Source organism: Nansenia antarctica (assembly GCF_963989245.1).
Source record: "Nansenia antarctica genome assembly, chromosome: 9".
In the NCBI taxonomy this organism is placed as follows: domain Eukaryota; kingdom Metazoa; phylum Chordata; class Actinopteri; order Argentiniformes; family Microstomatidae; genus Nansenia; species Nansenia antarctica.
Genome location: NC_137679.1, coordinates 18,264,360 through 18,335,354, shown reverse-complemented (window position 1 = coordinate 18,335,354; position 70,995 = coordinate 18,264,360). Strand labels below are relative to the sequence as shown.

At 46.1% G+C, this 70,995-nt stretch overlaps 7 protein-coding genes across 8 annotated transcripts in view; 4 read left to right on the top strand and 3 right to left on the bottom strand.

The window, feature by feature from the left end:
* Positions 1–4,737, top strand: part of wash1 (WAS protein family homolog 1) — a 9,256-nt gene extending 4,519 nt beyond the window's left edge. The window contains exons 8-11 of the mRNA XM_080539871.1: positions 1,024–1,191; positions 1,370–1,528; positions 2,253–2,321; positions 3,668–4,737. Of these exons, the coding sequence (XP_080395997.1) occupies positions 1,024–1,191; positions 1,370–1,528; positions 2,253–2,321; positions 3,668–3,816 (545 nt within the window). The 3' untranslated portion in view covers positions 3,817–4,737. The remainder of the gene's footprint in view (positions 1–1,023; positions 1,192–1,369; positions 1,529–2,252; positions 2,322–3,667) is intronic.
* A 160-nt stretch (positions 4,738–4,897) lies between these two features.
* ddx11 (DEAD/H (Asp-Glu-Ala-Asp/His) box helicase 11) lies at positions 4,898–20,060 on the bottom strand (the record flags this gene model as incomplete). Its single annotated transcript, XM_080539583.1, is given in 29 exon segments — positions 4,898–4,945; positions 6,143–6,297; positions 6,476–6,554; positions 7,070–7,154; positions 7,280–7,380; positions 7,530–7,598; positions 8,077–8,226; positions 9,282–9,385; positions 9,533–9,605; positions 9,785–9,897; positions 10,922–11,055; positions 11,706–11,712; positions 11,865–12,012; positions 12,259–12,297; positions 12,420–12,487; positions 12,598–12,639; positions 12,827–12,906; positions 13,178–13,224; positions 15,387–15,464; positions 15,630–15,704; positions 15,888–16,090; positions 16,284–16,371; positions 18,604–18,711; positions 18,864–18,918; positions 19,020–19,156; positions 19,354–19,443; positions 19,535–19,756; positions 19,928–19,985; positions 19,987–20,060. Coding segments are annotated over 29 exon segments (2,730 nt in total).
* A 1,718-nt stretch (positions 20,061–21,778) lies between these two features.
* On the top strand, positions 21,779–29,354 carry fkbp4 (FKBP prolyl isomerase 4). Of its 2 annotated transcripts, none has more exons than XM_080538921.1 (11): positions 21,779–22,141; positions 23,088–23,232; positions 23,707–23,849; positions 25,270–25,390; positions 25,643–25,799; positions 25,995–26,085; positions 26,240–26,323; positions 26,419–26,604; positions 26,783–26,926; positions 27,069–27,164; positions 27,523–29,354. In XM_080538921.1, the coding sequence occupies exons 1-11, from the start codon at positions 22,046–22,048 to the stop codon at positions 27,598–27,600; spliced, it is 1,341 nt and encodes a 446-aa protein (XP_080395047.1). In that variant the 5' UTR covers positions 21,779–22,045; the 3' UTR covers positions 27,601–29,354. The 2 variants fall into 2 exon arrangements, with proteins under 2 accessions (XP_080395047.1, XP_080395046.1); XM_080538920.1 differs by having other exon boundaries at positions 27,520–29,354.
* Positions 29,355–33,892: 4,538 nt separating this feature from the next.
* Positions 33,893–52,115, top strand: b4galnt3b (beta-1,4-N-acetyl-galactosaminyl transferase 3b; the record flags this gene model as incomplete). The annotated part of the gene is made up of 22 exons (XM_080539582.1): positions 33,893–34,028; positions 36,548–36,597; positions 36,902–36,985; positions 40,096–40,191; positions 40,320–40,410; positions 40,587–40,687; positions 41,616–41,683; positions 42,523–42,601; positions 42,969–43,035; positions 43,189–43,338; positions 44,492–44,601; positions 44,943–45,043; positions 45,564–45,631; positions 45,735–45,916; positions 46,505–46,618; positions 47,132–48,045; positions 48,772–49,031; positions 49,230–49,383; positions 49,647–49,719; positions 50,140–50,293; positions 50,719–50,845; positions 51,863–52,115. The coding sequence occupies 22 exons, from the start codon at positions 33,893–33,895 to the stop codon at positions 52,113–52,115; spliced, it is 3,432 nt and encodes a 1,143-aa protein (XP_080395708.1).
* A 3,491-nt stretch (positions 52,116–55,606) lies between these two features.
* LOC308165425 (toll-like receptor 6) lies at positions 55,607–58,069 on the bottom strand (the record flags this gene model as incomplete). The annotated part of the gene is made up of 1 exon (XM_080539581.1): positions 55,607–58,069. One exon carries the CDS (start codon positions 58,067–58,069, stop codon positions 55,607–55,609), a length of 2,463 nt encoding a protein of 820 aa, XP_080395707.1.
* A 2,802-nt stretch (positions 58,070–60,871) lies between these two features.
* LOC308165424 (toll-like receptor 6) lies at positions 60,872–63,391 on the top strand (the record flags this gene model as incomplete). Its single annotated transcript, XM_080539580.1, has 1 exon — positions 60,872–63,391. The coding sequence occupies one exon, from the start codon at positions 60,872–60,874 to the stop codon at positions 63,389–63,391; it is 2,520 nt and encodes an 839-aa protein (XP_080395706.1).
* A 2,017-nt stretch (positions 63,392–65,408) lies between these two features.
* On the bottom strand, positions 65,409–68,689 carry tnni1c (troponin I, skeletal, slow c; the record flags this gene model as incomplete). The annotated part of the gene is made up of 6 exons (XM_080539107.1): positions 68,663–68,689; positions 67,823–67,864; positions 67,241–67,372; positions 66,773–66,862; positions 65,889–66,080; positions 65,409–65,510 (listed from the first exon to the last, which is right to left on the bottom strand). Exons 1-6 carry the CDS (start codon positions 68,681–68,683, stop codon positions 65,409–65,411), a joined length of 579 nt encoding a protein of 192 aa, XP_080395233.1. The 5' UTR covers positions 68,684–68,689.
* Positions 68,690–70,995: the final 2,306 nt, after the last annotated feature.

Here is a 70,995-nt window from a genome sequence, read left to right as displayed (position 1 = left end):
AGGCTACAAACCGTCATATCGCCACAATGGCCTAGTGGTATCGACCGCTGCCACAGGATTTATTCATCATTTTTAGACGTGGTTCGAATCCCTCTTCAGACACACTTTTTACTGCATTTCGTTGTCTGAATCTAATCTAAAATCTCATCTAAAAAAGTATGTAGGCTATAAAATTATGGTGCAGGCTAATTTACAAGAACTGACACGATTACAATGGTGTTTGAAGCCTTTGCATGAAATCTTCGGTTAAATGTAAAAAATAAAAAAATAAAAAATACTTAGTCAAGTCTCGAACTCGCAACCTTTGGGACTCCAGCCGGCTGCCTTAACCACTGCGCCAACAGCAATGCAAGTTGATAGACATACCTATTCATTTTATTTTATTTTTTACACTTTTTAATTTATGTATCCATCGATCTATCTATCTATCTATCACACTTTCAAAATATCTAGTTATCTATCACACAATCAAACTATCTATCGATCGATCACACTTTCAAATTATCAAATGATCTATCTATCACACAGTCAAACTATCTAATCTATCTATCTCGTGTGAAGTGGGAACTAATATTTCCTAAAAGACACATGAGGAACTGTCGTTCGGGGTTTAGTTTCCGCCTGTGAGCCTTTTTTGACGCGCGTCTTGTCGCGACCAGGCTAATTATATCTGACTCAGAAGGAGCTCAACCAAGCAGCGAATTATTTGAGCCACATTGATGGAACCGAACGCAAGCTAACATTATCGAGGCTTAGAACTTTATCGAGGCTTAGAACTTTATCGAGCTTCGTGGAATAGCCCCCAGGAACAGTTGGATCGTGACAACACACACACACACACACACACACACACGCACATACACACACACACACACACACAGTCAGACAGACACAAACCACACACACACACAGACAGACAGGCAGACAGATTTCCCATGGGTGGAAAGAGAAATGTACATGCTTCTTGGAGGCAAATACTGTTTCTATTGGTTTCATTTGCTAATTTGGGCCTCTGTGTTTCAGGTTCCCGGTTCCAAGCTGCTGTTCCCCCTCCTCCCCCACCTCCCCCGCCTCCTCCCCCTGAGCCTGTTCTCACGCCTCCTACTCCCCCCGGGGCTCCCCCGCCTCCCCCTCCCCCACCACCTCCCCCCTCAGGGGGCCCAACAGATGCCAGTGGAACACAGACCACAGGTAGGTTATACCAGGATAGACACACACACACACACACACACACACACAAACACACACTCTCTGACCAGTGTTGCCAGATTGGGCTACTTATGATCACACTGGGCGGTTTTTAGACTGTGATTAGGCTGGAAAACAATCCCATCTGGCAACACCCTCTCTGACCCTCCACTCTAACCAGGGCCTGTGGCGGGAGCTCCCAGTAAGGTGGTTAAGCCGTCAGACGGTCGGGCCGGTTTACTGGAATCTATACGCAACGCCGGAGGCATCGGAGGGGCCAAACTACGCGACGTCAAAGACCGCAAGATGGAGAAGAAGAAACAGAAGGAGCAGGAACAAGGTGAGGAAATCCTATTATCGAGGCCTCTGTGCTTGCGTGTGTGTGTGTGTGTGCTTGCGTGTGTGCGTGTGTGCGTGTGTGCGTGTGTGTGTGTGTGTGTGTGTGTGTGTGTGTGTGTGTGTGTGTGTGCATTGGTTACTTAGCAGGTTATCACAGGTTCCATACAACAGCCCCTGGCAGTATGACCTTTCTGGAAGATGAAGGCCACCTTCATTAAAATGCAAATGTCATTATAGTCTGTTTTTATCTGCCTGGTCTTTGCTGCGAGTCCATCCTCATTCCTCCTGGTTCAGTAGCCAGGTCACACTCTCATTTTAACAAACTCTAAACGAACTGTTCCAGGTTCAGCAGTAGATCTAGCAGGACGTAGAAATAAACGTGATAGACCCGTGCCATCCCCTTAGAAAACAAGAGTTGTGGCCTGGGGTGGTCCAGTGGTCTAGCACCGCGGTCTACAGTGCACACATTATGCCCATGTCGGCATGGGTTCGAAATAATCCGGCCCATGCCCTGCTGACATGCCCTCTCTCCCTTCTTCTCCTTACTTTCCTGTCAGTCTTCCACTGTATCTGTCCAATAAAATGAAAAATATGAGTGGGACTGCCCCCAATCAGAAAAGATACATTTATAGAAAACAAGAGTTGAGAGTTTTTCAAATACGTAAAAATAATGTTATCTGATTTCTAAATGTCTGTTTTTTCACTCTGTTCCGTCTCTTTCTCAGTGACGGCAGCAGCCAGCGGAGGAGACTTCATGTGTGACCTCTTCAATAAACTGGCCATGCGCAGGAAAGGTGAGCCTCTCCTCTCCCCAGACTGACTAGTTAGAATTATCTAACCGTTATCTATACAGGGTAGTAGCGTTGAGATACAATCTCTTTTTCAAGAGAAACCTGTTTCAACAGCAGCAGGGGGAACGACGTTTCAGACAAGACAACTTACACGCACAGACACAACATGGAACGAACTGCAGACACACATAGAGTACGACAGTTCCGTATAGAAACTCAAACATCATCACTAAAAACTGCTGTCCTAGGGTGCAAACTGGTGATGGCCCAAAGCCTGCCTGAAAGCGAAGAAAATGATCAATGCGTGGCTAACCTTAGGGGGGCGGGAATAGCACTACCACTAACGGTGCTAAATGGATATCGCTAGCACTAACGGTGGTCTAACAATGATGCACGTGTAAGTAGCGGCAGCCCTGACCTTAACACCTGCAGAATTACTTCGAAAACAGTTTACTGTGACTGTGTTCTCCACGCTGTCTGGAATTGTACTTAGCTGCCTGAAGCTAAAAGTTATTTCAACAGCAGCGGAGTTTAGCAGACAGGAAGCTTAGGTAGCTCGTGCATCATGTGACTTGGATGAGACTTTAGACCCCCCCCACCCCAAATATTTTTGGGGCAGATCTACACGATTCACATGGATGACCTATTTTGAGATAAAAACAGCTAACTTAGCAGAAAGGTGACAAATTTGCAACCCAGTGACACACATCTCTGATATTTGCGTCGACCAAGTGTTTAAACTTCACCAAAGTGAGTCGATCCTCAAACGGTTAGGAGGCCCTTGACTCCGCTTAGTAGAGGGTGTTACAGTATACGCTCAATAGAGTGTGTTATACGCTCAGTAGTGTGTTATACGCTCAGTAGAGGGTGTTATACGCTCAATAGAGTGTGTTATACGCTCAGTAGAGGGTGTTATACGCTCAGTAGAGTGTGTTATACGCTCAGTAGAGTGTGTTATACGCTCAGTAGAGTGTGTTATACGCTCAGTAGAGTGTGTTATACGCTCAGTAGAGGGTGTTATACGCTCAGTAGAGGGTGTTATACGCTCAGTAGAGGGTGTTATACGCTCAGTAGAGGGTGTTATACGCTCAGTAGAGGGTGTTATACACTCAGTAGAGGGTGTTATACACTCAGTAGAGTGTGTTATACGCTCAGTAGAGTGTGTTATACGCTCAGTAGAGGGTGTTATACGCTCAGTAGAGGGTGTTATACGCTCAGTAGAGGGTGTTATACGCTCAGTAGAGGGTGTTATACACTCAGTAGAGTGTGTTATACGCTCAGTAGAGTGTGTTATACGCTCAGTAGAGTGTGTTATACGTTGCCCTGATTGTGTCCTCTTCCTCTTCCAGGGATCTCTGGTAAAGGTCCGGCAGGCGGGGAACCCAACGACCCTCCAGCCAGTTCCGGCAGCGCATTCGCTCGGATGTCGGACGTCATCCCGCCCCTCCCGGCCCCTCACTCCGGAGCCGCGGAGGACGAGGACGACTGGGAGGCGTAGTCACGGACACACACCAGCCAATCAGAAGGAACAGAAACTCTCAAGCACAGCTAGCGCTCGACAGATCAGAGAATGGAATTCTGATGAGAATACCTAACCCTAACCCTATTGGAAGGAAAAAGGCTGTGCTTGTTCACAAGGGTCAGCCAAGCCCAGCTATGGTCTCTCTGCAATACGGATCTGTTGATGCCCAGTTTCCTAATTGAGGTGAAAACTAAAAAAATGACAGAAATTGAGGTTTAACCATTTCAGAGGAATTCAAACATATCTGACCCTGTATCAGTGGTTAGAGGCAGCTTCTAGCTTGTTTGATGATAATTTCTAGATATGATTGTGATCATGTTTAATACGCCCAGGCTCAGCCAGACTCTTTTGTGTGTGTTCAGAGCAGGTCAGTGCAGACTGGGCTTTAGTTGAGTGTCCATGTATATAGAGACTCCACCTGCTGGCCTTTTGTAGAACTAATCCTACATACATGGAGCCTCTGTACTGGGGTCAGTTTTCCCCAAAAGCTTTGAAGTTTAAGTAGTACTTAATTTCACCTCACAAACTCGGCTGCAAAGCCATGAGATAGCAGCAATTGTAAAATCCAGGTCAATCTTCTGTTCATGAAACGATGACATTTATTAAATGAAGAGCTTTTCTGGTCTAGGAGAGGATTTTCAAAAGAGATAAAGTACTATTTTCCGTAAGAAGCTTTTGTGAAACTGACCCCTGATGTTGTGAGAATCATGATTATGTTTATACTGGTGCCTAATTGCAGAACAATGAAATACAAGAAGATAATTCAAACCATAAATGAATGAATATATATGTTTATTATAAAGAAAATCCAACATAATGTTTATTATATAGAAGGCTAATTACAACATGAAACACAAACAGAATGTCACTAATGTCCATTCATTCAATAAACAGCGTTTTGCATTAAACAACTGTACATGTATTGGTATTGTACAATCACAAATGTAAACTGAAACTAGAACTAACTCATTTAATGAGAACATTCCTCCAGTTGGAAAACATAGAGATAGCTGGTTCGACTCCAGAGCAAGGAGGTCTGGGAGAGGCACTTTGATCTTTATACATTCACCCTGAGTTTCTCCTGCTTCTTCTTCTCCATGAAAAACTGTAAAAGAGGAAAAAGATAATGAGAGAGAATATTTGTTGTTTTTCAGTATCAAGGACATGTGTTAGAACATAGTGCCAGGTCATTAATAATGTATTTAAAATCCATTATTAATGACCTGGCACTACATTTCCACATGCCCTCTAAATTGAAAACACTGGTACTGTAAAGTTGAATTAGTGAGATTTGAGTGTTGATCTGCAAACAAGTAAGCTTGAAATCTATGATAGATAAATCGATGACAAATCCTTCTGTGAATCAGAAAGGCTGTGTTGGCTAATTGTGTTCTCGTTCCCTGTGGCATCTGCTGCCTGGGCCCATATCTGCTCCTTCTTCCTGTTCGGTGGTGGGTGGGCCCTTGTGGTGTGTGTGGGTTTGGGTTTGGCTCGGGCCTTCCTAGTGCAGCAGGCATACGGCCCAGTACTGTGTAGGCTGGGATGATCACAGTTCTGGCTCTGGGCATCTCTGGCACATGCTGACCCCCCCGCCCGATGTCCCTCTGGTAGGCCGGCCAGTGACAGAGTGGAAGTGGTGGAAGTGGGTGCTGGTCTTGTCCTTTAGATGTATGTTAGACGTCCCTTGGATGTGCTGAGGGCCCTCGGGCCATCTGCTGCCCTATGCTGATTCTCTCCTGCTGTTTAAAAAGTTTTTCCGTTTTTCAGTTCGCCACAACCTGTAATCTTCTCCTCTTTGTGCTGATCTGTTATCTTTCTGGTCTGAGCCCCTCAGAACTAGACTTTCACTTCCTGAATGTTCAGACTGAGTCTACTCCACCCTATAACCTGCCCCACCCGGGTCCAGGCAGAAAGCTGCCCTTCATTATGGACCCCAGAACTCTCGCGCCACACCACATTAGTTTACTGTTCAGGCCCTGATCAGCCAGAGGAGGATGGGTCCCCCTGGAATCTGGTTCCTCTCAAGGTTTCTTCCACCCAGGAAGAGTTTTTCCTTGCCACTGTGCCCTATATCTTTCTCCCCTCTGGGGAGTTTTTTCCGTGGCTTACTTTTGGGGGTCTACGGTTTGGTGTTAGGTCATATTGTTTGCATTGTATTCTGTTTATATTACTTAGTATTGTTATTGTTGTGAAGCATTTATTTTTACATTTTGGATAGTAAAAGGTGTGAAACAAATCCATCAGATGAACTGTGTGTGTGTGTGTGTGTGTGTGTGTGTGTGTGTGTGTGTGTGTTCCTCACCCCCCTCAGTCCGGCGAAGGCGGGGCCAAAGCTGGTGTGTGTGTGTGTCTGGGTTCGGATCCAGCCCGGGAGTTTGGCGAGCGTAGCGGGTCGAGAGTAGCGCCGGTCACACATTACTATGCATGCATAGTCACCACGGTGACGGATTGCCCTTCCTGCGGAGAGAGGAAGTGATGTTGTGACAAAAACAAGGGTTTTTACAGGAAACTACCCTGTATGTAGACTGATCTATCAATGATGAATTAGTCTTACCTATCGATTGATTACCTATTTATTAAATAAACATACAGATACATACATACAGAAAAAGGTACAGTCATCGATGTGTCTTACCTATGGATTGATTGACAGCCCTCATGCAGAGGTTTTCTATCAGAGCCTGGCCTGGACTCGCCCCTCCCCCAGTGTGAGGCTGAAACAGAGAGCAGCTCTGAGTGTCAGAGACAGAGAGGCTGCATCCCAACACTCTAAAGCTGCTTTCCTCTCCTTGCTCCCTCTCCTTCATCAAGTTCAAGCGTAATATGGTTCTACATCTACCACCATACTTGAACCTGTTCAGGGCAGATGGAGGAGAGGAGAAGAGAGGAGAGGAGGAGGAGGAGGAGGAGAGGATAGGAGTCTTCCACTATTGTGATGCAGTCCAGTCATGATCATCACACAGGACTTTATCATGGGGGGTGGTAGGGGGGTGATCATGGCCATGTGTGTGTGTTACCATGCAGTTTATGTGTGTGTTACCATGCTCTGTGTGTGTGTGTGTGTGTGTGTTACCATGCTGTGTGTGTGTGTGTATTACCATGAAGTGTGCGTGTGTGTGTGTGCTACCATGCGGTTTGTGTGTGGTGTGTGTGTGTGTGTGTGTGTGTGTGTAACCATGTGGTTTATGTATGTTACCATGCTGTGTGTGTGTGTGTGTGTGTGTTTTACCAAGTTCTTGTCCAGATAGGACATCTTCTCCTGCAGTTCTGGAGACTTAATGTTTGGATAAGGCATCCCCACCATCACGATACACCTATGTATGTACACACAGTTACACACTTCATGAACACACATAAATATACACTCTGACTGTTATACACTGACACACGCACGCACGCACTCACTCACACACACACACACACACACACACACACACACCTGCCCAGCTCATCTGAGAAGTTGATGCCTTCACTCATCTTTCCCCCAACCACCGAAAACAGCAACGCTCCTGTGAGTACCCCTCCATCTACAGCACACCTCTGAGAGAGAGAGAGAGAGAGAGAGAGGGAGGGATGGATGGGGGTAGAGAGAAAAGGAGAGAGCGGTGTTGAAGAGTATCGGCAGACCCAATCAACAGTTGGCAGAGAGGCCAGGAAGGAAGGAGGCGGAGGGCCAGTCAGTCTCTCACCTGGATGCACCGCGAGAACTCGCTCAGCACCTGCTCCACCTGATTGGCTTTTCTGGGCTCCTGGAAGATCTGAGGAGAAAAAAACGTCCGATTGGAAACCACACTGAGGAGGACCCCCCACTGATCTCCCCACACTGAGGAGGACCCCCCCACTGATCTCCCAACCTCATCTGCAGGGCCCTCCGTAAGAACTGGAAAGAGGAAGCACCGTGTCTTCTTTTTAGCTCTATAGTCCCAACAGTTTTGGATTTGAAATCAAACGGTTACAGTAGAGATTCTCAGCTTTGATTCAATTTGTTTCTTTTTTTCTGATTCACCGTTTAGAAATGACGATGCTTTTTATACATAGTCCCCCTATTTCAGGGCACCGAAAGTGGATACATAAACCACTGTATTAAAGCTAAGAATCTCTACTTTGACCTCATAGTATTTGTTTTATTTAATATCCAAACTGTTGGGAGTATAGAGCTAGAAGAAGACACAATGCTTCCCCTTTCCAATCCTTGTGGAGGCCACTGGGCGTACACACACAGACACACTCCCATACCTTCTTCTTGACAGAGAGACGGGCGAGGACTCCGCTGGTCTCCCAGTGTCCCACAATCCTTCTGGAGTACTCGTAGGAGGGGAAGAAACACACCACGCCTCCTGGAACCACGTCACACAGGTTGGAGAGGACGCGACCTGTCTCATCCATCTGTGTGACACACAAACACATTATCTTTGATTTTCACACTATCACCTCTTATACTTTGTAATCATGTGTGTGTGTGTTTGAGTGTGTATTACCATGAGATGTGTGTGTGTGTGTGTGTGTGTGTGTGTGTGTGTGTTACCATGCGGTTTGTGTTTGTGTTACCATGTGGTGTGTGTGTGTGTGTGTGTGTGTGTGTGTGTTACCATGCGGTTTATGTGTGTGTTACCATGAAGTGTGTGTGTGTGTGTGTGTGTGTGTGTGTGTGTGTGTGTGTGTGTTACCATGCGGTTTGTGTGTGTGTCTGTGTCTGTGTCTGTGTGTGTGTGTGTGTGTTTATTAATCTTTTTTATTGGGTATACAAACATAAATAGAGAAGAATAAAATTACAAATGTTTCCCATGTTTTGTTGTTACAAGAATATCCCCAGGGGCTTCAAAGACAACAAGAACAGCAAAACATTGTCTCTGTATAGAAAACATCAATACCACTAGTGATTGTAGTGTATATGACTTTTTCAAATGTTTAGAACATACAAATAATTACGAGAATAAAAAAAAAAGAAGAAGAAAATAGATAACATTAAGAATACTATAAATAATAAAATAAAATAAAACAGAGAATGGAGCAGACAGGAAGGGGGGATTAGACAGGGGGACAAGGTTTGTTCATAGTAATCTATAAAGTAATTCCATTTATACTTTTTTTTTTTTGCAGAGCTGCCTTTCACTGAGAATCTTACCTTTTCTAACTTAAGATAAGACATAGCATCCCTAAGCCACAGAGAAATAGATGGAGCCTCAGGAGATTTCCATAAAAGTAAAACAGCTCCCATTCCCAAGCAGTTCTAGTTTTAGCAACAAAATGACCTTCAAAAGCCATGAGTTGTTCATATACACTATCTTGGATATGAGTGATTTCTGATGGAATTTTAGGGTCAGAAGGTCATCCCATGGCTGGTTAGCGGGGAGGAAAGGGTAGCATGGCAAAAGAAAGGTGGCATGTCTGTGTGTGTGTGTGTGTGTGTGTGTGTGTGTGTGTGTGTGTGTGTGTGTTACCATGCGCGGCGTGTCTCTGTTCTGGAAGGTGAACTCTAGCTCCTGACCAGAGGGACCGCTGCAGAGGACTATGGGAAGGATATTCTCTGGAGGAATCACATGACCTGCAACACACACACAATTACAACATGTATACTTCATGGGAACACAATCTTAACCACAAGACGTGGATTACTCTATCACTTTGTCTTCTAGGTACCGTTGAAGCCGTTCCAGGTGTCGTCATGCTATAGGGTCATGGCAGAACTCACCACAGGAGAACTCAGTGATGCGCTCTGCTCCCACCCCAGCAGAGAACAGCAGCTCCTGTTTGAAGTCCGATACCTAGGCACACACGGTTATAAAATCACACTGATTCCAAGCAGTAGTGGACACTCATTTCTTTTTATTTGTCTTGCACGACGCACAGTAATATCACTGGTTGTGTGTGTTGTTGTTGTGGTTGTGTGTGTGTGTGTGTGTGTGTGTGTGTGTGTGTGTGTGTGGTTGTGTGTTCTTCTTACAGGCTGCATGGTCCCTCCAGCTATGATGACAGCTCGACAGTCCTTCAACACCTGAGCAAAGTGCACAGCAGGGTTCAACAGCAGGAACTTCACACTGTTCATGGACACACAGCCTAGAGAGAGAGAGAGTGAGTGAGAGAGAGAGAGAGAGAGAGAGAGAGAGAGAGAGAGAGAGAGAGAGAGAGAGAGAGAAGCTCAATGCTCTATCACATTTCGAAGCCATAAATAATAATGACCTCACTAACCTTTCAGCCCCTGCCCTTCCCCCCTGGCACTCATGCAACTACTGATGACCTCACACCTGACTCGCCTCCACCCTGGATGCACTAGACTAGTCCCTCCCAAGACACGCACTTCACACGTTTCATTTTCCCACTCTGCCCCCTGGTTCACCCCTGAACTCGGCCTATTAAAATCCGCAGTACGTCGCCTTGAGCGGTTGGCTAAAAAAACGGACCTCACAGTCCACTCGCAAGCATATTCTGAACACCTCACTCTCTATAAAAACGCCCCCTCTCAGCAGCGAGAAGCTCCCACCCAACATGATCAATAACGAGAGAAGCAACTCCCAAGACCCTTTTTCTCCACCGTTAAACACTTGCTTCAACCACTGGACAACTCTTTTGACAATATTTCCCCTGACCTGTGCAATCATTTATTGACAATATCCATAAAGAGCTGCTACTCCAGAACAGCTTCATTCACAGAGCTGTCACTCTGATAAACAATCCTGCCCCATACACTGTTGAACAATCCCCCCTAATGTTCCATGTCCTTTTATGTTTTTGTTTTTTTATCTCCTTAATTTTAATTGTACCGTTATTAATGTGAGGTGACCTTGGGTGTCCATAAAGGTGCCAATCAAATAAAATGTATTAATATTATTATTATAGAGAGGGGGGGAGTAGAGAAAGAGAGAGAAAAAGAAAGGGGGGAGTAGTGAGAGAGAAAGAGAGAGAGAAAGGGAGGAGAGAGAGTGAGAAAGAGAGATGTTAACCTGTTGGCAAGGCTCTGATCTCTCTGAGTTCTGTGTCCCACTAAATTACCCTAGCATCTCTGTGTTGTGCACGTGTGTGTATGTGTGTGTGTGTGTGTGTGTGTGTGTGTGTGTGTGTGTGTGTGTGTGTGTGTGTGTACCTTGTCTTTGTAGCACCACTCGGCCATCCGTATTGGTGTTGGTGAGGGCCATGAAAAATCCCTCCACTTGCATCATAGGGGATGCAGCCATCACCCTTTCCTCCTCTACTGGCCCCTGCTGGCCTGGGGGGGTACTGCACACAGAAGGGGGGGGGGAGAAAGAGAGGTGTTCAATTTGCTTTTGCCTTTCATTCATTATTTATAGGGATGTAATGATACACTCAACTCACGATTCGATACGATTCACGATATGATTTTCTTACGTTTTTTTTTACAAAATCAGATGTCCGAAAATCTATGTCACAGGAGTAAGTGCTTTGGCCCCTTTTTCCAGGATTACTTAAGCTTTCAATATATGGCAGTCATTTAACATTACGGTGTGTTATGAGTGTGTAATAACAGTTTAAAGGGAAGAAAAACACAAAAACGGAATTGGATTTTTGCAAGTTTTTAGTAAAGTGGAAAGCGTGATTGCACATAAACAAAATATTGAGCATGTTTAATTTGAAATATCAACTATATTACATCTGTCCAAGAAGGTTTGTGAGCCTAGGGCTTTTAGGTTAGATTTATTTGCTCTGTTTTCTATAAGAATGTCCAGGCGTTTCTTCTAGCTACAGACACAGGCCCCCATCACTCTCCTCACACTGCTCCTTCTGCACAGTGCATTGTCGTCGCCCCATGCTGGCTCTCTGTGTTTTGCCTTTTGGGTGGTTTGGTAACACTAGATGACCTTCTAATGCGTACGCAACGTTTAGAGTGCTTCACAGCCTCAAGTGCCTACTCTGTCTCTGTCTCAATATCTTAACAACACCTCTGTGTGTGCGTGTGTGTGTGTGTGTGTGTGTGTGTGTGTGTGTGTGTATTTGACTGTATATCAGCTCTGTCACTCTGTGTGTGTGTGTGTGTGTGTGTGTGTGTGTCTGTGTGTGTGTGTTCTGACCTGTGTGTTGGCTGCTCTGCAGTGTCTGTAGGTATCGGTTGAGGCCCTCCGTGCGGCGGTTCTCTTTGTTGTAGGGGTGTGTCTGTGACGAGGTCTGTGTGTGCGGTGTCACACCTGCCCCTGCATACTTCTCCATGAAACCACACAGCTACAGAGAGAACACACTGTATATTATACACACACACACACTGTATATTATACACACACACACACACACACACACTGTATATTATACACACACACTGTATATTATACAGACAGACAGACAGACACACACAGTATATTATACAGACAGACAGACAGACACACACACTATATATTATACAGACAGACAGACAGACAGACAGACAGATAGACAGAGACACACACACACACACACACACACACAACTTACCTTCCTGCTGATCATGCTCTTCTCAAAGTATCTCTGTATCTTCAGCCACAAAGAGAGAGAGAGAGACGTGTGGTCAAGAGGGGGTCGAGACATGTTCATGTTCAGACGTTGTGGTGTGATTACGGTCACGGAGTGGTGGCCGGTGTGGACCTGTTCATTACCTTAAAGAAGTTGATGTTGTCTATCAGAGTCTTGAACAGGAAGTTGTTGATGGTGAGCAGCTCTGTTCCTGAGAGCATAGAAGAGGATGATCGATCAGCAGATCAGATCTTATTTTGGGTCATTATTATGTTGTGTGTGTGTGTGTGTGTGTGTGTGTGTGCGTGTGTGTTTTCTTACCTGGCTGAGTAGTCTGGCTCTGTGGATTCTGCCCCACCTTCCCTGCAGATAGAAGACAAACACAATCACATTTTCTTGGTTCGGTCACATGGTCAGGAACCAACTCCTGACCCTAACCATGCCTACAGAACGCTACAATCAGCTACAGCTCTCTCTCTCTCTCTCTCTCTCTCTCTCTCTCTCTCTCTCTCTCTCTCTCTCTTCCTCCATCCCTCCCTCCATCACTCACCTCCCAGCACACGCACCAGGCCCTCCAGCACAAACAGGATCTGTCTGATGTACATCAGGTTCTTGGCCTTCAGTCGACTCCTGATCTCCCACACACACACACACACACACACGTTTGTGTTAGGAGAGGAGATGCCGTCAGAGGGTAAAAAGGAGATATACTGGATATAAAAATCCGGGGGTGTGTGAATCAGTGGAGGCTGTTGGAGGTAGAAGTCGGACAACAGGCTCATTGTCATACATGGAACAGAATGAGGAACGGTATGCATTACAATGAGCCTGTCTTCTGATTTTCTTGCCTCCACCACCAGCCTACCCTCTGGTGTGAGTGTGTGTGTGAGTGTGTACTCACTTGTAGCGTTCAGAGTACTGAGTCAGCTGAGAGTGTGCACGGCAGAGCTGGAGAAAAGGGAGGGAAAACATCATTCAAACTACAGAGAGAGTGCAATGTGCAAACTGCAATCTAATCTGAGACGAATGAAACTAATCAAATCAAATCAAATCAGAGACAAGAACAAGATGTCTAACCGAGTTGTTAGCCGCCTTGCCGTTTCCTGTTGACCTTGTTACCGTTTCTTTCTCAATTGCTTCCATGCGTTTTCTGAAAGCATAGCTCACTTTCTCAAAACTCTAAACACACATCCAAAAACTCACACACAAAACCCCAAACTCCACAAACCTCTTGCATAAGCAAACACTGCAGTCAGTGTTCAGCGGATTATTCAGTATTCAGCGACACGTGTCTCTGCGTGTCTCGCTGCCATCTCTACATGGATATCAGCCCACCACCTTAAGCTCAACCTTAACAAGACTGAGCTACTCTTCCTCGCTGGGAAAGCCTGCCCTCTCCAAGACTTCTCCATCACAGTTGAGAACTCTACTGTAACCTCCTTCCAGACAGCCAAGAATCTTGAAATGATCCTGGACAACGGCCTATCCTGTAGAGATCCATCGCAGCGGCAGCACGTTCCTGCAAATACTTCCTCTACAACATCAGAAGGATACGTCCATTCCTCACCAGAGAAGGAGCTCAACTCTTGATCCAGTCACTGGTCATCTCCCGCCTTGACTACTGCAACGCACTCCTGGTCGGGCTCCCCGCCTCCGCCATCAGACCTCTGCAGCTCATCCAGAATACTGCCGCCCATCTGGTTTTCAACCTCCCCAAATTCTCTCATGTTACCCCCCTCCTTCGCACCCTTCACTGGCTCCCAATAGCAGCTTGCATCAGATTCAAGACCCTGGTGCTCGCCTACCGGGCTGCAAAAGGGACAGCCCCTGCCTACCTGCAAGCAATGGTCAGCCCACAAATTTCAGCCCATTCACTCCGCTCCTCCACCTCTGCTGGCTGACTGGTCTCACCACTTATACGGCAACGCGGCAGTTGCGCTGCCCGGTCACGTCTCTTGACTATATTGGCTCCCCGCCGGTGGAACAAGCTTTTTTTTTTTACTGGCCACAGGACCTCATCGACATCAGAGGCAATGTTCTCCCTGGCCAAGCAGTAGGGAAACTATCACCTGGCATGTCGAATCCAGCCCTGATATGCTATATCACCACATGCTTCCTCCATTGCTTGTAGGAGGGGTATGCGCTCATGGGGTCTGCGTTCATATACCTTCCAATAGCAAGCTGAAAACTCCTCGATAGGGTTGAGAAATAAAGAATATGATGGCAGATGAAGAACAGAAAAACGTGGATGGGTGATGAACCAGTTGCGAACCTGTCGACCTGCGGAAACTTACATTGATGACACCGTACCTGGGCTGCTCTGGGCTCCATATGCTCGGCTGGGGTGAGGATATTGTGTTGTGTGTCCAGGAGAGCGATGAGATGGGCACTACTGTCAGGGCCAAAGGTTGAATGATGATTTATAGTGGTGCACAGGGTGATGTTCTCCCCTCGCTGGCCAGGAACCTCAGCGATGGCATGCTGGCCGATGACGTTCCTTCCCTGTTGCCGCCTTTTTGAGAGGTTGAAACCCACCCGAATTTCATCAGAGGCAATTACTCTCCTAGGTCGTAGTCTTGGTTGTCTTCTTGCTCTTCCTCTTCCTCCTCCTCCTCATCCTCGTCCTAGTTCTCATCCTCCTCCTCTGACTCTCACTCCTCTCACTCTACCTCTCTGTGCCAAGTTGGCATCCATTGTTCTCCAACATAGGAGAGCTCACCTTTGGCCCTTTTATTGCTAAAGCTATGCTTGCTAACTGAAAAGCAATAGGTGCTTGCCAACATTAGCAATGGTGTCATTGGTGGTTTGAGTTTAGCATTCTGAATGGTAGTGTTTTCCATGTGAAAATAAGAGATTTTATCAATGAAGATTGTGCCAAATGTAGAGGATTGTGTGTAGTGTTTTGCAAAAGTGTGGTTTAGAACTGCAAAATGAGTGAAAAGCACGAAATGTGTTTGTATTTGTGCAGAATTGGTGTGAGATAAGGTACATGAGTTTCAGGTTTTGGTCACTGTGTGTCAAGTTCCAGTGTTAGTGTGAAAGCAATTGAGAAAACCTGTAATGAAGGTACACACACACACACACACACACACACACACACACGTGTTTACCTGTGCTCCAGTGAGCTCCGAGCTGTGTATGCAGGAGAGTGCGTCGCTGAGGTTGTGTGCTTCGTCTATGATCAGAATCTGGATCAGAAGGAAACAAAAAAACGTCCTTCAAAGTGCGACACGCAATGCAACGGAAATCATGCCACACATACAAATGACAATGACAAGCCATGAAAACCACTGACTATCAGAAGAACTGACTATCAGAAGTGGTAAAAAGGAGGATTTCCGAGGGGGATTTACCTGTCCTTTCAGCTGGATACCAGAGGCTCGCCTTGTACCTTCATGGAGCACTGTTTGATAGGGCAACACCACCAGCTACACACACACACACACACACACAGAAATATTTTGGGGGGCAATGCTAACAAACAATACTAGAAATTATGGGACATAATGGAATTGCAACTAAAGCCAAGTACAACAGCAAACACACACGTTTATGCGGGGGGGTGGGTTGGGATATGGGTCGTGAACCGTAGTAGGGAGTGGAAGTGTTACCTGTGCCCGGGGGATAGCGAGGCGGGAGGCGTAGTAAGGACAAGACCGGGTCTCTCTGCCTAGACCGGTGAGCTGCTCGATGTCCCGGACGGCCCCCAACACCTGGTCCCTGAGCTGCTGAAGCGCCGCGGCCCCCACGTACGGACACACACTCTTAGAGACCCCCCGCTTACGCTTCACAGCCTCATCCTGAGAACGCTGATCTGGAAAGTGGGGGGGGGGGGGGGCAGAGAGAGAGAGAGAGCTGCTTAGATATTGGTTTATAATTGTGTGTGTGTGTGTGTGTGTGTGTGTGTGTGTGTGTGTGTATGTGTGTGTGTGTGTGTGTGTGTGTGTCAATGTGCGTGTGTGTGTGTGTGTGTGTGTGTGTGTGTGTGTGTGTGTGCGTGTGCTCACTGTGTTTATTCTTTTGCATCTCCATGCAGCGGTCGTTGATGCGTTGGGCGCTGCCCAGCCGAAGCACCTCGTCGTTGATACACATGTTCTACACAACACACACACACACACACACACACACACACACACACACACACACCAGGGTATATACAGGAATCTTGAGGTTAATTTCAATACCTTTCTAAGACTTTTTAAAGACCTTGTCAATATTTTTCCAGACCTCACCGCCACTTCAAGCTGTAACCGTTTACATCAGTGACACCTTTAACTTACCGGTAACAGTTTTAGTTTGCAATAGACTAGACCACTATCATACAACAGCATTTCCGGTTCATCTGTTTTTTAATAAAACTAATAAATTCACAAACTTTTACTAAAAATGTTTAGGACTTTCCCCATTTTTTTTATCGTATTATAATATACTGTACTGTATTGCATTGTACCTCTTTTTATTTTTATTATTTATTTATTTATTTTATTTTCTATTTTCTTATCCTTTACAATGGTGTATATATATGTATGCATACATTTTGCCGCTGTGATTTATTGCTGTATTTTTCATTCTGGAATCAAAATTGAATGTGCACAGAACCTGTATTTGTTAGGCTTTTCAAGGTAGGGGTGGGAGGGAACGGGAGGGGGGAGGGAAAGGGTATCATTTGTTTAAAAAAAGAAAAAAACCTGAAGGGAAGAATTGTTGATGATTACTCATGTCTGTCTTGTCTACCCTTCAATAAAAATCATTATAAAAAAAATAAAAATAAAATGTTTAGGACTCAAACTCTTTGGACAGAGTCTAATTCAGATTTTTTTTTGATTTATCAACTTTTAATACTTTTCAAGACACCGCGGATACCACATACACACATACACACATACACACACTGTAGATTTGATGCCATCACAATCATTTAGAATCTCTGAATTTAGAATGTTGCTGATGGTTGCTGAGCGCAAAATATGATTTGAAAATATACACATTTGACTCATTGCCATAGAAACTAAGAATTATAAAAATGCAATTACTTTTCATATGTTGATGTCACAATCAATCCTAGCAACTTCAGCAGAATGTTTGCGATTAGAATGTTTGGTTGATAGGCAGCAATGTTGAATGGAATTCAGTTTTGGTGGCTACAACCCCAAGACTAGACCTGTGACTTATTTCTACGAGCTAAAATTCCAAATTTTTAAAAAATGAGCGTCCATACTCAACAAGTTGACCGTTCTGCCACACTCCAGGTGCTCTCTGCTGTAGGGGAGGGAGGCAGGTGTGCAACCAAGCCTCGGCTCACATCTCCAGTGAGTACCTCTCTCTCGCCCAAAACTCTCTACAACTCTCTAAGTATTTGTAAAACTGCATAATTTGTGAAGAAATTACATTGTAACAAGAATTATTCAGGAATGTATCATGACTTCTTCTACAGCCTCCCTCTCCTCAGCCTCACACACCTGTGCAGGCAGCCGCCCCTGGTCTCCCACCCTGGGACACCTGGCTGAACTGGGAGCAGCGGGTCAGACACAACATGACCGTGCTCCAGCACCACTGCTACCAGATCATGCACGACCACAACCTGTCTGAGCAGGATAAGGGTCGTCTGTTCCACATCTACAAGGGACTGATGTCCAGGGCTTTGAGTGACCACCAGAGAGATAGAGAGGCCATCATTCGTTCAGTAGCATTGCTGAAGAAGAGGAAGGCCAGACTTATGGGGAAGAGGAGGAGGAGGTGGAGGTGGAGCCTCCAAGGAAAAGGCAGAAACAGGAAGTCGTTTCCGGGGTTCCAGATTTGGCTGAGGAGATGGACTTCCTGTGTCTGAGACTTGGGTCCCTCACCCTCTGATTGACAGCTTGACCCCTCCTCCACTTTGAATGGACTGAACTTATGTGTTGAATTATTATTGATATACTTTGAAAAAGTAGTATAGTAGAGGTAGTACTAAGATAAGATAAGATAAGATAAGATAAGATAAGATGGTAAGTAAGATAAGACACAATATGATTTTGAGACATGATGAATATATCATCATAATGTAAATCAATTATAACTGTAGCACATCTACACATACGCACATAGGACACACACACACACACACACATACACACATACACACATACACACTCACACTCACACTCACACTCACACTCACACTCACACACACACACACATACCCACTCACATCCACACACACACACACACACACACACACACACACACACGCCTCATCATTAGCATACCGGTTCAAAGACCCATTCAAAAATGCATAGGAAGTTCGCTGTGTGTGTGTGTGTGTGTGTGTGTGTGTGTGTGTGTGTGTACCTGTCGTGACCCCAGTGTGACCAGGCTGACGTCCTGACTGAAGGGACTCTTCTGGACCTCGTGGACAAACTGGGTCAGCTGAGAGTGTGTACGGCTGCAGTAGTAAATCTGATGGAACACAGTTTTAGGGATTCACTCTCCGTCACGCACACACACACGCTCGCACGCACACACAAATACGAAAATGCACACGCACGCACATTCGCGCGCACACACACACACACACACACACACACACACACACGCACACGCACACGCACCTTAGTGACGTGGTCTTCCACCAAGTCATCTTCGTCGTCATCACCACCGCGGAACCTGTCGTGGTGAGAGAGACAGACTTTCTGTTGCTGTCTTGACCTGAACCTGACCTTTGACCGACTGCTCCTACCCGTCTGTTTCTGACTGGCTGTCCTTACCTGTTCTTGGTCTTTGATTCGTCGTCACTCTCGTATTCAGCCACGATAAGCTCCTTATCCTCCTCCTCTGTGTCACCTGACCCCTCCCCCTCCTTACTGAGTTGTAGCAGCTTGACCGCCTCATCATCCTCACAGCCCTGCACTCACACACACATACGCGCACACGCGCACACATGCACACACACACACACACACACACACACACACACACACACACACACACAGTAAGTTGGTCACAATGTTATACGTTGTATAATAACTGTGCATAGTTTTACTGTGTAGTGTTCCTTTTAAATGCATACAAATGGTAGACTGTATTGCTGTTATTATGTACCTTCCTCTTCAGCGTCGTGTACTTCAGTTTGACATTGTTTCTGATCATCTCTAATTGTTCCTCTCTCTTCTTCCTCCTCAGCTCTTCCTCCTGACATATAAACACACACACACACACATACACTGAAGACTGATGCTTACATGCATGAAATGCCAAAATCTAAAGATCCAGACAGACACACTACCTTCAGTTTAGACACCAGGTCTCGATCTGCCTTCTTCTGCACAAAGTCGGTTATCCAGTCAGGCTCTGCAGAGGAGGAGACGGAGGAAGGGAGGATGGAGGTGGTGGAGAGGGCGGTTTCTACCGTACCCAGTAGCAGAGCTTCTGCCTCCTGTCTCCTCCTCTCTTCATAGTCCCTCAACCAGCTCAGAGCCCCACAGATCAAACTCAGAGACTTGCCCTAGAGAATAAAATACACACACAGATTGAGCATGGACGAACGGACACAGAGAGAGAGAGAGCGAGAGAGAGAGAGAGAGAGAGAGACCCGAGAGACCCTTAATTGCCTTGCAGCAAACATCCATTCTACACACACACACACACACACACACACACACACACACACACACACCGTTCCTGTAGGGCTCTCGAAGATGCCAACTTTGCCTTGCTCGAGGACATCATACAGACTGCATGAACTGTTCCTGTATGGGGTAGGGCTGGAACGGGAATGGAAACTGGGGGTTCGCCCCCTCGGGCTCCATCCCTGCGTCACGGTCCTGGAGATGGGAGGGGTAGCAGTCGATGAGGGGGAGGAGGTTTAGAGCAACAGCAGTAGAAATAAGTAGAACAAACATTAACAATTTAAAGCAATGATCCAGGACCAATGAGCAGCCGGTACTTAAGACTCTCTGACTGAGTGATTCTATTCACATCGGTGTCGTGTCAGATAGTGTTCCTGATCTGACAGAAATTGTGTTTTTAAGAGTGATCTAATTAAATGTATTGAAAAATAACAAATGATACTGGCTTACACTTGGTCCTCCAAAGCTTCATGTTGTCAAGTTTCATGATGACTAATTATGGATATTGATGATACCATGAATATGAATGTTATATTCCTCAATTATTATGAATTACTACTTCAGTAATGATTATTAATTATGTTATACCCTTGTTCATCACAGTTTTGTAAATCATTTGGATACTCCTATGAACTTTATATTGACTGTATGAATATAATGATGTATTGCATATGTGCAATCCCTCAAAATCCTGCAATACAAAATCTGCAATACACCATGACGTTGCTGATGCGTGTAGATGACATATTATGCATTGCATCTGTAATCTTACATCATTCAAGTCATAAATTGTGGTTCATTTTGCTGTATTTGATCAAATATTCTTAAAAAATACATTAAAACACTTGGAATGCAATGGTGACATGTAAGTAAGCCATCATCAATTCAATGTTTTATTCCTTAGATATCATTTAAAAACACTTAGAGGGGGAACACTGTGTCTAACAAGGGGACACGACACCCCAACTTTCCACGAGCTACTGACATAAAAAACTATGTTTAGCAAGCTTTAAACAAGCCCACGAATTCTTAATAACATTCACCTTTTCTAGTTGTACATGTCACTTGATTGACATCTAAAACAAGCCATGCACCCAAATAGGATATGATCGGCCTAGGACCTACAGCTACACTATACAATACTCACCGATGAAGGGTCCGTTTTTGTTGCAGTTCCTGCTTCAACAAACGCGCCAAGCGGTTTGGGAAACCGACCAATGGGTGAGCCTGTAGACAGAAACGCCATGAGGGGTTTGGTATAAAGTGTGTCACTCGAAACTAAAGCGCAGACTAAATCGGACCTACGCTTGTCCTTTCAAACGCCATGCTCTATTTTCTCAACAAAAAAAAATGTAAAACCATCAGGATAAACCTAACACGAAGATACATAATCTCAATCGTATTAATCGAATGATAAATAAATTATTTTTTGCCAGGTAAAAATCTTTTTCATTTCAGCTACCAGCGGAGTCCTTAAACGCTTAAAATATTTAAATCTAAGCTAAAAAACCTTCATGTTTTGCACCAGTTATGATTAAACACAAACACTTCTATCAATGTCTTTTTTCCATTAACTATTGTCTTTTTAAATGTTTTATCTATTTACTTCTTATATTTGCTTTTATTCCTTGTAATTTTTATTTTCTTATGCTCCTCTTGCTGTATTTTTAAATAATGCATGTAAAGCACTTTGAATTGCCCCTGTTGTATGAAATGTGCCATACAAATAAACTTGCCTTGCCTTATCGCGATGGTCCCTAAACCAACAACCATTCACGCTGCTCGCAGCTTAGCAGTCATCCCCTCCCCTCCTCCTTCATCGCCGCCTGTGTCTGGAAAGTTCTCTGTCCTTCCTCCACATCCATACTCGGTTACACAGACCTTTGACAATTGGCGACCGGTTTTATTACAATTAGACGCTGCTTGGATAGAGAAACTGTACACAACGTGGGCCATCAAACTCCAGTCAAAGCCAGGCAGGCATTCACTCACTCAGTCAGAAACCTACTTTTCCAGTGCACAACGCACACTCTTAGATCCTAGCTACCAAGCTAACATTCAATTGCAGCTAGCTCTGATTTGTGGCGCAGCTCGGCTAAGCTGCCGTAGCTAACTGAACTAAACACTTTAACCCGAGTCAGAGATAAAAGGTTTGATAAAAGGCGATGACTGCGGAAGAGCTGGCCAGCGACGGACAACACACCGCCGTCACCATGGAGGGAGAGGATATCACGGAGAAGAAAGATGGAGGGGTTTTAAAGGTAGCTAACTAGCCCGAGTTAGCCCAGCTAAACTCTTCACATTCAGCTGTCGTTGACTCGTTTTCGAATTAACTAGCTAACCCAGCGAGTCGTAGCTGTGTTTAGCTAGCTATCTTAAGTGATTAAGTGGGTCCGTTATCGTGTGACATTTGCGTTAGCAGGGTGGCTAGCAGCACGTTTTGATGTTTAGCTAGCCTGGCTGTATGGTGTTAGCTAGCTCGCCTGGGTTTAAGCCACTGGACTGATGGCTAGTAGTGTTTTGCAGTCTAAGCTGCAGTTTATTCACCAGCCCAGCTAAGCACGTGGTCAGTCTTCGATCATTGTGAAAATGATATACCCCTTACATTTAGACAAGGGTAGACACAGTCAATCCTAACATCACCACTAGACAACCATAGGATACCCCTTACATTTAGACAGGGGTATACAGTCAATCCTAACATCACCACTAGGCAACCATAGTCAAATGATACAGCGTTTTATGTTGCTTTAGAGGGCTGCAGCAGTCGTTCAACTGGGTTCCTTAAAAGGGTTAATGGCTATTCATTCTGGCAACCCGACCCACCAGTGCTGCATCATACAGGATTTCTAGAATACTCTGGGAGCAGATGTTGTAGGCAAATGTGTACACACACACACACACACACACACACAGCTGCCTGGCTTGGTGTCGGATGTCACATTTCTGCAGGCAATTACTATTTACATTGATGCCCAATGACATGAGTGACACTGAGAGGGACTGTGTTTGACAGCATGGGGTTTGAGTACGAGTCAGTCGGTGTCCTAGTGTCCCTATGCAGCACACTGGTCTGACACACTGTCGTGTCATCTCTTCACCGGTGTTGCCATCAACAATCCCCTCTTACCACATCCTGAATTGACCTACACTAGATTCTTAAACATATCGCTCCCTTTTCCCCTCTCTCTCTCTTTCCTTCCGTAGCTGGTGAAGAGGGTGGGTACAGGCACAGAGCTGCCTATGACGGGTGACAAGGTGTTTGTCCACTATGTGGGCACGCTGTTGGACGGCACCCCGTTTGACTCGAGCCGCGACAGAGGAGAGAAGTTTTCCTTTGAGCTGGGCAAAGGTGAGTGCCACTCCACCCATCACCCGCCAGACACCTGAAACTGAGAAGTGATGTCTCTGTCCATCGGCTAGTGGATACACCTCCCTCCAGTGTTTGTGTTCATCTCTCAAGGATAAAGTAGAAGCCGCACACTCTCGTTCCAGATGCAAAAAGTGTATTGACAACGGTTTCGGCCGTAGCCTTTGTCAAGTCTTACAAACGAACTGGTGCATGTCAGCCATTAAATAGACAGGTGTAGGCTAGATTGAATAGGCAACACATGTGAGGACACACCTACGTGCGATTACACATTACATCATAAATACATGAACAAAACTGTCAATGTTGCATATAAGCTATGTGTTCAGCTCTCCAACATGTGCCATACCCATGATTCCATCCTGTTTCTCCAGGACCGGTAATAAAGGCACTGTGTATTTTATTTTAACGTATGTTTGTCCTGTACATTGTGTGTGTGTGTGTTTGTGTGTGTAGGTCAGGTGATCAAGGCGTGGGACCTAGGTGTAGCCACCATGAAGGTGGGGGAGTTGAGCCAGCTCATCTGTAAGCCAGAGTACGCCTACGGCACTGCAGGCAGCCCCCCCAAGATACCCCCCAACGCCACGCTGGTGTTCCAGGTAAGACTGACAGAGGCCAAGTTGCTGTGTGCTCATCACGGGCAATTCATCATGAAAGTTCGTCTTGTGTCCTCAAACCCAGTACAGTGTACATGGGTCTACGTTAGTGATGCTCCGATCTGATCGGCGCCGATCGGTATCGGCCGATATGGCCTTGATCGGTTTTGATCGGAGTTCTCAAAACGGCCGATCAAACATGACCGATCAGTTTACAAAATGGCGTCGCCAGTCTGGAAATATTACACAGTGTCGGAAAGAGACAACAAATATGCCGTTTGTAATGTCTGCTCAAAAGAAATACCTTGCGGAGGAACGCACGCAAGGTCTTTCAATACCACGAATATCATACGGCATTTGCTGCGTTCGTCGATTCGCTCAGAGAGCGCCGAAGCGCACACTGGGCTCGACGTCATAAAGGGACCGAGTGCTTTGATTGGACGAGAGGCGTTCCACGAGTGCTGGTCAGAGTTCCAGCGCGACTTCACGAGCGTAGTGTAGGTAGTGTTCACCGACGTCATGTGACCCCGTGAGCAGGAAGTCACTTGGCCCATAGCAACAACAACTATTAGCGCGTGAGTTTTAGGTCTTCCTCTGTGCACCTTGCACAAGTGTAGATAGCGAGCGACTTTTCAGCAGCAGGACATATTTTAGATGATAAGAGGAACAGGCTGAGTGCCAAAAACGCTGAGATGCTTGTATTTCTCAACGCTAATCTGCCAGTGATGCTGCTTAATCAGAAGTAAGGTTTGAGTCTGAAATCTCCTTAGGTGCAATGTTTTGTTTTTTTGTTTTATTGATTATTGCTGACTTGCTGTCTTATCTCCTCCTAAATATGACTTGAAACTGACTGACTTGAAACAGTATTTTATATTTGGCTATAGCCTGTTTATGTTGCAGTTTAGTTTGGGTATGTTTATTGTTCCTCAGGAAAGCTACAGTTACAGTATAAGCTCCAAGTTCTCTAAGAGCCCCTAGTTCCTCTCATTCGAGTGGAATGTTGCACATTTGATGTGACAGTGTACATTTTATTTATTATGATTTTTATTTTCACATTTTATTTGTTTTTCCTGAAGTAAGCTACAGGTGGTTGTGAATTCAATAAAACAGATGGTCGTCAATTCATGATACTTTCTCATCTCCTAATTTCATTTAAATACTTAATATACAATGTCAATGGTGTTAAGAATAATTTAAAACATAAATAATGCTACACAATAAATAGAATGCTTCAATTGCCATTTTCGACGCTGTGATCGGTGATCGGTGATATCGGATCGGCAGATCACTGATTCCAGTGATCGGGGATCGGTGATCGGCACCAAAAACCCTGATCGGAGCATCTCTAGTCTACGTCCCACTCCTGTTCGTAGTAATCCAAACGCATGGCGATTTTTTGACTAGTGCCGTTGTTTGTGTGTAGGTGGAGCTGTTTGAGTTCCATGGAGAGGACATAACGGAGAATGAGGATGGAGGAATCATCCGCCGCATCATCACGAAGGGTCAGGGCTACTCCAAGCCCAATGAAGGAGCTGCCGTGGAGGGTACGACCACACAGACACACACACAGACACACCCACCCCCACACACACACACACACACACTCCTCAGAAAGTTCTTCACTCCCCTATAGATAAGATCTGTGTAGCTATTTTTACACACATCCAGACATCTCTGGTCAGCAAATGTGAGTGAATAGCGTGTGGAATGGAACCCCTTTCTGACTCACCCTCTTTCTTTCTCTCTCTCTCTCTCTCTCTCTCTCTCTCTCTCTCTCTCTCTCTTTCTCTGTGTAGTGACTGTGGAGGGTAGCTGTGAGGGGCGTGTGTTTGACCAGAGAGAGCTGAAGTTTGAGGTGGGAGACGGAGAGAGTCTGGGCATGCCAACGGGAGTGGAGAGAGCTCTGATGTCTATGGAACAGGAGGAGGAGTCCCTGTTCACCATGAAACCCAGGTACGACACACACACACACACACACACACACATCTATATTTCAGTAGCTAACCCAGTGAAAATGACCATGATAGTAGCATTTTTCTGAAATAATTAGATGTATACAATATAGAGGTTGGATATAAAGTTTTCTAGTCTATGTTGACAGAGCTATACATACATTGTGTTGGTGAGTAAAGTGTGTGTGTTTTCCAGGTACGGGTTTGGAGAAACTGGAAGCACCAAGTACAACATTCCTGGTGGAGCAACACTGCAATACAAACTCAAGCTGGTCTCCTTTGAGAAGGTACAGCACGTGCACACGCACACACACACACACACACACACATACTCACACACCCTTCATTTCTGTTTACCAGCCAGCTATCATTGTCTGTGTCTGGCTGTCCCACTCCTGAAAGGTGACTGATTTGAATATTGGTTTTTTTCCCGTTCCTTAGGCTAAGGAGTCGTGGGAGATGAACTCTGCAGAGAAACTGGAGCAGAGCGTGATTGTAAAGGAGAAAGGAACACAGTACTTTAAGGTGTGTGTGAGTGGAAGGAGGAGAAGTGCAGACAGGCAGTAGTGCAGTATACAGATGTTGTATGTTAACAGGTGTGTGTGTCTGTGGTTGTGTAGGAGGGAAAGTACAAGCAGGCATCGGTGCAGTATAAGAGGATCGTGTCATGGCTGGACAATGAGTTGGGTTTGGCAGAAGCGGAGGACCAGAAAGCCAAAGCGTTGCGCTTGGCTGCTCATCTGAACCTGGCAATGTGTTTCCTTAAACTACAGGAGCCAAGTCCTGCCTTTGACAACTGCGAGAAGGTACCCACACCTATCCTCTAAATGAATGATACTTTAAGCCTTCTTTAGGATAGAAGAAGTATGTCTAGCCACTCCCTATATCTAAGTGTGCGTGTGTGTTTGTACGTACGTACGTGCGTGCGTGCGTGCGTGTGTGTGTGTGTGTGTGGATGGACGGATGTTGTGTTTGTGTTTCTAGGCTCTGGAGTTGAATGAGAACAATGAGAAGGCCCTCTTCCGAAGAGGGGAGGCCCTGTATGCCATGAAGGAGTTTGATAAGGCCAGAGATGACTTCCAGCATGTCAGTCAACTGTATCCCAGCAACAAGGCAGCCAAGAGCCAGGTACCGCTCTTGAATAAGATGAAGGATTACTTTGTGGATTGAACTGGGTTCACAGACATGGCTCGAATGAACTCAGAAGTACATGCGTGTCAAATATGATTTAATTGTAATATTGATTGCTTTCCTGTCATTTCCTCCCTAGATTGTTCTATGTCAGAAACAGATCAAGGAGCAACACGAAAAGGATAAGCGTCTCTATGCCAACATGTTCCAGAAGTTTGCAGAGAGGGATGCCAAGGTGGGTGGCAACCCCAATGAGCCGGGTGTGGTTAGGGACGAGGGGGAGTCTGGGTCAGGGTTGTGTTTGGAGATTACAAGAGGGCTAAGACCTGTGTGGTGCTAGCAGGTTTGTTTGGAACAGTGGGTGAGCTTCCCATTCCAAATGGACCCTCAGTATGGGGTCAATATCACCGTATTAAAACGAGGTGTAGGTGTAGATTAAGGAGTGAGTGAGAAGCCCCTAAACCTCTTAAGGGGTGTAGTGCTCTGAACTCACCATAAGAGGGCACTGAACTACAGAGGCAAAATAAATCCTGATAAAAAGACTGTTTATTAATCTGACTTTCTCTTTCTCTCTCTGCGTTCTCGGACAGAAGGAGGTGGAGAAGGGCAAGGATGAAGGAAAGGAGAACAGCGGAGCGATGGAGGTGGAGGAGAACGGAGCGCAGGAATAGAGTAGCTTTAGACGGACATAATGGCTGTCGCAGTCTTGTCTTTCCTGGAGACTTTTGTAACTTCAGCTATTTGTGTTTATAATTGTGTGACTGTATACGAGTACTGCGCGCGTGCGTGGAAGAGAGTGTGAGAGTGTACCAACTTTTGCGTGTCTCTGCTGCCTCCTGTGTGTCTCTGTGCTATCGCCATGGCAGCTAGCTGGCTGGGCGGGGCTACTCTTAGATGACTTGCACTTAGGAGCGGGGCTTAAATCGAGTGCGCCCCTCCCTAACCACCCCCTTTCACCCTCACCTCTCGGAAAGTGTGTCTCAACGGTTTTTTCGTGTGTTCTAAAAGCGTGCGCCACCCCCCCCAACCCAAATCTCCCTAAGAGTTTAGCATGTAGCAGACTGCACGCCCCCCACCCCATTCCACAGTGTTTTCTGTGTCCCTAAAACTCCAACCCTTCACCCATCAAGGGCTAGTCCATTCACCACTCACCAACACCCCCACCCCCCCCTACACACACACACACACACTCACACACACACACACACACACAGCCGTCATCCCTCTCCTGATCTGGAGGCAGAAATCAGAGCACCGGCTCATTGTGACACATCAGAATGATATGAGAAACGGTATTAAATTCAATTCCATGGATCGCAACGCGCCCGTCCTCTTGATTTCTACCTCCACCAGCCTCCCCTGCTACCCCAGACTCTCTACTCGGGCCGGCTGATCAACTCCTGGAGCTCCATCTCAGATCACTGTATGCGTGTGTGTCTGGGGGTGTGAATGTCTTTCTGGATGTGTCTGAGTGGTGAGGCGTATGTTTATGTGTTCTATGTAGCAGCACTGCGGACAGGAAAAAAGGAATATCAAGACTCTTGAGTTATGGCTTCTCTCTCTCTTGCTCTCTCGACCTAAGATGCAACTCCACTATAGCAGCCAGAGTAACAAGGCCCTGTTCCTCTTCGCTTTGTAAAAACATTGATTTGTTCTTATCTCCTTTCTTTTTCTTTTTTTTCTCTTTTTTTTCTTTTCATTTCTTTGATTATTTTTCCATTGCGTGTTATTTCTGTATAATTGCTCTTTAAGTGGTATGATGATCTTGAATTACTTCACGACTGGAAGATCTGTGTGAAAGCAGCTAGTTCTTTTTTTTTTTACTAAAAGCTGCTCGTGGACACTGATAATAATAACTGTCCTTATAGTCTTACTGATCTGTACTGTACATAGTCATGTGCGAAAATTAGGACACTCCATGAAATATGAACATAACAATATTTGATCTTATTTCAAACAATATCTGTAGATAAAGATGATGTAATTTAACCCAAAACAATGAAAATGTAACTTGTTAACTGTTATCATTTATTTAACAAAAAATAAACACAGATGCCAATTCCTACTGAGGAAAATGTTATATAGATATGCTCTATTAGCTGGTATTGCCCCCTTTGGTAAATAACCTCTGAAAAATTAAGGTCAAATGTCCGTATGTTTAAATACGTAGAAAAAGACTACGGTTTTCATGGGGTGTCCTACCTTTTTCACATGACTACATACATACACATGTACAGAGCAGCAGAGTCAGGCTTTCTACAGCCCTGCTCAGTGGAGAGGAGTGGAGCATGGTTCATGTCAGTCCCCCGAGGCACTTTCCCCAAGCCCTCTGACCCTTTGATGTTGGATGAAAAAAAAATGTACGTTTGAACCTGTATCACTGACCGTGTGTCTGACTCCTAGTGGGTTCAGACCTGTGGTCATTGAGGGGTCTGGGGGCTACGGGGAGGGGGATGGAAGACGGAACCTGGGCGGAGGGGGAAATTTGAGGCTGTGTTCTGGTTGGTCTGTGTCTGTCCTGAGGGTCATGGTATGATTTGGTCTGCTTTAACTGAAGGATCAAATAACTGCAAATAAACAACAACAGCGAAAACCTACTGTGTGTCCTTTTGTTATATTGTACTTTAAGTCTGTCTATCGTCTTTGTTATTTCTCTCAAATTGTGTTCTCAAATTTGTTTAAATCTGTGTTACTGAGCACTTCGTTGCAGAGATATTCCATCCACCTGACAGCTGTGGCATATCCAGATGCAGCCTAAGGCTGGTCAGTGGTCACAGTAAAAGGCCACTCTAAAATGTGCAGTTTTATCACACAGTACAATGCCACCGATGTCGCAAGTTCTGAGAGAGCGTGTGTGATCACTGATTATATGATATTGTGAGTATACTTGCACACACTTTGAAAGTTACCTGCTATCTGCCAAGTCACCCTCAGCTGATTTGAATGATTATGTTCATCATGGACTGGAAAATGGAAATGGAAAGACTCATCATACAAATATACCCCATATATACTGTATATACATAGAATCAGATTCAGATTAAATTGAAAATGAGTGAAGAAAAATATTTGCCATAAATCCAGTCCACACACAATACCCCAAAATGACAGTGATATAAACCCCTCAAAAAAAGTTTAGAAACGCTTTTTTTGTTGATTCTTCCTCCCCTTTAATAATACCAATTGGTATTGTATTTTATATCGTTGGAAAGCCTGATTAGTCACCTTTACAACGAGGTACAACTTGTAAGGATCATGCATTCGTGGAATGAGCAACACAGCTAAACGTGTGGTTAGTGGCCCAAAAATATTTGCCAAAATCCCCTATATTCTTCTGTTGGTATTCACTCTCGTTTTGAGTTGCTTGGTGGATTGGATGATTGCACTCTCCCACAGTAATAAGGAAAAAACAACACATATTGGCAATTTTTACACTTTATTAATTTTACATTGTCAGGGACCTCAGTAGTGTGTGGAAGATCCATACGCAGTCACAACAGCTTGGCACCTCCTCCTCATGCTGGTCACCAGCCTGGTCACACACTGCTGTGGGACAGCATCCCATTCCTCAACTAGGATTCGCAAGTCAGCCAACATGGTTGCGTTGGTCACTCTGGCACGTACAGCACGCCCAAGCTGATCCCACAAGTGTTCAATTGGGTTGAGGTCTGGACTCACGGCAGGCCATTCCACCCTCTCCACTCCCAAATACTGGAGGTGCTCTGTGATGATCCTGGCTCTGTGGGGGCGAGCGTTGTCATCATGAAGGATGGAGTTAGGTCCCAGATTCTGGAGATATGGGATCGCCACTGGCCCCAGAATATCATTCCTGTCAATTAGGTGCCATTCAGGTGCCAGTCACACACCTGTGACTGACATACACCTGCCAGCACTTGAAGCTCAAAACGAGAGTGAATACCAACAGAAGAATATTGCAGGGGATTTTGGCAAAAAATGTTGGGCCGCTACCCACACGTTTAGCTGTGTTACTCATTCCATGAATGTATGATCCTTACAAGTTGTACCTCATTGTAAAGGTGACTAATCAGGCTTTCCAACGATATAAAATATTAAAGGGGAGGAAGAATCGACTGAAATAACATTTCCAAACTTTTTTTGAGGAGTTTATATATTTTTATTTCAGTAAACTAAAATGCTAAAATCGACAAATTACTCAATAGGTTGAATTGAGCCCATCTTAATGCAAGAACAATAGTTCATGTAATTTTGGAATTAATATGTTTGTTTTTATACGGTCTCTGATTTCCATGTGAATCAATTACACACTGTAGATTAGGATGTCACTCCCAACTCAGCAAATATTTGCATGTTCTCTTAATCCTGAAAAACTCCTCAGTCCCTGCCAAGGACCAATATACCCATAACTTGATGCAGCTACTATTCTTCACACGAGAGATAGTGCAGAAACTGCATTGCATGTGTTGGATTTGCACTAACCTTAATGCTTTGCAGTAAAACCAAATAAACACATTTCCAGTAACTTTATTTGCTGTGTCACTTGAATTCATTGTTACAAACACAATTATGGATAAGAGATAGATTATTTTTCCATTAAGGGATTCTTTTTGGCCACTTGGTTATAGACCCATTTTGTAGAGTGACTGAGATGATGTTCAACGTTGTAGATTTTTGTCAAAAAGGTGGTTTCACTTTGCCATTCTGGGGTATTGTGTGTGGATTAATGACAAATTATTTTTTATTTAATCGATTTTAAATTGAGGCTATACCACAACAAAATGTGGAAAAAGTGAAGGGGACTGAATACTTTCCGAATGCACTGTGTATACAACACATATACACAGAGTATAAGTCAAGTCACCTCGAGGCTTGACACTGGGGATATAGCTGCAGTTGTATTACCATTAGGGGAACCACACTGTGTGTGTGTGTGTGTGTGTGTGTGTGTGTGTGTGTGTGTGTGTGTGTGTGTGTGTGTGTGTACAGAATGTGACTATCATGAGCTCCATGTACTTTCATTACACCTGGCTTTGTCTTATTATTATTATAGTGCAGGGTCACTGCCATTGACCATCTGATACCATCTTGTTTGTTTCCAACTCACAATGGGTGCTGAGGTATCCATGACATTTAAACATATTCCTGTTTCTCTTTTGCCTGACACACGCACACATTTGAATACTTTATTTGGTTCCACAAATTATATTACACAAACAGGGAATCAAATATTTCGGGGCTAAGCAGCACTGAACACTCAAGGGTACACATAACACTTCCTTCTCCACACGGCCAAGCTGCCAATAATAGCTGAGACAGAGCAACATTTGGCAACCTGTTTGGCCTTTCTTTTAGACATTGCAGCAATTCTCAGACCCCTCATATTTAGCTTCCTTCATCTGGTTCTGCAAACGGCACTGATTAGGCTCACAGTATTGGGCCTACCAGACAAAGCACAGTTCACTGGCCTTCCGTTTAGTTTATTTATTCATTAGGGTGAAAACTGGGCCACAGGTGTGTGTGTGTGTGTGTGTGTGTGTGTGTGTGTGTGTGTGTGTGTGTGTGTGTGTGTGTGTGTGTGTGTGTGTGTGTGTGTACATGCCTGTGAGTGAGTGTGTCTGTGTCTGTGTGTTTTAGACGAAAATAGGAATATGATTAATGTCTTGGACACATCAGCACCCATAGAAGACAAAGAAGCTGCTATCAAATGGTGGGTGGTATTGACCCTGGGGAGGAGGTATATTCCTCACAGAGCAACTGGAGGAGATGAGACGAGGACCTGCTGCAGGGCAGCTCTCCCAGCACCGATCTCTCTCCCCAGAGATGGGTCACTAAGCTCTATCGCAAGGTCATCTACAGTGTCGGTTTACGGAACAGATACGATATCTTTACCCTTTCTAAAACACACACACACACACACACACACACACACACACACACACACACACACACACACACACACACACACACACACACACACACACAAACTGCCCCATGAAGATTGCATTCTCAAATTATTATTAAAGCGTACAATTATCTGAACTGTGGTGGGTAACCCAACATATGAAATAAATAATCGTTTCGATTTTCTTAATCGATAAAAAAATGCTATTTCCCACAAAATGTGTGAGAAAAACTTGACTCTGGCTGGCGGCTGCTGTCCGCCTAATAACGCAACTTCACATGATATCAGAGACAGGAGACCGTTCAGAATTTAGCACACCCTAAAATTCATGAGAATAAAAAGTGTGTCACGGCCTACGATCTTCGTCCCCAGGCACAACATTCGGGCGGAAGTGTAACCGGGAAGGAGACTCCAGGTAGCGAATTTGCGGAACCGAGGATGGTAGGGCAATACCGCTACCTGATTGGTTGGCGAAGCACTCGTGAAGAGCCCCCTCATTGGCTGGCGAGTCTACCATCTAACAGGTAGGCTTCACCTGCGGACACCTCCCAGTGTATGGGCGTGGCCCTACAGGACTCCGCCCCTAAATCTCTCCCCTCTCCCTCTCTCTCTCTCTCTCTCCATGCCTGGGAGCCTCTCTCTCTCTCCATGCCTGGGAGCCGCGCTGTTGACCGTTGCTGTGTGTGAGCGCAGTGGAGCGACACGGGAGCAGAGGAGGGGGGTCGGTCGTTATTGAGGACAAGGCATAGAGGGGTGATCGCTGCGACAGCCAGACACAACTCCACCAAGTTTCTTTTCTAGTAAAAAGGACCGAACAACAGCCTATGGGGTTAGAGGATCGTGACCCCCCGAGGATTATTGACGGGATCGGGATGACAGCCTCATCGGGTCAGCCTCCCCGGGTCGCCAGATTCAAAGCGCCGGTGTGTGTGGTTCCGCTGCGTTTCTATTGAGGCGCGGTGGTGGTCGCCCCCCCGGGTCTAATCGCGTCGAAGAAAGCCCCCCCCCCCCTCCCCGTAGGGGACCTCCGGACACAATACTCCGGTCCGGTCGCACCGGGGGTGGCACACAGCGAGATCAAGATGATCAAGTCCTTTTTCCCCTTGAAGAAACTGCGACGCAACGGCAAATATCTCCTCTTCGGAGCGATCCTGATGGTCGGAGCTTTCGCCGTCTATCACGAGTATGTCGCTGCCAACGCGTGGAGCAGCGGTACGCGTGAGTTATTTATTTTGTCGCTAGCTATCGTTAATCACCAGCTCCAGTCTAACTAGCTATGGGCAAGCTAATGATCAACAAGTGTGCGTGGAGTTCACGTCTCTCTCTCTCTCCCTCCGTCCCTCTCTCTCCCTCTCCCTCTCTCTCTCCCTCTCCCTCCCTCTCTCTCTCCCTCTCCCTCCCTCTCTCTCTCCCTCTCCCTCCCTCTCTCTCTCTCTCCCTCTCTCTCTCTCCCCCTCTCTCTCTCCCCCTCTCTCTCCCCCTCTCTCTCCCCCTCTCTCTCTCCCCCCCCCTCTCTCGCTCTCTCTCTCCCTCTCCCTCTCTCTCACTCTCTCAGAACAGAACTCCAGCTAACAGAACATTAGAGTAGAGAGAAACTTGATGCACTTGTGTATCCAAGGTAAGGCCTTAAGCCTTAAACCAATATAGGCAAATCTAATCAAAGTCTTGTCAGTCTGTGTTCAAACAGAACATGAAAAGCTTCCTTACAAGCTCGCTCACAACAATGCAAATTATAAGTACTACACTATAATGATACAGCCAAAAACCTGTGTGTGGAGGGAGGGTAGTCAATAATAAATTCCAGTTAACTGACAGTTTTATCCAAAAGCTAACTTACATTGCAGTGAGTTCATACATGTCACATACGTGTCAATAGGACCAATCAACGTCTTCTCAGTCTGTGTAAACAGTGCAATGAAAAGCTTACTTACAAGCTCGCTCACAACAATGCAAATTCTAAGTACTTCAGTATAATGATACAGCCAAAACCTGTTTCGTGGAGGGAGGGTAGTCAATTACAAATGCCATTTGTCTGACACTTTTATCCAAAAGCTAACTTACATTGCAGTGAGTTCATACATGTCACATACGTGTCAATAGGACCTATTGTCCCAGAGGAATATTAGTATTAGGCTATAATATATATTAGGGTAGCCATGACTACCGGTACTTCACTTCACTCACTCACTCTATCCACACTCTGTCTGCCTTTGACCGTGTGTGTGTGTGTGTGTGTGTGTGTGTGTGTGTGTGTGTGTGAGGGGGGGGGGGGCGGATGGGGTCAGGTCAGGAGGGTCACGCTCACGGGAATGTGTATATTCACACCGGGGTTCCAAACCCCTGCCCCCACCTTTACACACACACACACACACACACACACACACACACACACACACACACACACACACACACACACACACAAAGAAAGCTCAGCATGTACACGTACACACCTTTGAGTGCATGGACCTCCATCTAGGCCTGTCTGTAACACACAGTATGCACAAAGAGTGCATTCCTCAGCCTGAGCCCTGTCCTCACAATGGGGCTATTCTCAGGGGCAAGGACAGCACCTGCCCCCCTTAACGTGTGTGTGTGTGTGTGTGTGTGTGTGTGTGTGTGTGTGTGTGTAGGGTTGTTAATTGGAAGGTGGAACTTTCATCAGTCAAAGTGGTGATATAAAACCCAGTTAGATGACACCAGGGGAGGCTGGTGGAGGTAGAAATCAGAGGACAGCCTCATTGTAATGCATGGAATGGAATGAGGAATGATATGTTGTTGTGCCTCCGACAGCCTCCCCCCTGGTAGGCTACCGGTTAACAGTCCTGACTGCAGGCACATGACAAGTTAATAAGTTAATGAATGCTGTATTCTCCTAATGATGTTTATTGCTGTTATATTATGGCTATGCAGAATTCACAACAATAGGTAACAATATTACGAAAAACTGTGGATTAAACACAATGATTTCTTTTTGTGTTTTAAAAAAAAAAAACGAGCTAGATGGACAGACTCGAGAGCTGTTCTCTAAAGAGACGAGAGATGGTAGGGAGAAAGAGAGGAGGAATGGAAAAGGGGGGGGAAAGGAGGAGTGGAAGAGGATAGGGTAGCAGAACCGCTGATTCCCTCCCCGTTAAAAATAGGCCTATCCTGCTTTTTCTGTCCTCAGCCACTTCTCTAAAATTACTTTGTGTGTCACAGACGCCACATAATCAAACACACACACACACACACACACACACACACACGCACACATCCTGGGATAATGACAGACTTCCAGTTCACAAGTACTTGAAGTCCACTCCCTTCCCACACACACACACACACACAGACACACACACACACACACACACACACACACACACACACACACACACACACCCTTCTGTGGCATTGCCTCCATAAATACACACCCTTGCATGTCATGTTAGTGGCTGTTGAGGACAGAAAAATGTTTGTGTCAAGTGTGTATGTATGTGTGTGGGTCTTCTATTAAAGAATAAATTGCCTGTCCCGGTGGTTGTCTGAGCTCACAGCACTCTGACTCCGCCTCAGAGCAACTCAGAGGACAGAGGACTCCTTGAGAGGAATGGCCCAAGCCAGGAGTAAAGCTTAATTCACTTGTGAATGACTAGAAAACTTGTGAATGACTAGAAAACCAAATGCCATTTGGCCTACAGGGTGATATGTGTAGCTGCCATGTAGTTGTGATAAAACACTCCCTGTTTCTTTCCCCTCAGCAGGGTTCAGTCCTGGTGAAGACAGCACCTGGAGGAGGCCTGGGAAAAGGGTAAGGAGGGGGGGAAGGGGGGGTGTGACACAAAGACAGAGAGAGAGAGAGAGAGTTGTTGGGATAGTGGGGTAAAGAGGCGGAAGGGAGGAGAGAGTAGTTGGGATAGAGGGGTTCAGGATGGAAAGATGGAGAAATTGAAAGGTAGGAGGGGGAGGGATGGAGTCAGGGGGATGGAGGGAGGGAGAGTGGGTGAGTGAGTGAGTGACAGGAGGTCAATGAAATTGTTCTGGAATAGGTCACATTCCAATTGACGCCTTTCTGAAAGACAGGAAATACAAGTATGTGTGTTTGTGTGTTCCAGATTGGAGATAAACACCAATCTGATTCTGAGGAGGATTTCGCAGCCTGGCGTTCCAACCTCACACCCCAGCCATGGAGGCCAGAGGTGTGTGTTGTTGTGTGATTAAGGAACCCTCAACAACCTGTCACGGCCTGTCTAATCCCTCTGTGTGTGTGTGTTTGTGTGTGTTTGTGTGTGTTTGTGTGTGTGTGGTGTGTAGTTGAGGACCTGTAGGACCTGTATATACAGATTCTTTCGCAGAGCTGTCACTCTGTTGAACAACCCCCCCCAACATGGGGTACACTGACTCTCAGTATGAATGAATGGACTTTATTGTCATTGCTACAGTACAGGTACCAAACAACGAAATTTAGGAGGGGTGGCTCCCCTGGTGTTAGGAAAGGGAAAAAAAACACTTTTAGAGAAAGAAAAAATCACAAGAAGGTAAGGAGCTGGTTTACATAAATAAAGGCTATGTACACAATCCACTGTACTATACTGCACAGATAGTCAACTAGGGTTGTCATATTGCACAATAGTATTTTTTCACGTTATTTAAAGTGTCACAGTTTGCAGGCTTGAAATGTACATGTTTGTGCCTCAGCACTAGCTGCCATACAATCCGTCCAGACTGTCCAGGGCCCAGAACTTAGGTCTTTGCTGTGTTCAGGGCCTGGACGGCCCTGTGGTAGAAGCAGTTCTTCAGTCTGTTTGTCTTAGCGGCCAGGGTCCTGAACCTCCTTTTCGAGGGCAGCCTGGTAAAGTGTACGTGCCCAGGGTGGGTCGGGTCCCTGGAGATCTTTGAGGCCTTCCTGAGACAGCGTGTGTTGTACAGCTCTTCCAGAGAGGGGAGGGGGGCGCCGGTGATCTTCTGTGCTGTTCTCACGACTCTCTGTAGCGCATTTCTCTCCGCTGTTGTGCAGCTGGAGAACCAGTTGCAGATGCCGTAGGTGAGGATGCTCTCCACTGCGCCGCGGTAGAATCCCCCAGTATCCCCCCCCCCATGTCAATTACCCTTACTATTGCTGTTTGCAAATTCTACCTTTGCACATACCATATTTTTGCACATTTGTACATACCTCTTTTTTGATATAGCCTCTAATTTATACATCTGTATACACCATACTGTACATAGCTACCTTAACTGTACATAGCTTACTGCTATCCATCTCCTGTATATAACTACCATACTGGCCATACTGTACCCAGTGTTTCCTCCAGGAATTTTTACATTAGTGGCGGAGAGCCCTGTCCGCGCGATTTTTTTCCGCACGCGCGCTCAAAACAACGACCTAATTTCAACCAAAACTAGAGGGAGGATGGAAAAAAATAATAAAGAATATACAGAATATAAACTTGTGACTGACAGTCACATACACACACACAAAGACCATCAGCTATAATATAATACGAAGTAGGCCTACATGAGAGCACAAAAGCGGCTAACGTTACTCATACTGTTTTCTGTAGTGGTGGTACCCCGCCATAAACGTTGTTAGCTGATCCACCACCTAGCTCCTTTGCTCCTGCCAGCCATGCAGTTTCGGATCGCTCATAGCCACTGCTAGCTTCAGCAATGTTTGAAGTGTCTGGGACATCTTTTTTCTTGAAAAATCCATCCATCTGTCGCTGTTTTCGTTCAATTTTTCGAAGTTATTTAACGTGATATCTTATTTGTGCACCTAGCTAGCTAGATCAGCTTTTTGTATCTTTTAGATGGTTTACATTTAGACCAATCAGGAGTAGCCCTTGTGTCACGTCGTCAACTGAATGTTTAATGTCATTAATCTGATTTTGGATCAGCGGTTAGAGAGAGATGGGCGTGGATTTAGGTGCACTTTTAGTCAACATCCATTATAGCGCTGATCTAGGATCAGATATATTTTAATCAGCTAAAATGTTCAGAGGTGGATTTTTTTGGGGGGGGGGAGAAATCGTGCACTTAGTGGACTGAATCAATTAGTGGCGGAGGAAATTCATTCGTGGCGGCCCGCCACCAATAAATGCATATAGAGGAAACACTGTGTTTTATGTATTATGTTTTATGCAGTTCTGGTTAGATGCTAAACTGCATTTTGTTGTCTGGTACTTGTACTCTGCAATGACAATAAAGTTCTAGTTCTAAAGAATCGAATCTAATCTAATTAGGGTCATCGTGTTTCCACTATATTAGGGGCTACAGTTCAGGTGAGATAGTTGATGTCGCCGCTCCTTACCTAGCGGTTGCTTACTGGCTAACTGGCCCCACTCTAGACTGAAATAAAAAGGAATATCTCAATAAAACAGGGAGTACACAGAGTAAAAATGTTTTAGGGCATTTCTGCTTCATTGGGATAGAGACAGTAGAGACTGACAGGACCTTGAGGTTGCGTTGCAAGTGCATTTGTGCTGCACCCACAAGGCTTGAGATTGTTGTCATATTTATCTCACTGGAAAATGTACGTGCCATGCTAACGCATGCTAACATTCTAACCAGAGTCAAAGCTCAGTGATTGTCTGTACCGAACATGCTAAAGCTAACTGTTAGCATATCTACAGCAACCCTTTAGCAAGAGGTTTGGCCCTGACCTGCTTTGCCACTCTATCAATCATGCTGGGTAGGAATGAACATGCATACACACACACACACACACACACACACACACACACACACACACACACACACACACACACAGCTCATATAACTCTGTCTAGCTGGCAGGAGTCAGAGGTGTTGGTTTACAGTATACAGTATCTAGGCTACAGCTGAGAGTCGACTGGCTCTGTTAGCATGTGTATCTGTGTCTGGGAGAGTGGTTTGTATTTTTGTCATTATTTCTTTGCCATGAGACTCTGTCCCTCTCTCTGTCGCTCTCTGTCCCTCTCTCTGTTCCTCTCTCCCTCTGTCCCTCTCTCTGTTCCTTTCTCTCTCTCCCTCTGTCCCTCTCTCTGTTCCTCTCTCTCTCTCTCCCTCTGTCCCTCTCTCTGTTCCTCTCTCTCTCTCCCTCTGTCCCTCTCTCTGTTCCTTTCTCTCTCCCTCTGTCCCTCTCTCTGTCCCTCTCTCTGTCATTCTCTCTCTCTCTCCCTCTGTCCCTCTCTCTGTCCCTCTCTCTCTCTCCCTCTGTCAAATTCAAAGTTGCTTCATTGACATTACGTTCATGAAGTACGGGTGGCCAAAGCCTACAACACATCTACAATGCAAGACATAACAATGTCCCTCTCTGTCCCGTCCCCAGTATAAAGGGCAGGTCAACCTGCACATTTTTGAGGACTGGTGCGGTAGCTCCACAGATGAGCTGCGCAACAATCTGCACTACCCACTATACCCCCATGTGAGTCTCTCTCTGTCTCTCACACACACACACACACACACGAGTGCGCACACACACACAAACACACACACACACTTTATGCCCTACATCAACCACAACACAGCTATTTTCTCCCTGGCTTCTTGCAGTCTAGAAGAGCAGTGAAGAAACTGGCAGTCTCTCCCAGATGGAATAACTACGGCCTCAGGATCTTTGGCTACCTCCATCCGTCTAGTGAAGGTACAGGTGCTCACTATCGATGTCTCCAGGTGACAAATCATCTGAGCTTCTTTGAAGTTGGAAGTGGGTGCTGAGCGCATGGGATACTTGGGTCTCCAGATGTATTTGTCTTTCACTCTCTTTCTCTCGCTCTTTCTCTTTCTTTCTTTCTTTCTCTCTCTCTCTCTCTCACGCAGGAGAGTTTGTGTTTGCGGTGAGTTCTGACGACAACTCCGAATTCTGGCTCAGTTCGGACGACTCTCCTCTGAACCTGCAGCTGCTGGTCTGGGTAGGCAAGGTGGGTGGCGCGCTTCATGTTTACTACACTGACTTTCACCATGGTCTCAACACACTTTTACATCAGATAAAAAATACCTACATGAGATACAATCATACACAAAAGATAAGGGTTAGTAAGAGAACATAGTGATAACAATGATTTTAGAGTTATAGACAGGGTATCCGCGGTGTCTTGAAAAGTATTAAAAGTTGATAAATACATTTTGGGAAAATCAAGACCCTTAATAAGTATTAAAAAGTCTTATCACGATTTTATGAGGTCTTGAATTTTGTAGGTATTTTTCTGAATTAGACTCTGTCCAAAGAGTTTGAGTCCTAAAAAGTTTTAGTAAAAGTTCGTTAGTTTTATTAAAAAACAAAGATGAACCGGAAATTCTGTTGTATGATAGTGGTCTAGTCTATTGCAAACTAATAAAGGTGTCACTGATGTCAACGGTTACAACTCGAAGTGGCGGTGAGGTCTGGAAAAATATTGACAAGGTCTTTAAAAAGTCTTAGAAAGGTATTGAAATTAACCTCAAGATTCCTGTATATACCCTGTATAGAACAAAGATTTGGAAAAAGGGGTGTGTTATTTATTCACTTCTGTGGGGCTGGGTGTTTGTAATCGATAGCCCCACATAGGCACTAATTCCCCCCTGCCTGATAGGGAGACGGAGAACTTTTGTTCGAAACGAGCAGACTCGCCTAGGGGAGGGGACAGAGGGGACGTCACACTAATGTTAGGAACCGTCGTTGAGCACAAGACACTGAAATAACACTAGGTCTAAACACAGCTGTGAGAGTGGGCAAAGTATGGGTGTGTGTGTGTGTGTGAACTGATACAGTCACACAGGCATGAATGTTTATATGGGAACTGCACTCAACTGTGTTTAGGCCTCAAGTGATGTCAATACAGCCTGTGTGTGTAATGTTATGGGTTACAGACTGGAAGGGAATGGGCGGCTCCAGGCGAGTTCGAGAAGTATGCCAGTCAGACGTCCAAACCAACTTGGTGAGTCGGAAAATTAGGTGTGTGTGTGTGTGTCTCTGTGTGTATGTTTGTGTGTCTGTCCTGTCCTGTCTTGTCACACACACACACACACAAACATACACACACAGGGCAGAGAGTTATTTTTAGCTGGGGTTGTGTTTTTCTCTGTATGATTCCTTGGGGCCAGGGCACTGAGCCATGAGGTACTGGTGTGTGGTGTGCGGTGTGGGTGGGAGGGTGGGTGGGTGGCTGTGTGTGTGTGTGCACATGCGTGCGTGCGTGCATGCATGCGTGATTAGGTGGGAGATGTGGGTTTGATTCTGACAAAAGGAAGCTGTCACAACTACCATAATTAAGCATGAGCCTCAGGGAAGGAAGAAATATAATGCACAGAGACGGAAAGGAGAGAGGGAGGGAGGGAGGGAGGGAGGGAGAGAGAGAGAGAGAAGTATACTGCACAGAGAAGGAAAGGAGGGAGGGAGGGAGGAAGAGAGAGAGAGAGAGAGATATACTGCACAGAGAAGGGATGGAGGTAAGGAAGGAAGGAGGGAGAGAGAGAAGTATACTGCACAAAGGAGGGAGGGAGGGAGGGAGAGAGAGAGAGAGAGAGAGAGTTAGAGTACAGTAGGCCTCTGAAAGGGATACGGGATATGGAATTTCTCAGATCCCACCGATCATGAAAAACAGGTCATTCAAGTTGAGTGAGAGAAAGAGACAGAGGGAGGGAGGCGGTGCCAGGAGAGATGGGCAGGAAGGAAGCCTCCCGAGGGGGGTGCTGGGTGTTGTAGTTCTCTAAGCGCAGGGTGTTGTTGAGTGCTGAGCAGGTGATGTTTGACTTATGTAACGTCGTTGTCCGGCAGGCTGTCTTCACAGAAGAAGTACTTCTTCGAGGTGGTCCAGAAGCAGAACGACAGAGGGACGGACCACGTGGAGGTGGCGGTGAGTGTGTGTGTGGGCTGCGTGCTCCCTCGTCTCCTCTGCTCGTTTTCCTGGCACCTCCTCCTCTTCTTTCTCCTGTCTCTTCTCTTTTCTCCTGGCTCCTCTCTTTTCTCCTCGCTCTTTCTCTCCTCTCCTCTCCTCTCCTCTTTATTTAGGCTCTTTTCCCTTTGTTAAGGGACATTTGTGGGTGGGTGGGTGTGTGTGTGTGTGGGTGTGTGTGTGTGTGTGTGGGTGGGTGTGTGGGTTTGGTTGTGTGCATACGTGCAGTTCCTCTGATAGATAGCAGGTATGTCCAGAACGTGTTGCCTGACTGCTCCTACAAGTGTGTGTAATAAAGTGTATGTTGTATGTGTTTGTTTTTACACAGTGGAAGCTCAACCAGGAGGGTCTGAAATTCATGGTCATCGGTTCTGAGCACATATCCCTCTACACCAGTAAGTCCACACGCGCGCGCGCACACACACTGTTCCCTCTCTTACAGCTGCAGTGAGGGTTGCCGGTGTGTTTAGACCAGTGTTATTTCAGTGTTATTCTCATGCTCAGCCACAGTGAAGTTAGTGTGGCGTCCTCTCTGTCCCCTCCCCTAGACGAGTCGGCTCGGAGGATGAGTGATGTCACTCACATCCCGCAGACGGCCGCCAGTCACACACGCACACACACACACACACCCGGCGGCCAGTCCAGCCACGGTGCCGCCGACATGCTGAAAGAGGACCCCCGAGACACCTTCTACCAGGGTAAGACCAGACTAACACACATACACACACACACACACACACACACACACACACACACATATAACACACACACACATATAACACATACACACACACACACACACACATATAACACACACACACACACACACACATATAACACACACACACACACACACACATACATATAACACACATACACACACACACACACACACCACACACACACACACACACACACATATAACACATAACACATATAACACATATTAGCGAAGTGAATTCATAGATTCATGGACCAGACTAACTCGTGTGTGTGTGTGTGTGTGTGTGTGTGTGTGTGTGTGTGTGTGTGTGTGTGTGTGTGTGTGTGTGTGTGTGTGTGTGTGTGTGTGTGTGTGTGTGTGTGTGTGTGTGTGTGTGTGTGTGTGTGTGTGTGTGTGTGTGTGTGTGTGTGTGTGTGTGTGTGTGTGTGTGTGTGTGTGTGTGTGTGTGTGTGTGTGTGTGTGTGTGTGTGTGTGTGTGTGTGTGTGTGTGTGTGTGTGTGTGTGTGTGTGTGTGTGTGTGTGTGTGTGTGTGTGTGTGTGTGTGTGTGTGTGTGTGTGTGTGTGTGTGTGTGTGTGTGTGTGTGTGTGTGTGTGTGTGTGTGTGTGTGTGTGTGTGTGTGTGTGTGTGTGTGTGTGTGTGTGTGTGTGTGTGTGTGTGTGTGTGTGTGTGTGTGTGTGTGTGTGTGTGTGTGTGTGTGTGTGTGTGTGTGTGTGTGTGTGTGTGTGTGTGTGTGTGTGTGTGTGTGTGTGTGTGTGTGTGTGTGTGTGTGTGTGTGTGTGTGTGTGTGTGTGTGTGTGTGTGTGTGTGTGTGTGTGTGTGTGTGTGTGTGTGTGTGTGTGTGTGTGTGTGTGTGTGTGTGTGTGTGTGTGTGTGTGTGTGTGTGTGTGTGTGTGTGTGTGTGTGTGTGTGTGTGTGTGTGTGTGTGTGTGTGTGTGTGTGTGTGTGTGTGTGTGTGTGTGTGTGTGTGTGTGTGTGTGTGTGTGTGTGTGTGTGTGTGTGTGTGTGTGTGTGTGTGTGTGTGTGTGTGTGTGTGTGTGTGTGTGTGTGTGTGTGTGTGTGTGTGTGTGTGTGTGTGTGTGTGTGTGTGTGTGTGTGTGTGTGTGTGTGTGTGTGTGCATATGTGCAGTTCCTCTGATAGATAGCAGGTATGTCCAGAACGTGTTGCCTGACTGCTCCTACAAGCCCAGCTACATCATCAAAGGCTTCCCTCTGCTCCGGTACCAGGGCCTGCAGTTTGTAAGTGCGCTATGTTACCTAACACCCTATGTTACCCTACACCCTATACAGCATACCCTACAGTGTGGGTGTGTCTGTGTGTGAGTGTGTGTTTGTGTGTGTGTGTGAGTGTGTGAGTGTGTGTGTGTGTGTGTGTGTGTGTGTGTGTGTGAGAGAGAGAGAGAGTGTGAGAGAGAGAGAGTGTGTGAGAGAGTGTGTGAGAGAGTGTGAGTGTGTGAGTGTGTGTGTGATTGTGTGAGTGTCTGTGTCTGTTTGTCTGCTTGTCTGCCTGTTTGTGTGTCTGTGTCTGTTTGTGTGTGTTCACTTTTTTTTCCGACTCTTTGGTCGATCCTTCTTTTCAGGTCCACATGTCCTACATCTACCCCAACGACTACACACGCCTCACACACATGGAGACAGAAAACACCTGCTTCTACCACGAAAGCCAGATATATCTGGACAGGTAAGACCTAAGACTCGGGAGAGAGAACGAGATAGAAGACTGACAGCGATAGGAGGGGTTTTCGAGGGGAAACAAAGGGAAACGGAGAGAGGGATCAAAATCTGCATTGTCATTCCAAACAATACCAGCAGAGTGGGCTTGAGGTCATGGAGAACCTGCGTCGCATTTCTGCAACCTTTCCCTGATGTGTGCACTTGTGAACTTTCCCACATGGATTAAGGAAGGGAATTGGTTGGAATAAGAGCCCATGCCTAAACCAATCCTTCAAATCCATGCGGGCAAGTGCACACGGTTCAGTTTCGTCATGACATCAAGCGCCCTCTGCTGGTGTTGTTTGGAATGACAATGGCTGATTTTATCTTCACATAGGATCAGTTACTCTATTGTATACTCCATATAGCTAGAGATAACGCACAGGAGACACAAACAACAAAAGACACACAATGACGGACAAGGAGCAACTCCCTCTCCCCCTTCCCCACCCAATGCTGATATTATCTTCCATATCCTCCCTCTCCAGGTTCGGTTTCTCTAAGTACATGAGACTGGACCGACCAGCAGGACAGGAGAGGGTGGGCCGAGCCAGAGGTATGTTTTCTGTGTTCACCGGTCGGTTCACTCTCTAATGAAATGGTCCTTTCTTACCGGTAAGGTGTTCTTACACCTCTCCTCCCTCTTCTCTGATTGGTAGATTTTGGCGGCCATTGGAGGGAGTATGTCCCAGATGAGGGGGAGGAGTTAGAGGACAGAGGTCGCTCCAGACTGCGTGGAGAGGGGGAGGAGGAGCCTCGAGAGGAAGACGACGCCCCTCCGCCTGACTACGGAGACGACTACGACGACTACGCTCTCCAACGCAGACGCAAACTGTTCTCCGTGCAGAGACTCGGAAACGCGTCGGACACACACACGTACAGGAGGAAGAGGAGGAGGAGGAGGAGAGACGACACACACCACGGAGTTGTGGTACAGTCCAAACCAGAGAAACGGAACCTAACAGAGGAGCTCAGACCAGCAGAGCAGAGCCAGCAGAAACCAGAAACCAGCAGGACTCCCCTTGTACTACAAGAATCGCTCACCGGGATAGCAGAACGACTCCAACCACAGGAACAGCCCGGATTAGGAGTTCGGAAACCCGAGGAACAGCACAGAGTAGAACAGAATAGGCCAGCAGAGAGAGACCAGCAGAGACCTGCAGAGAGAGACCAGCTAAGACCTGCAGAGAGAGAACAGCAGAGACAGAGACCTGCAGAGAGAGAACAGCAGAGACCTGCAAAGAGAGAACAGCAGAGACCTGCAAAGAGAGAACAGCAGAAACCTGCAGAGAGAGAACATCTCAGACCAGCAGAGAGACCTGCAGAGAGAGACCAGCTAAGACCTGCAGAGAGAGAACAGCAGAGACAGAGACCTGCAGAGAGAGAACAGCAGAGACCTGCAAAGAGAGAACAGCAGAGACCTGCAAAGAGAGAACAGCAGAGACCTGCAGAGAGAGAACAGCAGAGACCTGCAAAGAGAGACCAGCAGAGACCTGCAGAGAGAGACCAGCAGAGACCTGCACAGAGAGAACATCTCAGACCAGCAGAGAGACCTGCAGAGAGAGAACAGCAGAGAGTGAGACCTGCAGAGAGAGACCAGCTGAGACCTGCAGAGAGAGAACAGCAGAGACAGAGACCTGCAGAGAGAGAACAGCAGAGAGTGAGACCTGCAGAGAGAGACCAGCTGAGACCTGCTGAGAGAGAACATCTCAGACCAGCAGAGAGAGAACAGCAGAGAGTGAGACCTGCAAAGAGAGAACAGCAGAAACCTGCAGAGAGAGAACAGCAGAGACCTGCAAAGAGAGATCAGCAGAGAGTGAGACCTGCAGAGAGAGACCAGCAGAAACCTGCAGAGAGAGACCAGCAGAGACCTGCAGAGAGAGACCAGCAGAGACCTGCAGAGAGAGAACATCTCAGACCAGCAGAGAGAGAACAGCAGAGACCTGCAGAGAGAGAACAGCAGAGAGTGAGACCTGCAGAGAGAGACCAGCTGAGACCTGCAGAGAGACCGGTAGAGAAAGAACCTCCCAGATTAGCAAAGGCAGAACATCTGAAGCCAGCAGAAAGAGCACCACCCAGGATAGCAAAGGGTAAACCGCCCAAGTCGGCAGTGAAGCCAGCGAAAAAGATACAGCGCCCCCTGGCGGAGGGTTCCGAGCATCAACGCGCTCTCGCGAGGCCCGGTAAAGGAGGCGGAGTCGACCAGGCGAAGCAGCGAAATCATAGTCTGGTGGACCGCTCTCTAGAGCTCCGGTCAGAAGTCACTCGGCGGTCAATCGCTCTTCTACCTGCGGTCGAGCCGCACACGGAAAGGCCCGACCCGAAGGCGACCGTTACCAGGAAGAGTTTCAGGGACCGAGAGACGGACACAAACTCAATACACCACGGGGACGTGCACAGGGCCGTGGTCAGGGAGGTGACGGGGGGGCTCGACGGGAGGGGGGACGTAGGAGAGGATGGGGGGATGAACAGGAGGGCTGGAGGGGGTGACATAGGAGAGGACGGGGGGATGAACAGGAGGGCTGGAGGGGGTGACGTAGGAGAGGATGGGGGGATGAACAGGAGGGCTGGAGGGGGTGACGTAGGAGAGGACGGGGGGATGAACAGGAGGGCTGGAGGGGGTGACGTAGGAGAGGATGGGGGGATGAACAGGAGGGCTGGAGGGGACGAGAGAGGGGACGAGGAAGAGGTGAATGACGGGGGAGGGTTGAGTGACTCTCTGTGGGCCCTGGTGGGTGACTCCGAGGGGGGGGAGGAGGAGATGCCCTACGACCTGACCCCTCGACCTGTGTACGACCCTGAGGTCAACTGGGGTCAGACGTTCGACGTGAACTCCCTGGACCTCCAGGTGCTGCGCTCCGACTGGATCGACCTGCGGTGTAACGTCTCCGGCAACCTGATCCTGCCCCTCCGCGACGCCCTGCCCGTTGTTAAGGACTTCATGGACAAACTCAACCAGAGGCATCATGGGTGAGTGTGTGTGTGTGTGTGTGTGTGTGTGTGTGTGTGTCTGTGTGTGTGTGTGTCTGTGTGTGTGTGTGTGAGAGAGAGAGAGAGTTAAAGGTCCTTTGTGTGAAAAACCATTGGCAACATCATATCGCCTGCTCTCAGCTGTTGTGGAAGAGATGAATCTTGAGCTACATGATCAACAACTCTTACATCTCGATCGACATGCGAAACATTTAGCTTTTGACAGGGTTCCCACGGGTCCTTGAAATCATTGAAAGTGCTTGAATTCCCCCCTCTCTCTCTCTCTCTCTCTCTAAAAAAAATAATAATATTTATATTCAAAAATGTTTTCCTTAGCTCGTCAACTAGTAAATAAGTCTCTGTATTCCTTAACTTTACACATATTTCACAATATATTGTTTTGCTGTGCTGTGGTAGAGAAGGCAAGAGACCATCTAGTGTTCACACATTCAAGCCTCTCTTTTTAATTGTTGTCTGTAAGCAGATTATTATCAATTCTCATCTAGATCTGTCTCAAACTGTGCCGTGTTAGGTCCTTGAATTTGAGGGAATTGAGTCCTGAAAGTCCTTGAAAGGTGCTTGAATATTTGATGTTTCAGAAGGTGTGGGAACCCTGCTTTGACTTCATTGTGGTTCCACATAAGACATACAAGTAAAGGTTGAACCCTCTCCCCCTCCGTAGGCGCTTCACTCTGGTCCGGGTGTGAACCCTCTCCCCCTCCGTAGGCGCTTCACTCTGGTCCGGGTGGTGAACGTGGAGAGGCGTGTGGACGGGGCTCAGGGCAGCCGGTACCTCCTGGAGCTGGAGCTGAGGGACCTGAATGGCCAACACCTCCGCCTGTCACACTACGTCTACGTGCTGATTCGCCGAGGGCGGCCGTACCCCAGGGGGATGCAGCCCCATCGCCCCGCCCCTGAAATGTTGCTGTGCAACCCTGTGGGCTTCCACTGGGCCCCCGCCGCTACTGTCCACTTCATAGTACCAGGTACGTGCTCACACACACACATACACACACACACACACACACACACACTCTCTCTCTCTCGCTCTCTCTATGTCTCTTTCTCTCTAACACAACCTACTGCTACCGTCCACCTCTTTATATTGATGACCACTTTATCTGTGTGTGTGTGTGCGTGTGCGTGTGCGTGTGTGTGTGTGTGTGTGTGTGTGTGTCTCTCAGTGAAGAACCAGGCTCGTTGGGTCAAGCAGTTGATCGTTGACTTGGAGGGTCTGTACCGAGCCACAGGAGACCCCAACTTCAACCTCATCATCACCGACTACAGCAGCACGGATATGGATGTGGAGCTGGCACTACACGACTCCACACTTCCCAGGTGTGTGTGTGTGTGTGTGTGTGTGTGTGTGTGTATGTATGTGTGTATGTGTGTGTGTGTATATGTGTGTGTGTGTGTATATGTGTGTGTGTGTGTGTGTGTGTGTGTGTATGTGTCTGTGTCTGTGTCTGTGTAAAGGATCTCTGTATCAAATAGTGGCTGAGAGTGTGTTCATGTGTTTAGGTACCAGTGTGTGAAGGTGAGAGTGTGTTCATGTGTGTAGGTACCAGTGTGTGAAGGTGAGAGTGTGTTTATGTGTTTAGGTACCAGTATGTGAAGCTAAGTGGGAACTTTGAGCGCTCCGCAGGCCTACAGGCGGGCATCGACCTCATCTCTGTGAGTATGACGTCACAATAACACACACACACATACACACACACACACACACACCGGAGAAGAGGGAGTACAGTGTGTGCACATTCACGCATCCCATTAGTGGGCTCACTTCAGCAAGTCCAATGGTTATTATCAGCAGGCTCGCTTCAGCAACCATATGTTTTGAATCCCATTTATGGATTTGAACGGGATGACGAATAGATCACCTGATTCAAGATTCTTTATCTTTATCATCCCTCCCTTCGTTCTTCTGTCTCTCTCCCCCTCCCTCTCTCCCCCCTCCCTCCCTCTCCCCCCCCTCCCTCCCTCTCTCCCCCCCTCCCTCCCTCTCTCCCCCCTCCCTCCCTCTCTCCCCCCCTCCCTCCCTCTCTCCCCCCCCTCCCTCCCTCTCTCCCTCTCTCCTCCCTCCCTCTCTCCCAGGAGGACCACAGTATAGTGTTCCTATGTGACCTCCACATCCACTTCCCTCCCACCATCATCGACAGTGTGAGGAAACACTGTGTGGAGGGACGCATGGCCTTCGCTCCGATAGTCCTGAGACTGAACTGCGGGGCTACGCCCAGAGACCCCCGAGGTACACACACACACACACACACACACACACACACACACACACACACACACACACACACATAGGCCTACTGTATATACACGCACACACATATGTATACACACACACACACACACACACACTGTATATACATGCACACACAAATGTATGCACACACACACACACACACACACACAAACACACACACACACACACACACACACTGTATATACACGCACACACATATGTATACATACACACACACCCACACATACTGTATATACACGCCACACATATGTATACATACACACATACACACACACACACACACACATATATATACACGCGCACACACATGTACACACGCATACACACACATGCACCCATACACACACACACGTACCTACAAGCCCTCCTACATAACCTCTCTCTCCTGTGTTCTGTTGCAGGGTACTGGGAGGTGAACGGTTTCGGCCTGTTGGGAATCTATAAGTCAGACCTGGACGCAGCAGGAGGGATGAACACAAAGGACTTCACTGACCGCTGGGGAGGGGAGGACTGGGAGCTACTGGACAGGTGTGTGTGTGTGTGTGTGTGTGTGTGTGTGTGTGTGTGTGTGTGTGTGTGTGTGTGTGTGTGTGTGTGTGTGTGTGTGTGTGTGTGTGTGTGTGTGTGTGTGTGTGTGTGTGTGTGTGTGTGTGTGTGTGTGTGTGTGTGTGTGTGTGTGTGTGTGTGTGTGTGTGTGTGTGTGTGTGTGTGTGTGTGTGTGTGTGTGTGTGTGTGTGTGTGTGTGTGTGTGTGTGTGTGTGTGTGTGTGTGTGTGTGTGTGTGTGTGTGTGTGTGTGTGTGTGTGTGTGTGTGTGTGTGTGTGTGTGTGTGTGTGTGTGTGTGTGTGTGTGTGTGTGTGTGTGTGTGTGTGTGTGTGTGTGTGTGTGTGTGTGTGTGTGTGTGTGTGTGTGTGTGTGTGTGTGTGTGTGTGTGTGTGTGTGTGTGTGTGTGTGTGTGTGTGTGTGTGTGTGTGTGTGTGTGTGTGTGTGTGTGTGTGTGTGTGTGTGTGTGTGTGTGTGTGTGTGTGTGTGTGTGTGTGTGTGTGTGTGTGTGTGTGTGTGTGTGTGTGTGTGTGTGAGTTTAATCATGGGTCGAGTAAAAACTGTAATCCAAGGGATGACATGTGAAAGTGTGAACACTTATTTACAACATGGTCCTTTGATATTAACATACAAGACAACAATAACATCAAACAATCATTAAATAAAACATTACCCCCCCCACCCCCACCCCCAAACAAAAGGATTAGGAACTTCTAGAAAAAATAAAAAGAATAAAAGTAGGCTAAGAATAAATAAAAGAATAAAAGAATAAGAATAAAAGTGTGGCAAAAAAAGGCTTTCCTATCTGAAAAAAGTGTGTGTGTGGGGGTGGGGGACTGAACCTGACATTTATACACCTTCTGTTAACTCTCTCCTACTTTCTCTGGGTTTTGGTTTGTATTTTTTAGAATATGTTTAGAAACGTATTCTGCTTAACAAGTCACCCCACCACCACAAGGATAGTCACTCTGTTGCTCTCCCCTGTTTTGTTTTCCGGTCTCAGGATTCTCCAGTCAGGTCTGGAGGTGGAGAGGATCTACCTGAGGAACTTCATGCACCACTACCACTCCAAACGCGGCATGTGGAACCGCGGGACCGCGGCTAACCAGCGCACTTTAATCCCCCCCCCCCCCCGCCCACCACACATCCTCGCCACTGACCCACGACGGCTACGAAACGGCTTAACGAGGCCGAACCGAATCCTGACACTTGATGATGCGAAGTCTCCTCTCGCTCTATCGGAGACGTCACTGTGATGGACAGATGGTACCTCCTACTCCAGTGTGGCGGTGGCGGTGGTGGTGGTGGTGATGGAACACTAAATACCACCTAAAATACTACTGATTCGCCTACTTTTACGATACTACTGATGACTACTCTAACTTGAACTTCCAGAAGACACCACTCGAATAGAGTACAATTTGGTGCTCTTCCGATGTGGAACTTTCTCGCCTACCTGCTTCACTAAAGCACCTGAAGTGCCTCTGGTAGAGAAGAAGAGAAGATGGCCGCCCTGTGTGGACAGAGATGACGACCGGTCGTGACACTGTGGGTTGTCGCTGAGCGGAGGAGGGTAGGAGCTGCCAACCCAAAGAGCTGACAGACTGTCAAGTCACACACACAACTCTCTTTGTGCTGCATACACACACACACACACACACACACACACACACACACACGCAGATACACACACACACACACACACACACACGCAAATACACACACACACACACACACACACACAAATACACGTAAATGCAAGCACAGACGCCCTCCTTCTGTCCTTGAACGCCCTCTGATTGAGCCTCCTATAACTTATGGGGGGGGGGGGCAATTCCAGGTTGCACACATTTCAGTCGTGAGGCACAGCTGATGGAATCTCTGTGACAACACCTGGGAAAGAGTTTGATATCTCAGGAACCACGTCAATTTAATATAGCGATCTACTGTGCCCCTGGAGCCAATGCAATGCTGGCCCACGACCTGACACCAGGGCTGGGTTGACCCAGGGTCCAGTTACTGTACACTAGTAGTGTTTGTGTGAAAATGGAGCTCCGTTGGTGCAATTTTGGTGGATTAGGCCCTCTGACATGTTGGATAAGGTGACTTTATTTATTGCGTTAATGACCAGTTTTATCAATGGGTACCTGACTTGCCGAGTGTGATGGCAGTGTGTTTGAAACACAGTTTCTTTTTTAATTTATTTTTTTTAGGCCTAATTTCATTCTAGAAATTAAATATTTGATCTGACAATGTGACTTTAATTCAGGTACCGAGGAAAACTGGATGCAGACAATCCCTCCCGAACAAATGTGACGGCAGCTAGTGAAAGAAGGAACGATTCGCCAACCGACCAAATGTTCAGACTTTTATTCTGAAAAATGTAAATAAATGTCAACGTTGTTGAAAATCAATGACACTCGTGAGCCAAGCCAAAACATGCTAACACAGCTTGTTTTGTGAGCCTGCTAACGATGTGAAGTAATGTTATATTTAACTAGGTAGTAGTAGGGATTACTCACTGAATCCATTGCATTGCAATATTTTCACTAGCGAGTCTGTCATTGATTTTCACATTTATTTACATTTTTCAGAATAAAAGTCTGAACATTTTGATTTGTTGCCGACTTGTTCCCCCTTTTCACCAGCTGCCGTCACATGTGTGCATTATCAAACCTAATGACTACAACGCTGTGCCTTCTCCACAACTCATGTACTGATACACCTGGGGAAGATAACTTTCATATCATAGCTGAGTACCAGCAGAGGCTGGTGGGGGTAGAAATCAGAGGACGCACTCATTGTAATGAAGGAGTGGAATGAGGAAAGGTGTCAAACACGTTTCTCGTTCCATTCCAAGCATTACAATGAGCCCCTCCTCCAATTCCTATCCCCACTAGCTCCTGCTGTGTACAGCATACTGATGTAACTTGATTAATATAACTCTGTGCTTTTTCCATAGCCCTATATGCATTCTACCTGCTCTGTGTAGATCAGGGGTTTTAATCTCTTTACTCTCTTTAAGCTGCCACCTCATTTCTGAGCTGGGAAATGGGCAGCCATCCCCTGACATGGATGGATTGATCCATTACACACCAGGGGGAAACTGGACTGGGTTTGTGAACCCTTGCATTATTGTACTCCCTGCCTTAGGTGATCTACTGGGCCGTGTCCACTGTGTGCTACTGTTGTTGTACAGGGATGGGCGTCAGGTGGGTCTACTGGTTTCCTTTGTCTTCTTTCTTTAAGATTCTGATTTAGACCTGAAACGCTGTGTGTGTGTGTGTGTGTGTGTGTGTGTGTGTGTGTGTGCGTGTGTGCGTGTGTGTGTGTGTGTGTGTGTGTGTGTGTGTGTGTGCGCGCGTGCGCGTGCGCGTGCGTGTGTGTGTTGCGTTGCACTTCCTGCAACATACTGCCATGGGAGTTTACATGGTAAAGACATAGGAAAATAGCAATGAGTATATAGTGAGGAGATGTCCTAGAATAATTGATCTGCCCTTTTGTGTTGTTTAAGTTACTGACTTTCAGATGTTTCACATTCCAATGCATGGTGCTGTGTACCTGTGTGTACCATGGTGCTGTGTGTACCTGTCCTCCATGGTGGCTTTAATAAGTGGAAATGAAGCTCAACAATGAGTTTGTCTTGCTGCAGTTTGTCTTTGCTGCAATCTGAGATTAGTGGCCTCTTAACAGGAACTAAGTTGTTTGTTATTATTTTTGTATTTGTTCGTACATGCCATCCTGCTCTCCTGTGTAGACTAGCGTGGGGAAATACTTGTGAGAAGTGGTGCCTGTGTCTGTTTTTGATATAGAGGCTGCTCTTCAACTGTTCGTTCTTTACCGTTCTGATTTAGTGATATTCTTCTGTCTTATATATTGGTTTGGGTCTCAGTTCTGCTTTCTCAGGGAAAGATCTTACCACTCCACTGCCTTGACAAATCTTGAGAATAAATTGTTCATAAAAGTGTTTTAAAATCATTTATGAATCATTTCCCTACTTGTTAATGTGATATTTAAGCTCCATAAATATCATACAGTTCCAAATGTATATAGTTCAACAGTGTCATTAATTTTAATTAATTAATTAAATTAATTAATTTTAATTTAAATTAATTAATTAATTTTGCCATTTAGCAGACGCTTTTATCCAAAGCGACTTACAATTACGAATTACAGGGACATTCCCCCTGGAGTAACTGAGGGCTAAGTGCCTTACCCAAGGGCACACTAGTAGTGGTGTGGCTTCAGGCGGGATTTGAACTCACAACCTTCCGATCCCAAGTCCAACTCACTATCCACTAGACCACCACTACCCCCATCATCATAACCACATATAAAACTATGCTGAAATATAACCATATCCAGAGATGTTTTACGTTTTTTAACACTTTACTTAAGCCAACAGTGCATTAGGATTTAGGATATTAGGATACGGTTCATATAGCCTTTTAATGTCTTTCTACCATCTAAAAATGAGTTATGACCAGCCATTTTGAATCAGACAGCTGGTCGACAAAATTGACTCGTCAGATATGACATATTATGCCTGTGATTATAAAATATTACACATCATGTGCATGCTTCTAACCAAAAATGATCCATTATACTTTACCTGTTGGTCTTAACCAACGTGTAATCATCATTTCAACCAATGAGACAAGAGGAGAAGTCACTACTAATTAAAGGAGAAAGGGTTGTCTCTGAGTCTTAAATATATGCAGAACTTTTCTCGTTTCCAGCACTGAAGTTAATCAGCTAGTTCATCCCCTAGTGTGTGTTGGAGACACAGGTCAGCCACCTCTCCAGCCACTTTCTGCAGCACCACGTTCCTGTCTGCAGGGTGCAGCATGGCCCTCAAGCTGGCCCAGAACACCCTGCGCTTCCGCTCCTCCGCCGGCCACTCCAGGTAGGTCTGCTGCTGTAGGAGCGCCCGCAGACGCAGGAACTTCCTGGGCAGGGAGTCGGCAGGGATGGGCTCCAGCAGCACAAACACCAGCGAGTCCTGCGCGCGGTGCTGCGCAAAGAACAGCTCGTAGTTGCACCACTCGCTACGCACAAAGTTCTGAGACAGCACAAACAGAGTCTTGTAGCTCTTCTCCACACAGTTGATGATGTTGTCAATGATCCCCTGGCCGGGAACAAAGTCCCGCTGGTGGACACAGAGGTTGAAGTGCGCCCCCTCCAGGTGGGGTATGAGCTGGGAGTCCACCCAGTGGCTGTCCCTCTGGCTGTAGGAGATGAAGGCGTGGTAGCTGAGGGCGGCGTGCAGCAGTCGCTCCTTCTCCCTCTGCCCCCGGCGCTTCACCCGCAGCCACACCCACAGCATACGCAGATACCAGGCTCCGTCCACAGCATAGAACAACAGTCCCACAGCTGCACACACACACAGGACGGTGGGCAGCGTCACAGCCAGCTGCAGCCAGGGGTCACATGACAACCTCCCTGGGTGGAAGTCACTCAGAGCTCTTCCAGCCAGGTTGGCAGGAGAGGAACACTTGTAGTCAGATGGCCAATCCACCAGTATAGATTTGTTGAAACCGGTCACAAACCAGTACAGATCACAGTCACAGGTGAAAGGGTTGTTTCCTGCTTTGAATTTCCTCAAATTGGGCAGTCCTGTGAATGAGTCTTTGTGGAGGGAGTTGATGTTGTTGTTGTCCAGGTGTAGCTCTTCCAAGGACAGTGAGTGGAGGTTTGGAGGCAGACTGATAATTTTGTTAGAACTCAGAAAAAGAGATTTAAGGTCTTTCAGAACCCAAATGTTATCTTGGCTGAGGCTCCCTATCCTGGTCTGTGAGAGGTTAATGCTTCTGAAGTGAGGAGAGAGGTGATTGAACACAGTGTTCCCTAAGGGGATCTCACTCAGAGACAGGTGTGTGAGGTGAGAGGGCCAAGATGGTGTCTTCTCTAATATGATTCTATTTGCACTCAAATCTAGATACGTCAGACGACTCATCTGGTGGGAGTAGTGGGCGACAGCGTAAAGATCCGTAATCTCGTTTTCTCTCAGAATGAGTTGTCTAAGGGAAGGGTACACTTCAGAACAGTGCCAATCTACCAGGGCATTGTTAGAAAAGTCAAGCACCGTGAGGTTTCGTAGGCTGGAAAACTGCCCACAGGGGGGAAACATCATCCCACAGCCAGACATCCTCACCACCTCCAGATCAGAGACCAGGTTACTACTGATATCAAATCTAGCTGGACCCTTCCCAGGAGAACCACCGTCATAGTCAACATATGAGAAGGCTCGTAGTTTAGCAGTTTTGTTAAATCCTGGGATGTTGTGGATCTGGACCCCCGCTGGAGTGTCTTGTGAGTAGCTTGTGTTCACAAAGGTCAGGGTTTCAGTTGGAGATTGGATGATGTTGCAAATCACAGTGGTCATATGAGAACTTTTTACAGACCAATCTCTGAAGGCAATCTTTCTCAGGCTTGTCATTTGTCTTAGCTCCTCAAACAGGTCCACTGAGAGGTTGCAGAGGTTCGGGTTCACTATGGTCAAATTCACCACGTTGGAACTGTGAAGGTCGTGCAGGATATCCTGCAGCACTCTGGGTGTCTTACAGAAGGCCATGTTCAGGGTCAGCTCCTGCAGTGATGACAGTTGAGATAAAGAACCAGGTTGGTATTGGTCCATCTCGGCCCCAGAGCCCAGCTGCAGGGTCTTTAGAGGTGCTGATTGTAGAGCAGAGAAATCAGCCTTCTTTATAGACGTTACCTGTGGACTTCCAAGAGAGAGGGAGGAGAGACTCTCAAGGCTCCTGAAGCTCGGCCCCAGGCTGTAAGACTCATACAGGTTATCTGACAGGTCTAGGACCCTGAGGTGAGGTAGGGAGCCCAGGTCAGGGATGACAGACAGGGTGTTCGAGGAGAGATTGAGCAGCTGCAGCATGCCGTTGTCCTGGAAGCCGTTGGCTGGGATGGAGCAGAGCCGGTTGTGGCTGAGGCTGAGGATGCAGAGGGCTGGCAGGCTGTGCAGGTGTCCATCCTCCAGGGAAGTGATGCTGTTGGAGGAGAGATCCAAGGCTTGTATGCCTGTTGGCAGGTGGAATGGCACCTGGGCGAGGTTGCGGTGAGAGAGATCTTTGCTGGTGTCTCTGGTGATGGAGCACAACACACCAGGCTCCTGGAGAGGCCCACAGGCCCTCACACCCCCAACCAGCAGCAGCAGCAGCAGAGCCAGGAGAGGAGCAGAGGAGCGTCTTTCCATCCTGACAAACAAGCCTGTGTGTCTAAGCCCTCTGACCAGTCTCTCTCTGCCCTCTTACCTGGCTTTATACTGACACACCACACATCACAGCTGAATCAGGTTAAGGCCACAGACAGGGCAATTTATTACAGGGAAGTAATAAAGCATCACGAGCCATCATATTTGTACTTTGTGCTTTTGTGCTCATGTGAGTGCTTATGTGTACAGTACACTGCTGCTGTCCATGAATGTCCCCTTTGGGGATTCGTAAAGTAATAAAGTAAATAAATAAACATGATGGCTCTCCTTCAAGTCCCCCACAAAATCCTCCTCCTCACCTATAAGTCCCTCCATGCCCGTGCCCCCCAGAACTTATCCGACCTCCTCCGCCCACGTGCCCCTACCCAGAACCTGCAGTCTTCAGACTCTGGCCTGCTTTGTTACGGGGGGAGTCATTGCTGACGACTCCCTAATGCCTCCTCCTGGCGACTTGGAGGATTGCAGTCAGTATGGGACTGTGTGTTTGTATGTGGTTACTTATGTGTCCCATTTCCCTGTGTCCCCTGTCAGTCGATCACTTGAAAACTTATGAGAACTGTAATCCTGCCGGTGGAAATTTACCCGGTATTTAAGACTTATCTATCTTCATATATCTGTCCTGGAGGACCTTGTTATTGCCTTTTCGTGACGTATCAGGTACATTTGAAGTCAACTTAGTTTGTTTGTTTTTTAATGTTATTTCTTTATTATTTGTTCGTTATGTTTGAATACCTAAACCAACTTAAACCAATTTAAGTTAAAAAAAAAATCACCAGTTATAATAAGCTCATCGCCTATATAGCCTATTAGGCAAATAGATCCCCAAGTGCCACCTAAATGTAAGAACTTTATATCAAAAGTTAGATCAGGTTAAAATATTTGTACTTCAAACCGACCCAGATATTCTTGTTTTGAGTGAATCATGGCTCAAAAGAAGTATATCTGACTGATATTTCCTTATCAAAGTTTTGGAAAGCAGTAAACGCCATTAATGGCAAATCCTGTGATTCACTTCCTTTCCATATTAAATTAAATGACTGTAGAATTTCTGATCAAAAATCAATTTGTTAAGCCTTTAATTAACATTTTTTTAGTGCCAGCCATTTATTTGAGAACGCTTATACTGACCCTCCATTTGCTCCAAATTCATGTAAACATAACGAACAAATAATAAAGAAATAACATAAAAAACAAACAAACAAAAAATATGGTAGACTGTATTTCCTCTTTCACCTTCCGTCCCGTAATACATGTTGACTTCCTGGATGCCATACAAGCCATAAATACCAGATGTCTGACTGGGGAGGATAATCTGGATTCCTTCTTAGGGTTAAAATTGGCAGCTCCATCCATCATTGAACAATTAACTCATATATTTAATCTCTACCTTGCCACTGGTAGTTTTCCTAGGGCCTGGAAGACTGCCCATGTGACTCCCTTACATAAAGGAGGCATCAATGATTCATGTATGAATATGGTACTGTACTTCCTCTTTCACCTTTCGACCCCTATTAATGTTGACTTCCTGGATGCCATGCAAGCCATAAATGCCAGATGTCTGATTGGGGAGGATAATCTGTATTCCTTCTTGATAAAATTGTCAGCTCCATCCATCATTGAACAGTTAACTCATTCACACCACTGATGATTTAAATAATTATCGTCCAATCTCCAAGCTTTCATATCTGGCTAAATGTTTTGAAACCTTAGCAAATGCTCAACTTAAGTCATACCTTTCGAACTGTTCAATTCTTAGTCCTCTTCAATCTGGTTTCAGAGCAAAGCATAGTACAATCACTGCTGTCACCTTGGTTACAAATGACATTATATCAGCTTTGGACAGGAAGAAGCATTGTGCTGCTGCACTGTTTGTCGATCTATCTAAAGCTTTCAATACAGTAGACCGTTACTTACTCCTACAAACACTTTAATATTGGTATGGACAATAAGGCTTGCAAATTATTTCAGGACTAACTATGTGAGAGGCGTCAATGTGTGGAAGCTGGAAACCTTCAATCAGATTTTTTACCCATCTCGAAAGGTGTGCCGCAGGGTTCTATATTAGGTTAAATCCTCTTCACTCTGTACATAAATGATATTGCCTCAGCACTAAAAAACTGCCAAGCCCATTTTTATGTTGACCATACGATTCTATACGATACCTCACCCGATCAAATAACTGGCTTACTCTAAAGGTCCCCTGTATGCGTACGGAACTTGGAAAGACTGTCATTTTATTTGCAGCTCCACACTCCTGGAACCTGCTACAAAGCACCTTTAAAATAGACTCTGTCCCATCTATTGGTCAATTCAAGGCAATGACTAGGGACCATTGTATATCTATTTGCACCTGCTTTAATTGATCCTTGTTGAAATGTGTATTTATTATTGTTATTGCCCTTAATGTGTTTTTATTGTTGCACTATGTATGTTTATGTATTTATTGTGTTGTAATGTATTTCTATATCCTGTACACTCGGCCTCGCCGAAAATGAGGGTCTCCCTCATTGGTCCCCAAGTTGAAATAAAGGCTTGAAAATGTTTTGTTGTTTTGTCTGCCTGTCTGTTTGATTGTTTTTGTTTCTTTTCTGTTTCTCTGTAAAACCACCGTGGGTCCCCTGAAAGGCGCTATATACAAGCTTTTATTGCTTCCCTGTAATAAATTGCCCTGTCTGTGGCCTTAACCTGATTCAGCTGTGGTGTGTGGTGTGTCAGTATAAAGCCAGGTAAGAGGGCAGAGAGAGACTGGTCAGAGGGCTTAGACACACAGGCTTGTTTGTCAGGATGGAAAGACGCTCCTCTGCTCCTCTCCTGGCTCTGCTGCTGCTGCTGCTGGTTGGGGGCGTGAGGGCCTGTGGGCCTCTCCAGGAGCCTGGTGTGTTGTGCTCCATCACCAGAGACACCAGCAAAGATCTCTCTCACCGCAACCTCACCCAGGTGCCATTCCACCTGCCAACAGGCATACAAGCCCTGGATCTCTCCTCCAACAGCATCACTTCCCTGGAGGATGGACACCTGCACAGCCTGCCAGCCCTCTGCATCCTCAGCCTCAGCCACAACCGGCTCTGCTCCATCCCAGCCAACGGCTTCCAGGACAACGGCATGCTGCAGCTGCTCAATCTCTCCTCGAACACCCTGGCTGTCATCCCTGACCTGGGCTCCCTACCTCACCTCAGGGTCCTAGACCTGTCAGATAACCTGTATGAGTCTTACAGCCTGGGGCCGAGCTACAGGAGCCTTGAGAGTCTCTCCTCCCTCTCTCTTGGAAGTCCACAGGTAACGTCTATAAAGAAGGCTGATTTCTCTGCTCTACAATCAGCACCTCTAAAGACCCTGCAGCTGGGCTCTGGGGCCGAGATGGACCAATACCAACCTGGTTCTTTATCTCAACTGTCATCACTGCAAGAGCTGACCCTGAACATGGCCTTCTGTAAGACACCCAGAGTGCTGCAGGATATCCTGCACGACCTTCACAGTTCCAACGTGGTGAATTTGACCATAGTGAACCCGAACCTCTGCAACCTCTCAGTGGACCTGTTTGAGGAGCTAAGACATATGACAAACCTGAGAAAAATCACCTTCAGAGATTTTAAAATAAAAAGTAGTTTTGCGTCAAAGGTGCTGCGCAACATCATCCAATCTCCAATTGAAACGATATCCTTAATTAACACACCGTACTCAGAAGATACTCCAGAGGGTATCCAGATCAATGACATTCCAGGATTTAACAAAACTGCAAATGTCCGCACCTTCACATATGACAGCGTCAACAATGGTGTAAACCTGGTATCGGGTATAGGTATACCGACGATATCCATCAACAAACGTTTCGTGGCTTCTCTGGTTAAATTGAGGATCAAAGGGATTGGGATGAACTTGATGCTTTGCAATCTGATCTGCGACCTGCCACACCTCCAGGTGTTGGACCTCTCCAAAGAGTCCCTAACGAGCATAGGGCTATGGATTACATGTGCTGACAGACCCATATTCCCAGCTCTCACTGAACTCATCCTGAGAAAAAATAGGTTTTATGATCTCCGTGTTATTGCTAATCACACCAACCAGATGAGTCGTCTGACGTATCTAGATTTGAGTGCAAATAGAATCCTATTAGATGAAGAGATAGAGAAGAGACCATCTTGGCCCTCTCACCTCACACACCTGTCTCTGAGTGAGAACCCCTTAGGGAACACTGTGTTCAATCACCTCTCTCCTCACTTCAGAAGCATTAACCTCTCACAGACCAGGATAGGGAGCCTCAGCCAAGATAACATTTGGGTTCTGAAAGACCTTAAATCTCTTTTTCTGAGTTCTAACAAAATTATCAGTCTGCCTCCAAACCTCCACTCACTGTCCTTGGAAGAGCTACACCTGGACAACAACAACATCAACTCCCTCCACAAAGACTCATTCACAGGACTGCCCAGTCTGAGGAAATTCAAAGCAGGAAACAACCCTTTCACCTGTGACTGTGATCTGTACTGGTTTGTGACCGGTTTCAACAAATCTATACTGGTGGATTGGCCATCTGACTACAAGTGTTCCTCTCCTGCCAACTTGGCTGGAAGAGCTCTGAGTGACTTCCACCCAGGGAGGTTGTCATGTGACCCCTGGCTGCAGCTGGCTGTGACGCTGCCCACCGTCCTGTGTGCGTGTGCAGCTGTGGGGCTGTTGTTCTATGCTGTGGACGGAGCCTGGTATCTGCGTATGCTGTGGGTGTGGCTGCGGGTGAAGCGCCGGGGGCAGAGGGAGACGGAGCGACTGCTGCACGCCGCCCTCAGCTACCACGCCTTCATCTCCTACAGCCAGAGGGACAGCCACTGGGTGGACTCCCAGCTCATACCCCACCTGGAGGGGGCGCACTTCAACCTCTGTGTCCACCAGCGGGACTTTGTTCCCGGCCAGGGGATCATTGACAACATCATCAACTGTGTGGAGAAGAGCTACAAGACTCTGTTTGTGCTGTCTCAGAACTTTGTGCGTAGCGAGTGGTGCAACTACGAGCTGTTCTTTGCGCAGCACCGCGCCCTGTGCGAGTGGCAGGACTCGCTGGTGTTTGTGCTGCTGGAGCCCATCCCTGCCGACTCCCTGCCCAGGAAGTTCCTGCGTCTGCGGACGCTCCTACAGCAGCAGACCTACCTGGAGTGGCCGGCGGAGGAGCGGAAGCGCAGGGTGTTCTGGGCCAGCTTGAGGGCCATGCTGCACCCTGCAGACAGGAACGTGGTGCTGCAGAAAGTGGCTGGAGAGGTGGCTGACCTGTGTCTCCAACTCACACGCCCTGGACCCCCACCGGAGCTCATCTGATTGATAGTTTCTGCCTTGCTAACTTTTTATTGTTGGGCAATCATTATGCCTTTTTATTTCATATGAATGATGTTGGGCCTCTAAAATGTATGATTCATCTGGGAGGTTGGGTCTAACTGTACAAAGACGGAGAGGCTTGCACACACACACACACACACACACACACACACACACACACACACACACACACATACAATACTCAAACTTCAACTAGAGGTGTTTTAGTGATTGATGTCCACTCCAAGGACAAACTGACGTCTGTGTACATCCATTGTTTATAATTAGACTGGAATTCACTCCGCAAGGGACAGAGGCTAAGTATATCCTGGTTCAGAGGGTGACTATAGTGTACCTGTCCCCGCCCTGTCACTGTCAGGCAGCAAGGTCACTGCATGACAGAGACAACAGCACTGACATAACACACAGGCAACTACATGGAGATATACGTTATGATTGTTTGAAATTGTTGCATTGTATCATCATGTCTATGGAATTGCATGTCAAAGTTACAGTATAGCAACAATGTTATTCAAGAAAATGCTAAATCGTTACAGACATTTAAATTTTTTACATTTTTTGGCATTTAGCAGAGACATTTAGAAGACGCCTTTAATGGACCTATCGCTAAGCCGCGCCCCCTTTGAAAACTCGGACAAACAAACAAGGCTTCACTGACAGTGACTGACTGACCGACCGTGACTGAATGACATTAATGACTTACAATGGCGGGAGTTGGCAAATTTCTGATTTCTGATTTACCACAGCAAGTAATAGACATGTTTTTTAAAGATGAAAATAATATTTTGTCTTGAAGCTTTTCACCATCAGATATTAGATATTAGATATTAGTTGTTTGTCTGAGTTTTCTGCCTGTAGTGACTTTTGCTGTGATATGATTGGACAATTTCTATTTTGGGGCGTGGCTTAGAGATAGGTCCATAGTCTCTCCATCAGTCATCATAAGAAATAGTAATCTATGCCAAAATCAGGCAGTGACTAATGCAATCATAATTTGCTAACTGTTTCTCTGTCCCATGAGATGCACATCCCTTTTGATTACCTTGCATTGCTGGTCCTCAGCAATCAAATAAAAAATAAAATAAAAGAGAAGTTGGTGTCCAGAACTTTTTCTTTATTTGCCTTCTATCAATGCTATATAAACTGGGAACTATAAAACGTACTATTCAAGTTTGAACTTTTCAAACGTTCATAATACATAGACTTTTTATTTGTGATATTTGATGTCTGTTTTCGGTGATGCAATTCACCTGTGATGTGTCTCACATGAGTCAATATGCCAAATAGAAAAGTGACTATTTACATATTGTATTGTTTACATAACAGCAGCATTGGATAGCTAACAGTATACGCATATTCACAGAGCTTAAATGTACTTCATATATACTTCATATAAAAGGTACTACTTTTTTTATGCTGTGATTTGAAAGACGGACTGTCTTATAGACACACTCACTATACCATGCAAACAGCACAGGACAAGCAGCAGCAGCACCAGCTGCAACTGTACATCAAGAAAACAGTTCACATAAACAGGCACTCAGGTGAAGTCTAAGACAGCCATGTCTGCTGGTGTTCTGCACCCTGTTGTTTTGGGTTGACTGGCACCACTCAATAACCATCAGAGCCCAACAGACAGTTCTGTCTTCAAGACATAGACTAATTATTTTTCACTATGTCCCAGTCAGAGAGGGGCTGCCCCCCACAATAACCTATCTTTGTCTCCTTTCCTTCATGACAAGCAACTGAAAGGACTACTACTGTCAAGTCTTCCAGCTGTGACATCTGACACTCAGCACTTACTCAACATTACCTGTGCTGCAATGATCTCACCTTAACATTTTTACCTAGCTATCCTCACACTCCCAATCCTCCCCACTGCTTTTCTACCTCCCTAATAACCCTCTCTCTCTCCTTTATCCTTTACCCCTGACCCTCCTCCACTCGTCTTCCTCAGTGTTGTCATTGAAGCCCCGCCCCAAGGTTGTAAGGAGCTTTCCTACTGGCCACCACCAGCAGCATCAAACATCTTCTTCCTGCCATCCATTCCAGACATGGCCTCCACGTTTTTACGCCAGTCACCCACCTCCAAGTTCATATCCTAAGAGGGACAACCAAGATCACCACACCATACAACAGCAGACCAGATGGACCTTGTATATAGACCATTTATCATGAGGTAGAGTGTAATTACGGATCAGAGCAAAGACTTGCGGCTATTTCATATGCTTGTTTGTGTCAGCGGTTTTCAAGAAACTATGTGTATGTATTTATTAATAATAATATATCACAAGAATATTTTTTGCGTCTTTCACTTTGAAGTGATTTTACAAAAACGCTGTGTTACGGCAGAAAATGTGAAATACAATGAAATACATACACTCAGTTGGTGTCTCTATGCATGTCTGTTCTGTGTCTCTGTCTACTGTTTCTGTGTGTCTGTTCTGTGTCTCTGTCTACTGTTTCTCCCTGTTCCTACCTTCTCTTGTTTGTTTGTTTGCTTGTCCTCCTTCTTGACAGACTTGAGGTTAGACCTCAGGTCCATAGAGCCCTTGTGTTTGGTCCCCAGGAGGGCCCTCATCATCTCGTCTGCAGACACTCTAACCTTCCTCAGGGCTGGTTTCTTAAACTTCCCTCCAAGGTCCAACACCTTCAGCTTCAACTCATGGATCTAGATCGTAGATGCCATCATCACAAATCAATTAAACTTCAATGCCTTAAGACACTTATCATTGCAAAAAGAATATCAAAGCACTGGATGAGATTTTTTAAAAAGGAGCAGGAAAAGAGACTAAGAAGAAAGTGGCAAAAAAAAGAAAAGTAAAAACTTATGACGAATAGGTAGATTGATGAACAAATAGGAAAAGATGAATCACATTAACACATTTTTGTAATCAACTGACAACCCTAGTAATAATCATTGTAATTACCAATTGCTACACTGTTCCTACAGAAATGAAGATCTTCACCGTAACAAACTCAGGCCTTAACCTTCAACAATGAACGATGGGTAATAACAATACTTATCACTAGTAATTACACAGTAATACAAGTTACTCTCATGTAAAGTGGAAGACTTTCTTGTGCTTCAATACAATATGCAACTATCTACCACATGTTACCTGGTACTAATACAATGAAATAAACTATTGTTTTTATGTTATTATTGTATTATTGCTATTTTGCCATGTCATAGCCTAACCAACTAACTCTACTCTGGTGTTTTTAGGTGTCTGGGGAGGGGTGTTCTGGTGTATCTAGACGTGTTTGTTTAGGGTTGTGTGTGTGTGTGTGTGTGTGTGTGTGTGTGTGTGTGTGTGTGTGTGTGCGTGTGCGCGAGTGCGTATGTAAAAGCATACATACGTCTTTGTTGTTCTTGGTAACTTTGGCCTCAAAGTCATAGCGCTCTTCATCCACCACATCGAGCTTAGCATGGAGCTGCTTACACAGTTTCTAAACAACAACAACAACAACAGCAGATACACAACATCACTGCAAATGACAAAAAAAACCACTGTTTCCGCATAACATGTCAAACAGAACATGTCCACATTACACACCTTCTGAAATATAGTCCAAAACCTCCATGACTGAGATACAGGTTGTATCTACCTACAAAACCCTGGACAACTCCACACACACATGTTTTTTGTCAATCAGGTTTTGTGGTATACAGAAGGGTATCTTCTTCTATCTATCTATCTTTGGGGGGGGGGGGGGTGGTCTAAATATAGACATGTTATATCTAGCGATGGAGAGCGCCAATTGTTTATCCTACTCTCCTCTTCACTGGCTAATATTATGTCATGGCATATTATGTCTGTCACTCACTTGCAGATCCTCCATGGGTACGCCGGACATCTGCAGGGGCTGGACCTTCTCTCCCAGGTAGCGAACCTTCTCGTCATCCCTTGCCACGTTTTCTGCCTCCAGCATCTCCATAGCACGGGTCAGCAGAAGGATCTGAAGGGGGTGGGGGGGGGGGGCGTTTAGTACAAAATAAAGTGGCTGCACAAAGCAACACAAAGCAAAAACGTGACATCTTACGAGGCAGCCGTCTCTGTGACGTCCTGAGTCACAGACACACTAAGCAGGAATGTTTCAATGACATTGCTTCATACGAACCCTGGTGGAGGGTGAAGAGGGGAAGAGGTAAGGGTGGATGAGAAAGATGAATGAGAGAAGGGGAAAGTTGGAGGGGATGGGGGGAAGAGTGATAGTAGCGATGAGAACAAGGGGAAAATGAGAAAGGATAGGTTTGTATTTAAAACACCTGTGTCTGAGGACTGGGAGGGTATGAGTATAAGGCCAAGAATGTTCCTGGTCAGGTCAGGTGGTGTGAGGAAACTGTTCATGGAGCAGTGTGTCCTTTACCTGAGTGGGTAAAACATATCACATTGCCAAAGCCTTTACCTTCAGAGAGAGTCTGCGGGAGGCCGAGATCTTGGACTTGGGCTGGAAGTAAAATAAAAACAATAGAATGAAGTCCTAAAACTCAATATCAATAATAGCTCAAAGGATGTTACTGTACCAAAGTTCATTTCAATATCAATAATAGCTCAAAGGATGTTACTGTATCAAAGTTAATTTCAGTGTAATGTCTTTGTCAGCCTTTCTGCTTGTGGTTTTCAGGCAGTCGGAATGTTAGGATTGTTCTATAAATAGAGTGGGAATTCTACGCATGTTTTTGTTGTCGAACTAGGAATCTGTCAGATCGTAATGCTAATAATGCTTTAGCCATGTGACAAACCCTGGTGTGGTGACTATCCTTTTTACACACATAACTACAGCTAGTGTATCTGCTCCTTGCTGATGGGCGGCCTGCACCAGGATAGATAGGTCTAGGGCCTATCCCGCACTCAGCCTAGAGTCCCCCTCCCCACACACACACACACACACACACACACACACGCGCACACACACACACACACACACACACACACACACACACACACACACACACACACACACACACACACACACGCACAGGCCAATCCTACTGTCGAGGACAAGCAGCTGGAGCAGAGACCTAGAGTAATAAGTGTTTTATGTGGTATTTACCTAGCAACAACACTTTGTTTGGCTACAAAATGAAGCATCATCAATTATGCATTTTTGGTGAATAAAGTCACCCTCGGCACTAAATGAGTTAACCAGCAACCCTGTTGTTACAGTCACACAACCATCTGTAGGCTATACCATAACATTCTTGACGAGTTTGGAGTGTTTTCATAAACAGACAGGCTACACTACCTTGGCCTCCTTGGGGTTCATTGGCCTGGGGGCCTATAGGGAGACACAAACAGAAAGACAGTCATTACTATTAATTAATCTGCCTCTCACTCACACACACAAATGTGCATATTTCATATTATGATTACTGTCTGTAAAGTGAAAAACTTACAAAACTGCAACGGCCATTTGGGGAAGAAGGGAGAGAGAGAGAGAAGAACAAAATAAATATGTAGTGAGAGAGAGAAAGTGATTGAGAGAGATATACAGTATATCAGTAATCAATAGACATCAATTAACAGACTACTGAACTGAATAATTAGGAAAAACGTCAAACAACCACAAAATTCTCCCCATAAGACAAAATTAAAAGAATAAAACAGAACTTACTCATCAGCCATTGTGGAACCTTTGAGATAAAGAGATCTAGAGGTCTATATGTTCAGCTGTCCGAGAGATGAAGAGAGAGAACCTCATTAGACAAGATAACGGAGCAATAAACCTCAGCCTGGTGTGATCATAAATTAACTTTAACTAGCACCCATCACAGAACCAAACATAAACAAACAACAAACGGCAATAAAGCATCATGATTGATACTGCTAATATAACGGAATGTTCGGGTACCTGACTGTGCTGTGTTGCGCTGTAATATACTCTTTCCCACAGACTTTTGGACCGGAGTAGCTTTTATGCGGGAGCGCGGATACCGGACGGTAATTATAGCGTGCGGTCTATTAGGGTTTGGCGACACACCACGCGTAAAATACGTCCACCCTTCCGCGATCCGTTGTCACCATAAATCAGTCTGTCGCGTGGGTTCAAGGGGACATCTCTGCTTGTTAATTCAAACCCCCCGCCCCAAAGCATTACACAGACTCAAAGCCTGACAATAGCACCACTAATACATAACACAAAGTATTGCTTCATGAGATCAGAAGGCTTACATGAACAGCTGATTGCAACTCTAAACGCAGTTCATACATTAACTCATACATACCATTTTAATTGACTTAAAATAGCTTAGAATCACCTGTCCTTCTGTCTATGCATGTGTTTATTCATTTGTGTGTGTGTGTGTGTGTTTATTCATTTGTGTGTGTGTGTGTGTGTGTGTGTGTGTGTGTGTGTGTGTGCGCGTGTGTGTGTGTGTGTGTGTGTGTGTGTGTGTGTGTGGTGTAGTGTGCGCACCCCTCTCCGTCTTTGTACAGTTTGAGAAGAAGAACAGGCGGCATGTTTAGTCATATTGTTTGAGGTGTTCCACAGCAGATGTCTCCGTGCTATTTATTCAGTAACCTTTCTGCGCTATGTCTGTCTTCCACACAATGCTCCCTTCCTCCCACTGAGCGTCTGTGAGGGAGTGACACCCACCCAGCCCTAGACCATCAATCACATGAGACAGACTCACCATAAAAGACTTACAGTATATCTCCAGTCCACTCTCCAGTCCTCTCCCCACCCCAAGCAGACTCTTCGGTCCTCTGACTCCGGCCACAGAACTCTCTCCAGCCTCAGCCCTCTAAGCCTGTGTAACCCAGTTGAGGTGGTAAGCTCACTTCTTTCTCAAGTTTGAAAAAATAGCTGGTTAATATTTATTTCATTTTGATTAGTTTTTATACCTCTGGTATTTGAGGAGACAGTCATGTGTGTTGGCAAGTCAGAGGTAGCAAGTTCGAGACTCGGTGGGAGCAACTCAAATTGCGGGGGGGTTCGACAACTTGATGTCCGTCTCACCTGGCCCCACGTCTCCGGCCCTCTCATCAGTCTCATCAATCAGCACTATCCACAGCCCTTTTTCTTTTCAACCCCAGCCTTCTTCTCAGGACATCTCATCTTCCACAGCTTATTGGGCCTCAGCCTCCAGCTCCAGCCCTCTCTCCATCCCCAGTCCCAGCCACTTTCCCCAGCAACCCAAGCACTCACCCCCAGCTCCAGGCAAGTTCAGTCAGACCACAGTCCCGCAGTCTTCTGTCTGATCTGTGTTCCTGGAAGTAGTTAATCGTCACGGGTCACAGTCCTGACGTTACGACAGTAAATTATGATCTGTGCCTCAGGCCCAGGAAATCCAATGGCGTTGCAAGAAATATCTGTGGTGTAGTGTAGTCACTAGGTGGCCAGAAAGGACAACATATGCAGCTACTTATAAACTAGCTATTTGTTCTTGTTTCAGAAGTTTGGGGTAGGCTAAGTTCAGAGACAAAAGTTAAGAATTGGTTATCAAAATTGCATTTGTGGTAAGAAACGTTTCTGTTAAGGCATGATTGTGAATCCTCTCTGTGCACCAATGAAACTCATTAACCTGGCATGTTGCTGTGTTTCATTAAAGTTGTCATACTCATTGAGGCTGAATAAAA

Bases quoted from the DNA above. Each gene is read 5' to 3' on its own strand.
- fkbp4 (XM_080538920.1), top strand. From the start codon at position 22,046: ATGACTGCGGAAGAGCTGGCCAGCGACGGACAACACACCGCCGTCACC. The intron at 26,927-27,068 runs GTACCGCTCTTG...TTTCCTCCCTAG, and splicing joins ACAAGGCAGCCAAGAGCCAG to ATTGTTCTATGTCAGAAACA. The intron at 27,165-27,519 runs GTGGGTGGCAAC...GTTCTCGGACAG, and splicing joins TTGCAGAGAGGGATGCCAAG to AAGGAGGTGGAGAAGGGCAA.